The sequence below is a fragment of the Maylandia zebra genome, linkage group LG13 (genome assembly GCF_041146795.1).
Source record: "Maylandia zebra isolate NMK-2024a linkage group LG13, Mzebra_GT3a, whole genome shotgun sequence".
In the NCBI taxonomy this organism is placed as follows: domain Eukaryota; kingdom Metazoa; phylum Chordata; class Actinopteri; order Cichliformes; family Cichlidae; genus Maylandia; species Maylandia zebra.
The window spans coordinates 33,789,632-33,861,189 of NC_135179.1; the positions used below are offsets into that span (position 1 = coordinate 33,789,632).

The following is a 71,558-nucleotide window of genomic DNA, read 5'->3' on the forward strand; positions in this document are numbered from 1 at the left end:
CTCCTGTACTCGTTTGTGGTGTTCCCCGGTCATAGACCCACAAGATTTATCAAAGAGGGATGCCACAAAATTGCAGGTATCAGGATGAACGAAACTTAATTCATGATGTGGTGATACTTGAACTACTACTTAAATTTTACATTTATTCTCACGGTTCCCAGGCGTGATTGGCTGTATAGATGGCACTCACATTCCAATCATTGCTCCTTCAGTAAATGAAGGAGACTATGTGAACAGGAAGTCTTTCCACAGCATTAATGTACAGGTACATAGTTCCCTGTAGCATTTCAAACTAACAAATTATTTCATTATAGTAATGGATGCTAATTTGTGTTCTCTGCACTGTGAAGATCATATGTGATGCTGCCAACATTATCACAAATGTGGAAGCCAACTGCTCAGCCTCTGTGAGTGGTGGTGGCGGAGGACCCCCACCTGTTTTTCGGGCCTCCGCTTTTTTTCTGTTGGCTATAACGGGTCACATTTGAGCATACAGAGTAAGCAAATATGTACTTGTAATGTGCTCAGATAATTTCAATAAGTGCTTACAGAGGGGAAATTAATGTAGCCTCTAACTGCAATTGATTTACATCGGACAAACAGATCAAGCACTATGGCTCATAATACAATTACACCTTACCTGTTTGGACTATATTTTTATATTTCATTTTTACTTGCTGCCAGGAATGTTTGGGGCCTTTTGGGTTGCACCTGCGCTCACATCACATCACAAAATAAAATGTATATGTCAGGGTTCTGTGTGCGGGCAGGCAGAGATGAGGATCCAAATGCAGGACTCGGAAAACGGAATGTAACTCAAAAACCTCAGCTTTATTACTGGCAGGAAAACAAACATGAAGTGAGGATGGAACACTGAGACCAAGGACACACAGGCATAATCTGTGGGTACAACGCGACACTGGGCATGGGAAAACACAGGGCTTAAATACACAGGGTAGTAATGAGGAAATGGGCCACAGAAGGGAGACACAGCTGGGAGAGATCAGGGCTAACGAGACATGGGGAACAAAGCTGCACACACTAACATAAGACAAAGACTTTCACAATAAAACAGGAAACATGAATCACAACTCAGAGACATGGACTCAACACAGAGACAGAAAATGAAACATGGAACTGAACTATACATTAAACCACCATTCCTAAAACATGGATAATAGAAACATGAAACTCTAATAATAATAATAATAATAATAATAATAATAATAATAATAATAATAATAATAATAATAATAATAATAATAAACAACATGGGCAGCACGGTGGCACGGTGGTTAGCACTGTTGCCGCACAGCAAGAAGGTCCTGAGTTCAATTCCACCGTCTTTCTGTGTGGAGTTTGCATGTTCTCCCCGTGTTTGCGTGGGTTCTCTCCGGGTACTCCGGCTTCCTCCCACCGTCCAAAGACATGTAGCTTGTGGGGATAGGTTAATTGGATAATCCAAATTGTCACTAGGTGTGACTGTTCGAATGAATGTGAGTGTGAATGGTTGTCTGTCCCTGTGTGTTGGCCCTGCGACAGACTGGCGACCTGTCCAGGGTGTACCCCGCCTCTCGCCCTATGACAGCTGGGATAGGCTCCAGCACCCCCCGCGACCCTGAAAAGCGGAAGCGAATGGATGGATGGAATAATAAACATCACAACAAGAGAATGAGAAACAATCCAAAACACCAAGATAACTGAAACACAAAGTACCAGAGAAACAAAGAATAATCCATGATGCAAAAGTGAACCAAAACATAATAAACTCAAAATACTGGGTCCAACGGACCCAGAACCGTGACAGTATAAAATATAAAATAAAATAACGTGTTAAATAGGTGGAAATCCCTAGATCAATGTTTAAATTAACACTCACGCATTGACTCTGTCGGCTATGTTTTGCCATGCATGCTCCCTTTCTTTTGCAGCTGAGGCTGTGTTACCTTTTTTCCGCGGAATTTGCATGTTATCGGCATATACTGCCATCAGAATTTCGGCCTCAAGCGCTGTAAAATACATTGACCGCGCCTTCTTTCCCTCCGTCTCCATGGTGACTCGCTTAATCTGTGCTCCACTAATCAGGGCTTTATGTATCCTCGTGCGTGCCCTTAATTTGGGGTTAAAGCAACTCCGCGTTGATTGAACTAATTGTTATCAGCCTTTCTGAAACCGAATATTCCGAGTTGGACAGTTCGGGGTTACTCAACCCCGTGTATCATTTTTAACTCTGAGTTTTCTAAACCGGCTTCCTGAAATAGGGCCCAGAACACGTACAAAATCCAAAACACATGCAAACTCCAAAACACAAAGGAACTGCTCCAGGATGCTAGGGGCAGTGTTGAGCTCGATTTGCAAAATAAATGGCAAGATTGTTGCAAACACATGGGCTGTATCCCAATTCAGGGTCTGCAGCCTTAAAGTACGCAGCCTTAACGGTCCACAAGGGCCGCGTACTCAAAGACCGCTAAGGCTGGAACTGCAAGGCTTGTAGGCTTGTGAAATTGGACGATCTAGTCTCCGTCGCGCTGCCCAGGTTGCCTAGCAACCATGATACTAACAGCTGGAAACGTGTCATACAGCTTTGTTTGACAGAAATGAAGAGAACATATTTTGTTCATTTGTTTGTTTGTTTCTACATGAGCTTTGTGTGATTTGATAGGTATCTGAGGCTGAAACCACAGGACTGTAAAACATGATTGTTGGGCTTCATTTCTGTACTGAACAGTCATTTTAAGATTAGCTAAATCATACAATTGATTGTCCCAAAAATTAGAACAGAATTGGGGAAAAGGGCTTTTAAATATGCTGCCCCTGCTTCCTGGAATAATCTGCAGAAGGAACTGAAATTATCAGAATTGGTTACCTTGGGAGAGTTTAAGTCTGTTTTAAAGGCAGCCGCGCCACTGTCCCAGTAAGAGCTGAGGAGAGTCCCAGATGAGGGCTCGCCCAGCAGCCGCGGAGCAGAAGTCAGGGGGAGTTGCAGTGACGCGCCCGTGAGCTCCGCCGGCCCCCAGCTGCGCCTGAGTGACCGAGCCCTAGGCCGAGAGGCCGGGGGCACCCCACCTCCAAAGGGGCCCGAGCGAGCCCCAGGCCCCAGGCCCCGACAAGCGGCCGCCAAGGAGTGAGCCGGTGTGTACCCGGACGCCCACCCCCAGACACAAAGAACCACCAACACACCGACACCTGAGGGAGTCCGCCACCGGCAGGGGAAGTGGTGGTGGGTGGAGATAGGCCTCCAAACCTTGGAGGGCCTGAGGTGTCCCCAGAGAGGTGGCGTCTGATACCCAACCTGACATATAGACACAGACATACAGGCACACACAGACACAAACATCCATTCCCACCCTCATGCTCTCATATGCACTCACTCCACACTCAACCAACGTGGAGACAGACATAAAGAGACGCTGTACACACAATCACACTCCCCAAGCGTACTCTACAAACCGGGTCTAGGTACCCTTGCCCCTGGAGGGGGGAATTGCACCCAGACCCAGGTGGTGTTACCCTTTTCCCTGCGGTGGGGAGAGGCAGACCACCCCGACTCCGCAGCAGCAGGGAGGCCCCACACCCCAGACCGCAGTCGGACGGCCAACTCCTCCTACTAGCCCTCCCGCTCCAGCAGGCCGCAGAGAATGGGGGTGGGAGAAGACTCCAAACCTCCCTCCACCCGCTGTCTATCTTGCGTGCTGCACAATATCGTTTATTACTTAGTAAATACTGATATCTATGACTAGCTAGTTTATTGTGATGGTGCTTTGTTTTCTCTATTATTATGTTGCTCTTTGTTGTTTGCTGTCTCCTCTGTTTGTTTTTGTTTGTTTGTTTGTTTGTTTTTTTCTCCATACAGGTGACCCAGGAGTTTGTTTTTTTTTCTCTCTCTTCCCCCCCCTTCTCGCCGTCTCTTCTCCCCTTTGGTTTTCTTTCTTTCTCTCCCCCTCTCTCTCTCATTCATTCCCCCTGTCCTATTTATTTAAAAAAAAAAAAAAAAAAAAAAAAATGACAAAGGATGAACTGAAGCTCTGCCATCACGTAATGTCGCATACTGCTGTTTCTGATGTCATTTAGAAAAAAAAAAAAAAAAAAAAAAAAAAAAAAAAAAAGTCTGTTTTAAAGGAACGAGAGAACAGCTCTTTTACTCAGTGTGATTGCTTTTAAATGTACTCTTAATTTGATCTGTTATTGTATATTTTACACGTTTGTATGGGATATTGTATTTGTTTTAAATGTTATATACCTATGTGATATGTGACTTTTGTTGCTATGATGCCAGGTCTCTCTTGGAAATGAGATTTTTAATCTCAATGAGATTTTTTACCTGGATAAATAAAGGATTAATAATAATAAAAGCTAGTAAATAACAATTAGCTAATGCAGGGCTCTAGACTAACTTTTTGCCATGGGCGGACGGCACAAAAGTTAGGCGCACACAAATTTTCTAATAATTTATATAATATAATGTGTTTTTCTGGATACACTGTGCTTTTTCAGCATTCAAAGATTGATGACACCGTGTCAGAGCACTGGCTATTAATTTCAGAAGCATCAGGCCTTAACAGAAAAGTTAGCAATAGTTATTTTCCTATTACAGCTACATCCACTTCTGTCGTGCCTAGGCTGCTCATAGGGCTGGGTATCATCACTGATTTCTACAATCCATTCGATTCCGGTTTTCAAAGTCCCGATTCGATTCAACTTAGCCTCAGACAGTCAGAAATATTATAATTCTGATCATTTATCAGTACTGACTTCATCAGAATTGTGAACATCACAGCAGATGCCTTTGTGTGAAAGTAACTGAGAATAAAACACAGAAAAACATGAAGGAGATTTTCCTGGTCTGGCTTTTTATAGCAGATAACCTTAAAAATATTCTACAATGTTCTGCATATGAAGTTTAAATTTCTTCAGTATTGAACAACAGAAAAAAAAGGCTTTCTTGTCCGAGGTCATTTAAGTGAAAAAAAGAAAAGAAAAAGACAGCAGCCACAGCGCTGTGAACAACAGTAGACTGGTGGGTAATAAGCGAATAAATAATACAGAAAACAGAGATTGGAGACGGGAAACTGTTCTTGAAGTGGGGGTGCAGGACCACCACCTGTCTTTTTTTGCTCTGCCCTTTTCCTGGGTGCTGTTATGAACAAACAAACAGATTATTTCAGGGTCTCTTTCCAAGAGACTAAAAGCAATATAAGTGATAAATATTACCATTCCGTAGAATATTCTTATATTTCACTTTTACTTGTTCCCATGTTCTAGTGGGTCCTGTTGTGGCTCTAATGTGAAAGAGGATATAATGTAATATAATATAATAGATTTACCCTACCGCCTACTGGTGTGGGCCAGAGGGGCCTGCGTCTGCCCTGGGGCTGTCAGTCTGCCCCAGGGCAGCTGTGGCTACAACTGTAGCTGCCTCCACCAGTGTGTGAATGTGGGAGTGAATGAATAGTGGCATTGTAAAGCACTTTGGGTGCCTTGAAAAGCGCTATATAAATCCAATCCATTATTATTATTATTATTAATAAAGTACTTACGAGTTTAATTTGTCAGCAACTTTCTGCCAGCCCTCTCTCCTTGCTTTTGCAGCCTTTGCAGTGTTCCCTTGCGTTTTAATTAAACTCTGAAACTCCTGAAATCCCTCAATCAAGAGTTCTTGCTCTGCTGCCGAAAAATACTGAGCGCGCTCCTTTGACATTTTCGCCGACCAATCAAAGGGTTGCCGATCAATGTTTCTACTATCGATGCGTAGCCCCTGTTAAGCCACCCAGTGATCTCACATTACTTCATCCAGCTATACTAATCGTCAACAACAGGTGTGTTCGGAGAACCGGAATAGCGAGCTCAAAGTTGGTGCGATGATTTGATCTTGGATGTAGTAAGCGAGGTACGAAGAACGGACCCCTGCTCTCATTTGCTGTTTGGTTGTTGTTGAAATGGTCTTGTGAGCTTTAAAACACTTAGAGTCCCAGAGAGCAGCCATTCGGCTTTTCTACCTTTAAAACCCGCCTTCCAACCAAATGGCTGGTAGGTGTTTAGCTAGGCTTTAGCTTCAGCCAAGTGGAAGCTAAATTGTCTAGTCATTCATATGTAAATTAGGTTGTTATCTGGGAATTCTGGAGGGGAGTGGGGGTGTGTGAATGAGGGGGGGGGAGGGGGGCTGCTAAAAGCTGTGAACTTCCTTTTGTGTTCGTCTTGATGCATTCTCAATCATCCAGGAAAATAAATCTCCAAAAGTCACCAACTTGGAGTGGTTAGTTTCCTGAGCCACAAGGAAACTTGTGTTTCAGTTTGCCATCTTAGGGAGAAATCAACACACATGGGTGTATGTCCTTTGTTGCTGAGATTTATTGATAAAAACAGTACAAAAAACCAACCATTTGTACACATATTTACAAATAATAATAAAAAGTGAGTACATTTCAACATTTTCAGCAATCACTCACAATCCTGGCACTGCCATGGTATCTGTAGTCTGCATTTACCACATGTGTATCTGTTGCAGTGAACACATCGCAGTGGCATGATTGTTCTTTCATTTGTGTTTGACCTGACACATGGCTCTTTTTCCAGGGCTATGTGTGGAGGGTTGTGTCCAAAACAACTGTTCTTTTCTTGCCTTCTTCGCAGCTACATGAGAGTGAGCCAACTCTCTTGCAAGCTCCACCAGGAAGTCCACCCGTCTTTCCTTCGTCCCGGTGCATGCTTGATACAGCACATGTGCATTCAGTGCTGCCATGTCAATCATGTTATAAAACACGGCAACTGGCCAGCGCCGTGTTCCTCTGCGGACAGTGTACTCCCGAACCATCTGGTCCATCACATCCACGCCACACTTTGTTTTGTTGTAAAGGGTGACAGAAAATGTTGAAATGTACTCACTTTTTATTATTATTTGTAAATATGTGTACAAATGGTTGGTTTTTTGTACTGTTTTTATCAATAAATCTCAGCAACAAAGGACATACACCCATGTGTGTTGATTTCTCCCTAAGATGGCAAACTGAAACACAAGTTTCCTTGTGGCTCAGGAAACTAACCACTCCAAGTTGGTGACTTTTGGAGATTTATTTCCCTGGATGATTGAGAATGCATCAAGACGAACACAAAAGGAAGTTCACAGCTTTTAGCAACTCCCCCACCCCCTCATTCACACACCCCCACTCCCCTCCAGAATTCCCAGATAACAACCTAATTTACATATGAATGACTAGACAATTTAGCTTCCACTTGGCTGAAGCTAAAGCCTAGCTAAAAGCCTACCAGCCATTTGGCTGGAAGGTGGGTTTTAAAGGTAGAAAGGTAGAAGGCTGGGCACTGCTGGTGTTAATCTGAGAATCTGGCGTTTCTGGCAAAACACAGTTATATTTAAAAGTCGATTCAGGATTTAATGAATTGATATCGCTTTATTCAAGCTACTCACCTCCCACTTCCACCTGCACTTTCAACTGGACCACGGCCAATCAGAGAGGTCCCGCCCCTTACTATCTCTGATTGGTTTAGTCCACGATAGGGGCATAATGTGTGTCTGTTGTTGACCACAGGGAAGGTTGCAGATTTTTTGTTTTTTTGCTACCCGAACATTTGGTCGCAAAGGTGCAACCAAATTTTTCTTTTTAGTCGCACCACTGAAAAATTTGGTCACATTTGCGACCAAATTGGTCGCACTCTAGAGCCCTGTAATGTTGTTCGTGAGACTAAAGTCATATCACTTTGGTAATGTAAATATAATATGGCCAATATTATAGTTATTATATTAATCATTATTAGTTATTACAGAAGTGAACATGAACTCTGTGTCAAATACTGAGCTTCAGTAAAGATTCAAGTTGCAGTTATTTATATTTCTTATCACCTCAAATCTTCACTCAAAGACAAGTATCTGTGACAGTGTATATATAGATGTATTATATATAAGAGACAAATGTTGTTCTTTTAATATGTTGGCATTACTAAATTTGGCTCAATGCTTACATACATGTGTAAAAAGAAAATGTACAAGCTGTGATAACTGTTTCTGATAGAATGAAGAGTAGACTGATATATGAAATATTCATTAATTTGGTGAGAAAATCAGACCATGTCATAACTGCTTTAAGTCATACAGAATAGATATCAGAGCCTTAAACAGGCTGACTTCTGCTAAATGGGTCAAACTGGGCAGAAAGTCTACAAACACATAACATCCTTATACACAGCAAAATCTCCAGTGTTAAATTAACACTAGAGAGTGTCTATATGGGTCCACTCCTCTGAGTGTTAAATACAACACTGTTGAGTGTTAAATTAACACTTTTGACAGTGTTTAAATGTTTAAAAGTAAGCTAGTCAGTTTTGAAGATTAACAAAGACTAACACTGATTTTCTAACACTCGAATATTTCTAACATTTTGAGTTATTTTCCAGTGTTAGAAAATCAGCACTGCTCAGTGTTAGTCTTTGTTAATCTTCAAAACTGACTAGCTTACTTTTAAACATATACAGTGGACACATGTGTGACTGCTGTGATTAAAGCATCTTTCTTTTAGCTTAACGAGTGAACCGTCAGCTCGTTCAAACACACGTTAAAGTCCGTTTGGCTTGACACCACCGAACAGAGGCAGCAATATAACATAGCTAACATTAACAGTGCAGTGAATCCTGCTTGTGCCGTGATATTCAGGACTGCAAACCGAGCAGCATCACTGACTTTCAGCTTGTTGTGTTTGTGGATATATGACTGACTTTAATTATCTACAAAATCATCACAATCTCTGTAAGATTAAGGTCGACTATTGAACGGCGCATATTTTAAAGTAAAGGCTTTAAAACCAAGTTAGTACAAACATCGCTAATGGCACATAACTTTGCCAACATGTGGCCAACAGTATGTTTTAATGTTCTTCATTATTAAACATTTGCGCATAAATAAGTGACATAATATTCAGTACTTACTTTTGAAATTTTACTCTTCGGCCACCCCGCTTCAACTGTTTTCTTTGGCAAAATTATCCACACCCACCACCGCACTATGAAGTCTGGGATATGTTGGGCCATGAAGGCTACACCGACCCATCCTTAGAATTCAGGGAAATAAAGGATGCGTTTGAGGGCCGCATTTCAAGCAGCCTTTGGTACCTAGTAACTACACAAGCCAGGAAGTACCTGGCTTGTGTAGTTACGTCCTGGAGCACTTCCGTTGTGTTTTGGAGTTTGTACGTGCTTTGTCTCTAGGGGCCACCGTAGCACCTGATGATGAAACGTTTCTCATCTGAAAACGTCCAGATGAACAGAATCAACTTTCTTTACCTGGACGATTCAGCATACACGTGAAGATATTTTAACTCAGAAATGTTTACTCAAATTAACAAAGGAGACAGTAAAACCTGAAAGTCCAAGGGTGAAAATAAACATTTTTCCCACTGTTGGATCCACATGTTTATTCAAACAGTCAGTCAGTCAGACTAAAAACTTCATTTGACTTTTATTGTGAAAGGGCTTCAACAAAAAGGAAGAACATGTTAAAGCCATCAGTCTTTTCTGTGACCGCAAGCAGGGATGTGACCCGTTTAACTGAACCAGTGGTTTCCCATACACTCTCTGTTCCAGGGGACTCCACAGAGCCAGCACCACTCGGCCTTGCACAGCGGGCAGTGCATGTGCATGCAGCCGCCTGCAGGGGGAGACAGCGTGTCAGCCATTGTCACACGATCCTCGACATGTATGACACCACAGCCGTCCCTTACCATTTCTCTCCACGGGAACCGAACACGTTGGGCAGGGCCGGGTCGACTCGGCGATGACGAGCAGAGACGCTGGCTCCCATCTCCCCATGAGCGACGCCTCCTCCCCGACCACGAAGCCCTGAGGAAGAAGAGGAGTCAGCTGATTGTTTTATTTTCGTCATCGTCCTACAACCTCTGTAACTGGCCAGCTCACCTGTGCTGCTTCCCCTGTGGGCGGGGCTGTCACTGCCTGACACGCCCCCTCATGGTACTCCCCCCTGCAGAGTCTGCAGAAGACAAAGCCGCAGCCAAGCCGGCAGTCACACTCCAACTTCCTTCTGCCATCAGGTGGGAGAAGCCCCGCCCCACAGCCAGGTGATGGACACATCATTCCTCCAGTGGTGAGCAGACACTCCTCAGCGCCATACTGCAGGTAGCGCCCATACTGAGAGGACACAGCAAAGGTGACTGAGGGTGCAGGTGGTTCAGCTGACTCACCTGGAGCATGCTCACTGGATGAATTTTGGTTTTCTTGCGTTATCGTTGCCATGGTAACCCCTTTCTGCTCACAGTAATTGGCTAGGATTGAGGCAGAGGCCTCTCATTGGCTCTTACTGGTTCCCATTTGCTTACAAAAATCTTCTTCAGGGATTTCATATTTGAGAGTCTGTCTGACATCTGTCTGCCACGTTCACTCTTTTATTTATTTATTTGTTTTTATTTTTTGATCATTTTTTGTTGGCCGAGTGTTGACAGACTTCACAATGTTTCACTCACAGTAAGTGTGAGAGTATTTGTATAATTATCTTTGTGATGCAGTACTGCGTGTACCTGCTCATCTCCCAGGATCCTGAAATGATGAACTTCTTTAATCAGAGAGTCGTCGCAGCCGACTGAAACATTAACACATGAAACATGTTTACACGCGTGTGCACACTCACACATGTCTGATAATGTCGCATGCTCCTGTCTGCAGTTAATGAACAATGATCATTGAAAATGAATTCAGATTCTTGGGCAGTCTTGTTCTGACATATTTCTACAGAGAGTGAAGGTTGCATTGACCACACCCCTTGTCCCCACCTGCACACGGCAGCGAGTAGCCAATCACAGGATGGTACACAAACTGCCGGTCATTCAGGCGCGTCTGGCAATAACGCTGGAAACAGTCGAGACAGATCACATGACGCTCCGAGCATTGGAAGACCAGGACCACGCCCCTGAGAGGCAGAAGGGGTGGGATTACACCTGGCTGATGGGTGATGGGTGGTGTGTGTGTGTGTGTCCGTGTGTGTGTGTGTGCGCTGTACATGACATCGGTGCAGGCGATACAGGGCACGCCTCTGGTGTTGGTCATGATGAGGTCGAGGGCCACGGAAAGGTCATCATCTGACGTCGGGTGAGACGCACACTTCATGTAAAACTCCTGAAGACAGACACACACACTCCACCTGGCTTAATCAATGACATTATCTGTGATGGCTCATGTGACAATCAAAAGTTCCCGGAAAAACTGAAGTGAGGCGGGGCGCTGTTAGACACCATGGTGTGAAGCAGATGGCCCCGCCCCTCCTTGAGCCTGGTTCTGCCGGAGGTTTCCTCCTGTTAAAAAGGAGTTTGTCCTTCCCACTGTCGTCAAAGTGCTTGCTCATAGGGGGTCATATGATTGTTGGGTTTTTCTCTGTATCTATGAAGCGCCTTGAGGCGACTTTTGTTGTGATTTGGCGCTATATAAATAAATTGAATTGAATTGAATTGAATCTAACCCTAGCGAGTTTATTTCCCATCTCCTGCAAGATCTTCTGAAACGGAATGAAGCACCTCTGTTGGATCGGGTTCACAGATCCCTTGGACCAAAGCCCAGAGATGGAGCACCTCCTTGCCCACTGCTCATTAGAGTCCACTACTTCCATGTCAAGGAACAGCTGCTACGTCTTGCAGGAGCAAACTCTCCTCTACTTTACCAGGGCAGAAGGATCTCCATTTTTCCAGACTTCACACCTGCAGTGGCTAAAAAACGTTCGCAGTTTACTAGTTTGAAGCACCTTCTGCACTCTAGTCCTGGGATCAAGTTCGGCCTGTTCTATTCAGCGGAACTGAGGATATCACTTCCAGATGGAGTTGTACGTAAGTTTACTGATCCTGCGTCTGCCACGGACTTTGCCAATAAGATCCTGGGGGGCCCTGCCTCTCAGGACACATAAGTGTCTTAGCCCGTTAGGCTGATATGTTCATCTTGGTTAACTTCTGTGAAATTTTTTATTTTTTTTATTTTTTTAGTAACATTTATTTGAGGTGAACTTGATTTATAGGATGTGTCTTGTTCTAATATATTTTTATACAATCCTTGATTTGTCTCTGCCTTGTATTGTAAGGAGCTTGAACTCAACTGAGACTTTGGATGGTTGGGAAGAAGTGCTCAGGGGTGTATTTGGTGGGGGGTGCGCGCATCTTGTTTGGGAAGATGCTTCAGCATTTAGGGGGAAGTTTGGGCGTTCTCTTTGTTTTTATGTTGTACTGTTCTGTACACTGACTTTGTTCTTTCTGTGCTTCTCACCGGTCAGCTTTTGTTTTTTTGTCTTTATTCTAACATGGTATCGCAACTAAATATTAATAACCAACAAGCAGGTCACTCGTTTACGTTCTGTAGCTGGAATTGTAAAGGTCTGAATCAGCCTATTAAAAGGAGCAAGGTCCTCCATCATTTGCAATTTTGTGTTTTTACAAGAAACACACCTAAAAATTTCAGATCATTTTAGACTTCGTAAGTGCTCCAAAAACGTTAGAGCACTTGTGCAAATATGTGATGTCTTGATGAATCGAGCAGATATTAGAAGTTTACACAGCACCATTCTGGCATGAAAATATCTTTAAAGTTTATTTTGTGACCCAGAAACAGTAATATTTCAAACTCTGCCACTCTGTGTTCCTCTGCCACTGCCTCGTTTGAGGCAAAATAAATTTCACCTCAAAATGCAACACTTGCAACTGCAATTTTTTTTTACGTGCGTTCAAATTTTTTTTACGTACACTCAGAATAGTGGCACAAAAATAAAGCCACACACATCGAGCACATCTACTGCGGGTGTGGTGCCTGTTATCAGACCCAGAGTTTGCAACATCTCCCAAAAACCCGAAGATTAGAGCAGAAATGATAACGGATGATAATGGCAGCAGCAGCAGTTATTCTCTGCGTGAGTAGCTTCATGTTGTTCGTGTGTCATTTACGTTGAGTAGGCTAACCATGTTATCACATTAATGCACGTAAGGTGAACTAGCAAACACCGTCGTAGTTACATGCGGCTGTCTTCTTGTTTGATAGCAGATGCTCCCTTCACCCTGGCCAAAAAGGCTAAAATGACCAAACAAAAAGTGGAAAACAGCTAAACATGAGAGGTTTTTGGACAAAGTTTGTTTTTTCTATTGTTTAAGCACTGCTTCCAGCCAAGAGTGATACCATATATGCCCCATAGCTGCAGAAAAGGCTAACATTGTTATCTTTTTACAAAAAAACAGCTGAACATGAGAGGTTTTTGGACAAAGTTTGTGTTCTCCATTCTTTAAGCACCGGTTCGAGCACCGTTTAAGCACCGGCACCGTTTCAAAAGTACCGGTTTGGTACTGGTATTGGATAAAACCTAAACGATACCCATTCCTATAACGACAGGCTGTCCTTGCAGACTGAGTTTAATCACCTGTCCTCTGCTCGGGCTGAAGAGATGCTGTTGAAGTGTCAGCACTCCCAGTATGAGTATGGGGATACGGCCAGTAAACTGCTTTCCCATCAGCTTCGTAGTGCAGCAGCTGCACATTCCATTCCTCGGATTCAGACATCAAACAGTGTTTCTATGGATCCTAAAATAATTAATAACCAATTTCGAGACTTTTATTCTCTTTATGCGTCTGAATCTGTATTTAGCACTGAATCTTTGGACTCCTTTTTCAATCATCTTAAACTCCCATCAATTGATCAAACACACAGTCTTCGGCTGGAGGGACCAATAACTGTAGAAGAGATCCTGAAAGCTATCAGCAAATTGCAGTGTTCTAAGTGTCCTGGACAGGACGGGTCTCCCGTTGAGTTCTATCGTAAATTTATGCCTAGACTGGCCCCACTCATGGTAAATATGTATAAGCATTCACTTGAAGTTGGATCCCTCCCACCTTCTCTACTACAGGCATCTATACCCTTGATCTTAAAAAAGGATAATGATCCATTACAATGTGGCTCATACCGTCCCATTTCTTTGTTAAATGTGGACTATAAAATCCTTGCTAAACTTTTAGCGATGCGTGTGGATAATCATCTCCTGGTTGGAACTTTTTTATACTTCCCTGTTTGCCGCTGTCAAAACAAATGGCACATATTCTGACTTTTTTCCTCTGTTCAGAGGGACTAGGCAGGGCTGTCCCATGTCGCCATTGCTCTTTGCAATTGCAATGGAGCCCTTGGCCATATCGCTGAGATCTAACCCAGGTATCACCGGGGTTACTAGAAATGGTATGGAACAAAAGGTCTCCTTATATACAAATGATTTGCTTCTTTATGTCTCAAAACCAGCATCCTCATTTCCTTTGGTGCTCTCAATACTTGAACAGTTTAGCCTTATTTCTGGCTATAAGCTGAATCTCGGCAAGAGTGAACTGTTCCCTCTGAATGCTGCTGCACAGAAATATCAGTGTACAGCACTGCCTTTTCGACTTGTATTGGACAACTGTACATATTTAGGGGTTAAAATTACAAGTCGATTTCATAATCTTTTCAAGCTTAATTTCAACCCACTTGTGGAGAAAGTTAGGCAGGATTTGGACAGATGGTCTCTTCTCCATCTGTCTGTGGCAGGGCGTATAAATGCAATTAAAATGAACATCCTTCCAAAATGTTCTTTTCTTTTTCAGTGTGTCCCTGTATTTATCCCAATTTCTTTTTTTGTTAAATTAGACAAGATTCTCTCGGTTCATTTGGAACAAAAAAAAAACAAAACCCTAGAATACGCAAGACATATCTTCAAAGACTGAAAAAGATGGGGGGGTTGGCTTTACCAAACTTTATGTTCTATTATTGGGCATGTAATATTCGTATTCTCAGGTACTGGCTACAGGGGGAAGGTATGAATAATGCCCCGGCGTGGCTGAGCTTGGAGATTTCTTCCTGTGCCTCATCCTCTTTACCAGCCCTGATTTATGCCCAAAAGCAGCCTCCGAGTGCAGGTTTTTATAATAACACTATTGTCAAAGTTACCTTGAAAATATGGCATCAATTTCGTCGTTATTTTAAGCTGAACTTTTTTCCCTTCAGTCACCCATTTTGAAAAATCCCTCTTTTCAGCCTTCGTTAGTTGATGGTGCTTTTTGTTTGTGGGCCTCCTTGGGTATCAGGTCTTTTTCTGATCTGTATATTCAGAATACATTTGCCTCTTTTAAACAGCTCTCATTTAAATTTGGCCTTCCAAAAAGTCACTTTTTTCGCTACTTACAAATCCGGAGTTTTGTTAAGGAGAAATCCTCTCAGTTCCCATCTAGACCTCCTTGTCATGACTTTGATAACCTTCTATTGCCTCCCCCTTCATCACAGGGCCTGATCTCTTGTCTGTATGGGAGAATATGTTCATTTGGCAACTCCTCAACCTCGGCTATTAAAATGGCATGGGAGCAGGATTTGGGATGTGTGATTCAGGATGTCTTTTGAGATAAAATTCTTTACCGGGTCCATGGCTCCTCATTATGTGCCAAACACAGGTTAATTCAATGTAAGATTTTACACCGCGTACACTGGACTAAAGCCAGACTAGCTCCAATATACCCCAACCTTAGCCCTGATTGCAACTGCTGTCATCAAACACCTGCCTCTTTAATACATATGTTTTGGTCATGTCCATCCATCAAACAATACTGGATTAATATTTTTCTGACTCTATCAAAGATCATCCAGCTAACCCTCCAACCTGTGCCCTCAACCCCTTTGTTTGGGGTTCTTCCTGATACAGTTGTCTTGCCGACGCCCCAGGCGGATTTGGTAGCATTTCTCACCTTATTGGCAAGACGCAGAATATTGTTATGTTGGAAGTCCCCTTCTCCCCCATCCTGGGAAATCTGGATCAGAGATGCTTTGCATTTTAGCAAACTCGAAAAGATTAAATTCACCCTGCGTGGGTCTATGGTCAAATTTTTTAAGATCTGGCAACCCTTTTTTGATCATGTGCAGACTTTCCAGTCCCGTAACACTCCCAGTTAGCCAGCTCAGACTTTATTCTATTTTATCTAATGCTTAACTATACAGACTCTATTGTGCCTGCACTTTATGATGGCATTTATTTATCTACTTTATACATATTTCTTTTTTCTTACGGATTCGACTTATTTCGACGACTAAGCTGACCACTCATTTTGTTTGTTCCGTTTTGTTTTTTGTTTGTGTAGGGGTGTGGGTTCTGAAACTCTGCATATCTCTCTTGTCCACTCAGGAACTGCTATCTTGTACTCCAGGGTTTACTATTTGTATTATTAGCTTGGATCCTTTTTTTTTTTCCTTTTTGTACACCTACTGGTACTCTTGTAATTATGAGGTGGAATGTATGTTTCATATTGTTTTACGTTCTTCAAAAAGAAAACGGCATATTTTTCAAGTTGTCTTTTGTAAAATGGATGCAGAAAATTCAATAAAAATATCTGGGGAAAAAAACTGAAGTCATGCTCCACCCCTCTGACAGCTGATCAATAGTTTGCAGATAAGTCTCTGAGCCGCTGCTTATTTTCTGATTCATCACTGATTCAGCTTTTTGGTGAAGCCTCGCCCCTTACCGCTTCGTTGCCTTGACAATCCTCTGACTGACAGATGCCATGGATGCGACCGGAAAGGAGCACGTCGTCCCAGCAGGACGGACCCTGCAACACACACAGTCAGTGCAGTACTGCAGTATAAGTACTGTAATACAAGTACTGTAGTACAAGCACTGCAGTATAAGTACTGTAATACAAGTACTGTAGTACAAGCACTGCAGTATAAGCACTGTAATACAAGTACTGCAGTATAAGTACTGTAGTACAAGCACTGCAGTATAACTACTGTAATACAAGTACTGTAGTACAAACACTGTACAGGGTGGTCCATTTATATGGATACACCGTAATAAAATGGGAATGGTTGGTGATATTAAAGTCCTGTTTGTGGCACATTAGTATACGTGAGGGGCCAAACTCCTCAAGATGGGTGGTGACCATGGTGGCCATTTAGAAGTCGGCCATCTTGGATACAACTTTTGTTTTTTCAATAGGAAGAGGGCCATGTGACACATCAAACTTATTGGTAATGTCACAAGAACAACAATGGTGTTCTTGGTTTCAACGTAACTTTATTCTTTCATGAGTTATTTACAAGTTTCTCTTTGTTCACAGCCATTGACATGTCGAAGAGGTTAACACGTGAGGAGTGAAATCATGTTGATATCTGGTGAACGCAGTAACCGGGTCATTGCAGCAGATTTCAATGCAAGACACCCTACGAGACCACCCATCTCCCATGCTACAGTTAGCAAACTGCTTGCTAAGTTTCGTGAAACTGGTTCAGTGTTGGATTTGCCAAAATGTGGATGTAAGAAAACTGTCACTAATGAAGAAACATCAGTGGCTGTCCTAGCTTCATTCAGCAAGAGCCCACAGCGTAGCACTCGCCGCATGTCACTGGAGAGCGGCATTAGTCGAACATCCCTTTGGCGGATATTAGCTACTCACAAATGGCACCCTTACAAACTCCAGCTACTGCAGCATCTCAGCGAGGATGACCCAGATCGGTGCACAGAATTTGCAGAATGGGCAAAACAAAAATTGGAACAGGACCCTCAGTTCACGCAGAAGATTTTGTTCAGTGATGAGGCAAACTTTTATGTGAATGGTGAAGTTAACAAACAAAACCACCGCTATTGGTCTGACACTGACCCACATTGGATGGATCCCTCCAAGACTGTTGGAACAACAAAAGTGATGGTTTGGTGTGGTATATGGGGCACAACAACAGTGGGTCAATTCTTCATCAATGGAAACCTCAAGGCCACTGGATATTTGAAATTGCTACATGATGATGTGTTTCCCTCTTTATGCACTGAAGCTGGCATGTTCCCTGAGTTTTTCCAGCAAGATGGTGCACCACCACATTATGGGTGCAGGTCCGAGCATTCCTAGATGAACAGTTTCCTGGAAAGTGGATTGGTCGTCATGGGCCAGTTGAATGGCCCCCAAGGTCTCGCGATCTGACCCCCTTAGACTTTTATCTTTGGGGTCATCTGAAGGCAATTGTCTATGGTGTGAAGATACGAGATGTGCAGCACCTGAAACTACGGATACTGGATGCCTGTGCTGGCATTTCTCCCGCGGTGTTGCTATCAGTGTGTAAAGAGTGGGAGAAGAGGGTTGCATTGACAATCCAACACAATGGGCAGCACATTGAACACATTTTATAAGTGGTCAGAAACTTGTAAATAACTCATGAAAGAATAAAGTTACGTTGAAACCAAGCCCACCATTGTTTTTCTTGTGACATTACCAATAAGTTTGATATGTCACATGGCCCTCTTCCTATTGAAAAAACAAAAGTTGTATCCAAGATGGCCGACTTCTAAATGGCCACCATGGTCACCACCCATCTTGAGGAGTTTGCCCCCTCACATATACTAATGTGCCACAAACAGGACTTTAATATCACCAACCATTCCCATTTTATTACGGTGTATCCATATAAATGGACCACCCTGTAGTACAAGCACTGTAGTACAAGCACTGTAGTACAAGTACTGCAGTATAAGCACTGTAGTACAAGCACTGCAGTACAAGTACTGCAGTATAAGCACTGTAGTACAAGTACTGCAGTATAAGCACTGTAATAAAAGTATAGTTTAAGCAGAAACGTCTCTCACCCTGCTGAGCGTCAGCGCCGTCTGTTTGCAGCGTCGGCAGCGCGCTCGCAGTTTTCCTGGCTCGATGGAGCGGCAGCTCTTACAGAACACGAAGAAGGTACTGCAGGTACGCACACCTTTACACACAGTACACAGTCAGAGTAGTAAGGTGCTGCCAAGCATGATTAGGGTTATAAATACAATTTCAGGGTATTTGGTGGTACTCGTCTTTTCCAGGCAGCAGAAAGAATGTAATGTGCTACTGCAACCAGAAGGTGGCGCTCAAGTGCTCAGGAACATTTCTATACAAACGTTTTACTTTATCATCGTACATAAGAAACAAGAAGCACTGGAACTCACAGCTCCAGCGAGGTACTGAGTAATACTACTCTGAAGGGAGTATTACAGCACTTCATGTGTTTCATGTATAAAAACGTGTTTCAGCTCATTTTTAATTCTTTCATCAGAAATATATCAGACTCCTCCCTCACACCTCCATCTCAGGTGTGTGATGGATCACTGATCAGAGACAGGTGATGCATTCAGGTGCCCTCGTAAACTCGGGACTCAAACAGGATGTACTGTCAGCTGAGGCAACAGTTAAAATAAAATTTAAATTGAATAAAAATCGGTTATAAAATAAATAAATAAGTCTTTCTGAGAGTCCAGTGTGCTATTTGTTTCATTAGAAAAAACATTACATTTCAGGAATTTCAGCAGCAGCAAGGGACGGGGCATCGAGGCACCTGTAACCATGACATACTCACTGCTGTGAGCTCCAGCCTGCACCTCCTTCAGACTCTCCCCCTCTGCTCTGCCCTCTCCTCCCTCACTGTTGGCAGGGAGTCGAGAAGAGCTGAGGTCCAGCCTGGTCAAAGAGCCCTGCTCCTGCTCCTCCTCTCTGTCCTCAGCTCGGTGCTCCTGCATGAGCCGCTGAAAGGAGGCGCCTGAAGGAGGGAGGACGACGTGGACGGTGCTCTGCTCTGGGAGGTCGCAGCCCTGAGTGACAGGAGGAGGAAGAGGAGGGTTTTTTTTTTAAATTAATAATTAAAACAATGCAAATACAAACTGTCGTAGAGGATAAAACTGTAGAACAATATTCAAAGACAACAAAAACAACAAAAGACTGGAGGCAAAAATCAAAACAGTAACAGATGAGAAACGTCATCATAGATTTTAACAGATCTGCTGGATTTCAGTTTCTTCAGTGACGTGAATAATGACCCACGTGGAGGACGGTGTAGTATTTCTCCACTGGCTATAATGTAGATGGTATTTACCTAAGCGGATGATACTGTTAATCACAGTAGAGACAGATGGATGTAAATGATCCATATAATAATAATAATAATAATACATTTTATTTATAGGCGCCTTTCAGACGCTCAAGGTCACCTTACAAAAACACGTGAGCAATAGCAGCAAAAAATATATTAAACATGGTAAAATCTAATTTAGTCAGTCATTCAGTCATAAAAGTATAAAAGCAAATATAAAAACTGAGCAAGGTAAAAATGGACTAAGACAGATCAGCTGTATGCAATGCTGAATAGATGAGTTTTGAGACATGATTTAAAAGTGGTGAGAGCGTTTGGCTCATTAGTGACAGGCTCTGAGTCCAATGGTAGTCAGGCGAGCAGGTGGAACAGACAGAAGGGAAGAAGAGCGGAGTGTACGATGGAGTGAGTACGTATGAAGATCAGATAAATATGGAGGAGCGAGGTTATGAAGCGCTTTGAAAGTGAGAAGAAGGATCTTGAAATTGACATGGTGGTGAACTGGAAGCCAATGGAGCTGTTTAAGAACAGCTGTTATATGTTCAGTGGATCTAATTCTGGAAATAATACGAGCAGCTGTATTTTGAACTAACTGCAATTTATGGAGAGATTTATGAGGTAGACCACAAAGAAAGGGATTCACAGTAAGCTAAACGAGATGTGACAAGAGCATCGACAAGTATGGCGGTACTGTTTGAAGTGAGTGAAGGACGAAGGCGGTTAATATTACAGAGATGAAAATATAATTTATATGTGCTGCGAAGGACAGAGCGCTGTCGATGATGACACCAAGACTCTTAACCTGAGGGGAGGGTGTGACAACAGTCATCGATGGATAATGAAAGACTGGTTGGGACTTTGGTCAGTTTTGATTTGGTGCCTATTAAAATGAATTCTGTTTTATTAAATTTAAGAAAGTTGTGAGTAAACCAGACCTTGATTTCACTTAAACAGTCAGAAATGGATGTGGGTGGGAGAGTAGCTGTGGGTTTGGAGCTGGGTGTCATCTGCGCAGCAGTGAAACTGGAAGTTAGGCTTCCTGATAATATTACCTAGGGGTAGGAGATAGATGATAAAAAGTAAAGGACCCAGGACAGAGCCTTGGGGTACATCAGAATTAACTGGAGTAGATACTGATCTGTGAGAGAGTAATTGAACAAACTGTGAGCAGCCAGAGTAAACCAGGCGAGTGCTGTACCACTGATGCCAATAGATGCTAATCTGTGAAGAAGGATGTGGTGGGAGATTGTGGCAAAAGCTGCTGTAAGCTCAAGAAGAATGAGGATGGAGATGAGTCCAGAGTCAGCTGCAAGCAGAAGATCATTGGTGATTTTTACTAGACATGTTTCTGTACTGTGACATGAACGGAAGCCGGACTGAAACTGTTCGTACAGGTTATTTCCAGTGAGATGACGATGAACCTGTGCAGCCACTATCTTTTCCAGAACGTTGGCTAAGACAGGCAGATTTGAAATTGGCCTGAAATTATTTAGATTGGAGGGATCTGAACCATTCTTTTCAGTACTGGAGTTATTATTGCATAGAAGGTAATCTATATTCTGCTCTTGCTCTTGACGAAGGCGGTCGCACTTTTCTCCTCTCCTCCTCCTCTCCCTTAGCTTCCCTGCTTAGCCTCTTGTGTCCTTGTCTAGTCTCGTGTTTTTTGTATTACTTTCCCTGGAACATTCTCTCACAGTCTGTTCTCTAAAACCTAAAAGAGGAATAAAGGCCACCTGGGTTGGCAGGAAGACTGTTTACTTAGCCTGGCAGGGCGAAGGACACTGTCCCAGCTGAACTCTGGACACACACATACATATACACTGATATGCACACACTCATCTCCCTTCCCTTTCCAAACGCCTTCGACACTTATTCCCTCCCGATGCTGCACCCCCCCGTTGCTTGTCATGTGTTTCTTTGGTGTATTAAGTGTTTTTTCATGTGCAGAGGTGTTTTTTTCTGTTCTCAAACTGATCTCCCTGTTGGAGCTCAGTCTGGGAGGAGTTATTTTCACTGATTTGAGTGACAACCAGCTGATACAGGACATGAGAAAAACAGATGGTGTAATGTTTCACAGGCTGAATCACTAAAAGAACACGGGTCCAAATGTAAACCTCCTTTTTAGAAATTCAGATACGGGGTATTTATTATTAATGACCTTAAAATGGGTTTCTTTAACTTTTGGAGGAACAGGCTACTTAACAAATTCAGAAAACACCTTTTCCACTAGTGACTGATCCCCGTGAAAGGCCTGCACACGTCTACCCGAGTCAAACTCATGGAAAAGAATCAATTTGAAGTTCACTCTAATAAACTTATTGTACTATCATTTAAATTAAAGTTTCCAATTTTGAAGCTTGGCAGCGCTGGTTTGATGTTAGAATGTAACAATGTGTTGCATAATAGCTGAGCTAATGGGATAGCATGACAAACCTTTCTGGTATCTTTTAGTGGGCAGTCTAAATTGTGTCTCTTCAGAAAAGATACATAATCCAGTAAAGCACCATTAGAGTCTAACAAGTCAGTTACAAACAAGATGCCGCTCTCAAACCAGTTTCTGGTAAATAATGGCTTTCTAGCGGTTATCAGTCTATTGTTCCAAAGTGTCCACATGTGAGACGAGGAGAAGGAGAGGACCTGTTTGAGAAAACTAGATAGTTTAACCGGAATTTTACTGAAAGTCGAGGAAGAGGAGGAGATCACTGGCATGTAGACCCCTCTGAGTGATCACTTCCTCCTGCAGATGCCTCGACCCCGCAGTGACCCCTGACCTCTAGCGTACCTGCAGTGTGGCGGTGCTCTGCAGCTCCCGGCCTGCAAACAGCACCTTGAGGCGCTCCGGCCGCACCCCCTGCTGACTCCCCACCACCTCCTTCAGCTGAGCCACGCTCGCCTCCTCCTGCAACTCCACCGGGACGCCAGGGCCCAGGTTAAAGCGCACAAACACTGAGGACAGACACACACACACACACACACTTCAGCTTCACGTAGGTTATTTGCCACGTGTTCTTTTGAAAGTAAAATGACGTCACTGCGTGTAGCACCTGAACTCTAATCAGAGTGGGCTGTGTCCCAATTCAGGGTCTGCACGCTTGAGGCACGCGCACTACGCGCACTACGTACGGTGCGTACTATAAGTACGAGAAGTGCGGAAGTGAGAGGCTTGTGAAATGGGACGGGACGGTCTAACCTGCGTCGCGCTGTTCAGGTTGCCTAGCAACCATGATACTAACCACGAGAAACGTTACATACAGCTTTGTTTGAAATTAATGAAGGAGAAAAAATGTTTTGTTGGTCATTCATTTTTGTCATGACATCACTTTGATTAGTTGAGTATCTGAGGCTGAGACCACGGGACTGTAAATATATATGTGTGTGTGTGTGTGTGTGTGTGTGTGTGTGTGTGTGTGTGTGTGTATTATAGCAGTGAGCTTGAACTCTGGGTCAAAGATTCAAGTTGCAGTTATTTATATTTCTTATCACCTCAAATCTTCACTCAAAGACGAGTATCTGTGACAGTGTATATATAGATGTATTATATATAAGAGACAAATATTGTTCTTTTAATATGTTGACATTACTAAATTTGGCTCAATGCTTACATACATGTGTAAAAAGGAAAATGTACGAGCTGTGATAACTGTGTCTGATAGAATGAAGAGTAGACTGATATATGAAATATTCCTTTATTGGGTGAGAAAATCAGACCATGTCATAACTGCTGTAAGTCACACAGAATAGATATCAGAGCCTTAACCCATTTTTTAACTAATGCTGTGTTCTGGTAATTTGACAGCATACATGCCACTGCAAACAGTTGGTTGATATTATAAACATGTGACATGGTAATGATGCTATCAAAAAGTTTGTTCTGTTTGATCCTCCTAATGACTCGCTCCACATGTACCCTGAGTCTGGCTATGGCCTGCGTCTCCTTAACCTGGTATGCTGGCATCTGCTTCTGCTTAGATAGAAAAGGTGGGCAGTACACTTTGCATTTACAACAATCAGTGATTAGGAAGCCCTTATCTACCATCACTGCCATGTCTTCAGTCAACTTCTCAGCAATGCCTGATTGTTTGAATAGTTCCTTGTCACTAACCGAACCAGCATACAGATTAGAGATGAATGTCACTGGACCATGTGGAGCTATGCCAACCAATCCTTTCATCATACAGTGGGATTTGTACGAAGAGTACATTTCACTTTGGAGAAGTGGTGAGGATGGTGTCTGACACCTCAGCTCTGTACAGTCAAGGATCATCTGGGTGTCTGAGAAATCTTTGAATTCCTCAGGGAGGTAAGCTTGCACTCCTTCACGTGTAAGCCAGATGCATTGAGACCCCAGTGCAGTGGCAAGAAAATTTGTCCATGTTGCAATAATGCGGCTCACTGTGGACTGGTGTATGTTAAAGCGGTGTGCCAGGTCCCTCTCCTTCAAACCAACTGACAGGAAAACCAGGAAAAGAAAAAACTCGTCAATTGGCTGTAGCAGCTGCCTCTGGAAGGTGAAAACAAAAGGGAAAATGTTACTCCTTAAGCTATGAACTAGTAAAATTATGCTTTTCTTGGCTAAATGTTTTGTAATGGTTATGCATACCGTACCATGGGGTAAACAATGAGGTGCTGTAGTGCACAGGTGTATGTATGTAAAGGATACTGAGTCTAGCATACATACACCTGTGTATGTATGCTACTGTACATAATGTAATGTTATTGTACATAAATACAATAACATTACACCTCTAGTTCTAACTACCAACAAACCCATAACCTACTGTTGATGTGCGTGCAGGTGTCAACACTTCTTCGTTCCGATTGGCAGCTGACTTGGCTCTTGAAACCCGGATCATTTTATAGATGCAAGGCTCAATCAAAACCCAGAATGCCATCAAATGATCATAGCTTGGAAATCTATTCACGAGAGAGCCATACATCGTGTCAATCATTAATTAACATTACACACTGACATAAAAATAATGTGAACTGTGACAAATATGCTAATGGTATGCTGTATAAAATAGTCTGATTAAGAGTATTTGGTGTTGTATTTTACCTGTAGCATTAGGATATCGTTCAAATACTAAAGCATCTACATAAAACATACAATCAGCAGAGAAAAAGTAAATTTCTATTTTGTTTTCATTAAGACTGGAAACACTTGAAATTTAACTGATGGTGACCTTGGTATATTTTAAACAGTTAGCTTGAATAGAACTTAGGTGTACCTGGTATAGAATCGGATGTCAGTGTCGGAGCCAGCAAAACGCTGTAACCCAAATTCTCGCTGGACACGTAACTCCTGTATTTCCTTCCTCAGAGTCTCCACGTCTTTGAACAGGTCTTCTGCAGCTGATGCAGATATGTCCAATGCAGACGGCTCGGGGACTGAGCAGTAGTCATGATCTCTTGTAAGACTTTGCTCTTCTTGATCGTCAGGAGGAACTAGTTCAAGGCGTCGCTCCGTTCTCTCCCAAACACTACGCCGCGGTGGTCCAAGTTTATAGCCATTCTACTCAAAAAGTGTTGGTACAGCACCTTTAATAAGCCTCCTTCGACCATCGAGGGTTGTTGGCTCTATGAGTTGATCACTGGCAAAGTGTCTGCAGCAGACCCTGGTGTGAGAGGTAATCGTGAAATGATCCCGGCGTATGTTTACCAGCCATTGTCTTCTCAAGTCGGAATGGGTCGGAAAGGCATGAAAACTTAGTATGCCGTTAAATTTGGCTGAAGCTGAACAAAGTGGGACACAGCGATGCTCGGAGTATTTCTTCTCCTGTTTTTGAAAATGTTCTGTTTTAAATACTTTCCTTTTTATACTCATTCTGAAGCGACATTAGCATAGCTACCGATAGATAAGCAAACGTACCGGAAACGCACAAGCGGTACTATTTGGAAACGGAAATACGTCACATGCCCTAGTGCAAGTAGTCTATTCAGGGTCTGCAGCCTTAAAGGCCGCATTTCAAGGCCGATTACGTCACAGCGGCGCGCCGAAGGCTGTCCCAATTCAAAGGCTGCTCAAAATGCGGCCCTGAAATGCGTCCTTCATTTCCCTGAATTTTAAGGATGTGGCGGTGTAGACTTCGTGGCCCAACATATCCCAGAATGCATAGCGCAGCAGTGGGTGTGGATAAATTTGCAGAAAAAAACGGCGGATGAGGGGCGCCCGAAGAGTAAACTTTAAGTACTGAATATTATGTCACTTATTTATGTGCAAATGTTTAATAACGAAGACCATTAAACATTCCTGTTGGCCACATGTCGGCAAAGTCATGTGACATTAGTGACGTTTGTACTAACTTGGTTTTAAAGTCTTTACTTTAAAATATACGCCGTTCAATAGCTGAGCTTAATCTTACAGAGAATGATCAAAGCTCATGTAGAAACAAACAAACAAATGAACAAACGATTTTCTCCTTCATCTCTGTCAAACAAAGCTATGACACGTTTCCAGCTGTTATTATCATGGTTGCTAGGCAACCTGGGCAGCGCAACGGAGGCTTTTTTTTTTTTTTACTTTATTGACAAACAACAGTATCAGCGCAACGGAGGCTAGACCGTCCCATTTCACAAGCCTCGCACTTCCGGCCTTAGCGGTCTTTGAGTACACGGCCCTTGAGGATCGTTGAGGCTGCGTACTTTAAGGCTGCAGACCCTGAATTGGTAGACAGCCACTGTGTGATATATGGGACCACGAAGCGTGCACCGGACCACGCTTGATATTTGGGGAAATCGACGGCGCATTTGAAGTACACTTCGAATTGGGACAGCCGTCGTCGCGTGGCGGTGACGTAATCGCCCTTAAAATGCGTATTTCAAGCGTGCAGACCCTGAATTGGGACACAGCCACCGATCCGCACACAGGACAGCCCACACAGAACCCTCACTGACCCGCATCAACCAAAAAAAGCAGACCAGCTGACTGACCGGATCAATCAGCTGATCGGTCCGGTAGACTCACCGATCATGCTTCTCTCTGCTCTCTCCGTCCTTCATGTGTGTTTACAGTCTGCGGGCCGCAGTGCCCCCTGGGGGCTGTAGTTCTTTTTTCTTCGTCTTCAGTTGACTCCAACAATCAGGCGCATTACCCCCACCTACTGGTTGGAGGTGTAGCTTTAGGGCTGTGTGTCAGGTGTGTGTGTGTGTGTGTGTGTGTGTGTGTGTGTGTGTGTGTGTGTGTGTGTACCTGTGTATGGGTATTAATGTCTTCGTGGGGACCAAAATCCCGGTCCCCATTAGTTTGAAGACACTTTTGAGACTCAAAATATGGTTTTAATGTCAGGGTTACATTTAGGTGAGGTTAAGGGGCTAGGGCAGGGGTCAGCAACCTTTAACCCCCGAAGAGCCACTTGGACCCGGTTTCCACGCAAACAAAAACACTGGGAGCCACAAATACTTTCTGACATCTAAAATGAAGATAACACTGTATACATTGTTTTTTTACCTTTATGCTTTGTGTGAGCAACTAAGGTGTGTTGCTTATGAAATCCATGAAGTGCTACAGAGAAAACTACATTTTATTTATGTAATTAACACATTTTGAACTCTTAAAGAAATATAACAAAAAGGAAAGACACTCAGTTGAAGGTCTCTTACATGAATTTAAAAGCTGAACTAAAATGATCCATGTAGCAAAGAAAAACTGTTGAGAGCCGCCACCCTTGTATCGCCTTTGGGTTTTTGGAGCTTTGACCTGAATGTTAAAAAATAATTGGAAAAAAACACTATGCTGCTAAAAAAAATATTGCAAAATTCTGCATAAATATGTATTTTACCATGTTAATGTGTGTGGCGGGGCGTGGTCTGCAGCGCCGCTGCAGGGAGTCGGATGCACCTGAGCGGCACCCAAAATCACAAGTCTGTGCTCTCTATGCTGTTGTGTTGGTGTGTGTCGGGCTGTGAGCTGCAAAGCTACAGCCTGCTGTGTGCGTACAGCAACCGTGTGCTGAAAAACGTGTTCATGCAAACATCGTCGGGCCTGCCGTGACTTCTGCTCCTGAACCTCTGCGCACAGCGTCTGCAGATCAGGGCTGTACGAAGTCACTTTCATCTTTACAGGACTGTAAGCTGTCGTCTGTGAGGCGTGAGCGTGTTTGTTTTTAACACATTTCACGGTGGAGAACAGCTGCTGACATAATGTGGATCCGAAGATCCATAACTGGCCTACCTGGGGTCGAAAGTCTCGATAAATGCACAGCGTTTCGGCGGCTACACCGGCTTCCGCCAGTGTGACGCTTATTTTGAGCAACGAAAAATAATGAAATATAATTTTATTTTTATATTTCAATATCACAATAATCTTCCAATGTAGAACTACAAGTTAAAAAAGAACTAAACACAAATAAAATACACTTCAGCTAAACACTTCTCATTTATTTTACCCAAACCACGCGGGGCCGCAGTATAAGGACCAAAGAGTTGCATGCGGCTCCCGAGCTGCAGGTTACCGACCCCTGGGCTAGGGAAGGGTTAAGTCAATGAGATGTCCCCATGAGGATATGAATACACACACGTGTGTGTGTCTGTGTGTGCGTGTATCTGTGTTTGTGTGTGTGTATCTGTGTCTATGTGTTTGTCCGGGTTCCTCACAGTTGCCGGTTGAATTCTTGTTCTGACATCCCGACCTCTGTCTGATGCCCAGTTATTGATTATGATTTTCAAGGAAATGACGTCTGCAGCAGGAAGTGGCTCAGTTTCCCTTTCTGACAGTTCACCTGCTCCCCTGCAGAGGGCCTGGCTGATTTATTTGAACTCTGGGTTTAAAGGCCTCGAGAGCTTGAGAGAGGAGGTGAGGAGAAGTGCAGAGCGGTGCGCTGAGAAGTGGAACGACCTCACACTCGTCTCTGCTTAACAATGGGATGCTGCGTGTCCACCGTGCTGAAACTACAATATCCAGAAGATGGACTACAAAACGCAAATCTTCTGGAGGTCATATAAATGAGAGCAGCCTGTGAATGTATCGTGCACTACAGAGGCTGGAAGGAAGAGGAGCATTTGGGGTCAGAGTCACTGATGTCTGCAGAGAACAAACACAGGGTTCCTGCAGAGGCTCAGAGTCTGTTTGTCCCGACAGCTGTGAACAGCAACATTTTGGGCCTTATGCACATGTGTTTGTTTCACTCCCAGGAGGAGAGTATTTAAACGAGTTATGTAAATGTGACACAATTTACTGCATGAAGTCTAACGTGGACGTTAGAAGGGGTCAGCACAGAGACTACAAGCCCATTATCATCAATGGAGCTCCAGTGGAGAGGGTGCAGTCCTTCAAGTATCTTGGTGTCCACATCTCCTCAGACCTGACATGGGCTGCCCACATTCAGGTCCAGACCAAAAAGGCTAGGCAGCGCCTGTATCACCTACGATAACTGAGGAAGTTCAGGGTCTCTCCAAAGATCCTCAGGATTTTCTATACAGGCGCTGTGGAGAGCATCCTCACACAGAACATGACATCGTGGTTTTGGAACAGCTGTGTGAAGGACCAAAAAGCTCTCCAGAGAGTGATCCGTACAGCAGAACGCTGCTGCAGGATTGCTCTCCCCCCGCTTCAGGACACCTACACCAGGAGATGCCGGACTAGAGCAGATACTGAAGGACCCGTCCCATCCTGGCAACAAACTGTTCCAACTTCTGCAATCTGGTAGAAGGTTCCGCATCTTCCGGGCAAGGACAGAGAGACTCAAGAGGAGCTTCTATCCCCAAGCCATCCGTGCCCTAAACACACACACCCGCCCTCTCACATCATCTATAATTGACTGAGACAGGACTCTTCCAGACACTAAACCAAGGCACAATGTACATTTCAAATCCTTTAATTTTAAATATGTTTATATTGTCTATCCTGTAAAATAGTCAGATGTCTATTCATATTAATGTACAGAATTCACCTGCTTGCTGCTACTACTGCACATTCACCCAGTGTATATACTATATATATATAATGTTCTTCCTCTACCCCCCCCCCCCCCCCCCCCCGCCCCCCCATTTTTGCGCATGTCGAGGAGCGTGTCAGGCTACATTTCACTGTGTGTTATACTTGTATAACTATGCATGTGACAAATAAAGAACCTTCAACCTTCAACCTTGAACGTGTTCTCCCTGCTGCTGGGACAGGAGGGAGGCTTTATCAGGACGGGCGTCCTAAAAAGCTTCATTCTGTTCCTCAGTAACACTGTTTGTGCAGGGTCAAAGGTCATCAAGAAACCAACCAATAGATTTCAGTCAATTTTGGTGGCTCCACCCACCTGATAAAACCCCAGATCATCCAATCAGAGCTGGCTGAGGCAGCTGGACCACTGAGGAGGTGCTGTACAGATGGTTCTGTTCTGTAGAACGTCATGTGACTAACATGTCACATGACGTTCTTCCCACTGAGTTCTCTCTTTCTTTCGAATGACATCATTGTGTGTGTCCATTCAGAACTCCATTTGAATATGAATCAGTGGTCGCTGGGCGGAAAACAGCCGACACAAAGACTCCTTCACTGTGCCCCCCCTTACTTCCTGAAACCAGCCGGCCTTCTTCATGAAGACCGTTTTCTTTTCTTCCCTGTTGAAAGACGCTCTGAGAGTCTAACGCTGCTGACAACGGGAGGAGGAGGAGGGGGAGCGGGGGTGCGCTCCGGCCTCCTTTCAAACAGCTCGGAGGTCTGGACTGAACCCAAACAGCCAGAGCTGATCCAGGACTCCTAAAAGGCCCGACTGTGGGAGAAAATGTGAAAGGAGCAGGACGAAGAGGAAGACGTGGTGGCGTCTCCCTGACTCCTCTTCGGCCTCCTCATCTTAGAGGAGATGCTGCTTTAATGAAAGTGTCTGTGGTGATTTGTGGGGTTGGTAATCAGTCTGAACCAAAAACCACGACCTTTTCCCAGGACCTCCTTCGTCCATCAGAGGAGGAGGAGGAGTCCCAGAGAGGGTAGGCACGCAGGGGAGCAGGAATGCTCACTGCATGTCCTCACAAACTGAACCTGGACAGTCAACACATAAAGAGCTACCAGTACTACTACTATATACTGTATCATACACTGTATGACACCCAGCACTACACTACAGTACTGCAGTACTCTGTGCAGTACTACAGCTGCTGACTGAGCTTTAACTCAGTTTGACTCTGTCAATGATTCCTGCAGAGCCGCACCTGTGCAGCTGTGTGCAGGTATGATAATGACTAAATCGCCTATCTAGGGGCGATCGTGGCGATTGTGTGTTCGTCTTGTAATCGGAAGGTTGCTGGTTCGAGCCCCGGCTCGGACAGTCTCGGTCGTTGTGTCCTTGGGCAAGATACCTACCGCCTACTGGTGTTGGCCAGAGGGGACGATGGAGCGATATGGCAGCCTCGCCTCTGTCAGTCTGCCCCAGGGCAGCTGTAGCTACAACTGTAGCTGCCTCCACCAGTGTGTGAGAGTGAATGAATAGTGGCATTGTAAAGCGCTTTGGGTGCCTTGAAAAGCACTATATAAATCCAATCCATTATTATTATTATTATTATCTCCCTCCTGTAACCACGCCCACCCCTCGCTGAGCCTGGTATTGCCGGAGGTTTCTTCTTGTTAAAAGGAAGATTTTACTTCCCACTGTCACCAAATGCTTGCTTTACCTTAGAATATAAAGCACCATGTGGCCAGGGCCTTTCCACAGTTTAAACACACACAGTTAGTGGGGTTAGTTTAATCGATGATTTGGAATTATCCGTAGGTGTGAATGGCTGTCTGTGTTAGCCCTGCGTCAGACTGGCGACCTATCCAAGGTGTACCCTGCTTCTCAGCCTTTGGTAAGCCCCCCCATGCCCCACGACCCTGATAAGTGGAAAAGAATGGATGGATGAACCTGCACAGAAACAGCTGTGGAATCTCCTGGAAGCCCTCCCACAGGCAACGGTGCTTCATAGGGAAAAGTAAGAAAGTCAAATGGCAGATCATTCTGTTGGTGTCATTCTCATGTCTGAAGTCCTGCCATTAGTTAATGATTCAATCTTAAATATGTTGGGAGGGGGCTCCCAGGTACCTGCCAGGTACCGGGCGGTTTATAGGTGCCTGGATCCCTGGAACCCTGATTCCGGCTCGCACTGGGGTGGCCGTCCTCTGGCGAGTTCGGCTGCTCTCGCCACTGGTTGTCTGGGACTGCCACCACATCTGGAGCCTCCCTCCTTCTCCTGCTGGGATAGGCAGGTGGATATCGCAGAGATGTGTGGCTTCGGGTCTTCGGTACTCTTGGTGGCTGCGGATGGTCCGATTTTCCTGGGTCCATTTCTGTCTGCTTCTGGTCCTTGGGGGGATTATTGCAACTTCCCACCCTCATTATCAAGTACATTTTGTGACACACATACACACACAAACACACACACCACAAGAAGACTGCTGATGTCTGTCTTTGAGCTTTTAAACCTTCCTCTAAAGATGAGACTGAAGGCTGTGGATATGAAAGGGCTTCACTGAGTCAGCGTTCAGAGAGCCTGATGACAGAGAGCATCTGTGCACAGGTGAGTCACAGGTGCGTGCGCTTGTCCACAGTGTGGATCGAACCGAAGGAGAAGCAGAAGAAGCTCAAGCCAGCTCAGAACAGACCCCATGCAGACAGAGGAGGCTGTGATTCTATCACCGTGACCTTTGACCTTATGATCTGAGGTCAGTGTGACCTACGCAGTCTGAAGGTCTCCTAAAGGTCACATGACAGCGATGTTGTTTGTTCCCACCAATCAGAGTGGGCAGAGAGGTCCGCAGATTTCTGTCGTTCCAGAAATTCATCCGAAAACAAAATGCCAGTACAAGTACTGCATAAATCTCTGTTACACTGTGGTTCCCTGTAGTACCTCTCAGTACACTGAAGTAGTCTGTAGTACTCGTCAGTGCTCAGCTGACAATGTGGTGCTCTGATCATGTGATCAAAGTAAAGGGGAGAAACTGGAGTGACCTCCTGATGAAACCAGTGGACACACACACCTCGCCTGCGCTCACACACTCTCACTCTGTTGTTTGTCCGTCAGAGAAAACTTTCATTGTTCCACTCGTAACAGGTCGTCCAGGCTCTGGTCACGTGACCCTGTCAGCTGACCCCAGATGGGCTTGTTTGTCCACCCGACTGACCTCCACCAGCTGAAAGACGTCCTAAAACCAAAACGGTGACTTTTTGTCTGTTCAGACTCAGAGCCTTCAGCTCAGGCTGAGCAGCCTCCATTTTATTATCCAGTTTTATGATATTTACACATATGCTTGGAGCAAAATCTGCGGAAATGTTTGGCTTCTATAAAATTTTGAGATTTTATCTGTGCTGTGTGTAATTTTGAGGAACTTTCTGGTATCGTTGTAACGTCGTAGAGCATCATATTAAAATAATGAAAATCTGTGCGGTAGCTCTCTCCTCTCATGTGATATATCACTCGATAAGATTTCTTAAACTTGTTCCCTGAGATGGTGGACAGAGCTGCAGATCCATGACAGCCTTACACAGTTAGCTAGCAGCTAATGACCAGGACACGTGTGCAGGTAATAAAGGACAGGTAATGTACAGGCACACACAGTGTAGGCTATTCACCTACTTACTGGTTTCTGTTGCCTCAGTCTGCGTCTCCCAGTTACTTTCTGTTTCTCACAACTCCTCACAGCTCAAGTGTCAAAACATGTAGGGGCTCTTTGCGAGCTGGTTCCCAACTCGTATCTGCAGTCAAGAGCGATCACTGGTTAATGGTCATCATGTGACAGATGCAAGAAAGATCCTTTAATTTAGCAGAACTGTGATTAAAAGTTAAATATTATTGTTGAGGAGCACAGGCAGGACGCCACACATACACAAAAAACCCTCAACAAAAGGGCACTTTGGGTCCACACCAGGAAAGGGCTGGGCAGGCAAGGAAAAAACTACTTTCAGTAATTGTTAACTCAGAGCTAGTAGAGCACAGGTGTCCAACTCCAGGCCTCGAGGGCCGGGATCCTGCAGGTTTTAGATGTGTTTATGATCCAACCCCTGAGGTAAGTGTACAGGTGAGCACGACCGTGAGGATGCCTTCATTACAGGAAGTAAACACCTCCTCACGGAGGTGACGGATCAACCCTTAAACTCTTCATGAGCTGCTCTGAGGAGCAGCTGCACCTGCTCCTCTTCATCACGCTTCTCCTCTTCATTTCCCTCCTGCTCTTCATCACCCAAAGCGATTTTCAGCCAAACTCACAAAGAAGAAAAGTTTTTGTTTTCCCCTCCTTTGTTCTTCTGTGAGTCCCAGGCTCTGGAGAGGAGGTGGGTGATGAAGAGGGAGAGGAAGAGGAGGAGGCGGACGAGACTCATTTCCATGTGAAAAAAACCATTAAAACCAATAAAACTATTTAGAGGGACACGTTCAAACGGAGCAGCTTTATTGATGGTGACGCCTGGGAACAAAATACCACACACACGTTAGTTAGTTAGTTATTTGGTTAGTTAGTTAGTTAGTTAGTTAGTTAGAGTTTTATTTTGAAGCCCCCCCGTGTGCGCGGAGCGGAGGCTCAGAGCCGCTGCTGGCCGACACACAGCGCTGTTCTGCGCGGAGCGGAGGGCGGAGAGCCGGGCAAAGCCGAAGCAGCTGGAGCGTTAAACCCGGACTCGGAGCCGAGCGTGCGGGACTCAAGGCGCCTCCGTGTCTGGAGCGGGTCTGGATTCATGCTGATGCCGTGCAGTCCGCTGCGGTCCGGATCCGTGTAGTTCGGCGGGTCGTGGTGGGGAGGATGGAGGGGAGGGAGAAGCCCAGACCCGGTCCGGATTACCTGATGCAACTCATGAACGACAAGAAGCTGATGAGCGGTCTGCCGAACTTCTGCGGAATCTTCCAGCACCTGGAGAGGCTCCTGGACGAAGGTGAGACCCGCACGCGCGCGAGAGGGTTTAAATCAAAGGAAAAGTTTACTGAAACCATCCTGATACTTTTTCTTTTAAAACTTCTACAAGTTAAAGTGCTGGCAGTACTACATGTACTGCAGTAAGTACTGTCAGAAAGTGTGCTATGTGTTTTCAGAGTAAAAGTACTGTCTGAAGCATACTCGAGTAACGTATCATACTTTAGTGATCATGGATTTTAATAACTGATCATCATTTATTGATTTCATTGATCAGAAAGATTAAAAAACAAATGGGTGAGCTGGCACGTTTAACCCCACCCACAATTTTCACTAATCAGTAGGAATCCAACTCAGTCACTTTACAGCCTCATTGCATTATTAGGGGCATGGCCTCTGTGACTGACAGGTGGATGGGACACAGGCGGCTCTTGTTGCTGTCTGCTAGCTTCTCCTGAACTGGACCTCGGCTGTGTTTGTGCTGTTGGAGCCTTCTGGGCTGCTGTGAGGTTATTGTGGTCATGTGACTGCTGACATTATGTGGCAGTGCTCCAGCGGACATCGAGGTGGAGGAATGAGAACATCTGGTTCAGTTTGTGTGCGCACAGATGTTTTCTGCAGGTGTGAATGTTTGAATAAAGTTTCACAGTTTGAGGACTGAAATACAAGAAGCTCATGGTCAGTGAGGGTCGATTGATCTGCAGACTGATGCAGCAGACGTCCACCTGTCTCACATTAGCTCACCTGTGTCTCTGTCAGGTGATCTGCTTTTCCATGAAGTTCATACTTCGAGCACGCTGAGGCTGGCCGGCTATCTGTAAGTTAGCCACACATGCCCAGATGAGCTTTGCTATCACTACACTGACACTCAGGTGTGCAGGATATAGACATGTCTGTACAGCACACGCCCTCCAAGAAGCTCTTTTTATACCCAGTCATGAGACTGACCTGCTGCCCGCTCACCTGATTGGCTGCTAAACACCAGGCTTTTTGGAGACAATTCAAATATATCTGATATTTATATTAAAACGGTGAAATGATTTCCTCAGTTTAAACACTTGATTTCTATAGATAATGAAATATGACTCAATATTCTGCTTACATTTACATTTTCTCAGCGAGTGAGCTTTTTTAGAGCCGGGTTGTAGATGCTAGGGTTAGACTGCATTTCACTAGATGGCCACAGGGGGTATTTACCTAATAAACACTTAATAACAGTTAGGTTCGTTTACAGTAGAGTCCTGTGAACTCGGACCAACATGGCCAACGTGTCAGGTGTGTTGTTTACCTGTGAGTTACTGATGTAGAAAGTGCGCTGTGATTGGACGGCTAGACCTGACGCTAGGGAGAATTGTGGCATGTGTCTGAACACTGCTTTTCCAACAGCACCTGAACACACCACAGTATGAAACCTTACTCCTCTTTATTTCTGTCCTCTGTGTGCGTCTCAATTACACTAAGTGCAGCTATTCATCATTTAATTGGTCTAATCAATTAATTCAAAAGCTCAGATGAAGTGTGTGTGTGTGTGTGTGTGTGTGTGTGTGTGTGTGTGTGTGTGTGTGTGTGTGTGTGTGTCAGTCAGAGAGAGAGAAGAAAATCAATTTACCCAGAATCCCCTCTGGCTGGCGTCCCTGCTGTAATAGCCTCAGACAGTAAAACCACTAGTACCAGTGTGTGTGTGTCTGTCTGACTTTGTGAGGACCAACATCCCATTTTAACCATTGTAGAGAGGACGTTCCTGCCTGTTAGGTCTCTGTGTTGACTCCTCAGTGTAAGATGATCCTTTGAAGACCTCTGTGATGGTTCACGTTGGAATCAGGGCGACAATGAGGGTGACGAAGAGACCATGTGAGGACATGGTGCTTATACGATAACCTTTCATGACTGGTGATCTCCTCCTCTGCGCCATGACTCGGGGCATTGACATTGAAGTGAATGTTGTAGGCGGACTGAAAGCACGTTGGTTTATTTTGGAGGTGTGTCCTGAGCAGAGATGGGCAGTAACGCGTTACTGTAATCTGATTACTTTTCTCAAGTAACGAGTAAAGTAAGGGATTACTATTGCAAAAACGATAATTAGATTACTGTCACTTTCCCGTAGGAACGCTGCGTTACTGCGTTACTAAAACCGTGATTTTTGTCTGTCTCATGACAGTGACGTAAGCGAGTGCGACGTCCGTGACAACAGCTGTGTGCAGATCAACAATGGATCACATATCGAGTACGGGAGAGAGTATGAGCGTGCAGTGTTTAAAGCGTGGAAGTACTGACCTTACTTTGAGTTTGATTCCATAAAAAGTGACAAAAACATTAGTGTCCGCTGTGCGTGGGAAGAAAACTTCTTTTTACAGCGAAAAAACCCCTAAACCTCCAACAAGCACCGAGTAGCTACGACGTAATGGGAAACTCACAGAGAAACTCGCGGATTCTTCCACTGACCGCGGCACACCTGCACCAGGGTAAACCTCCGCCTGCCCCACTCCTGCTTTACAGGTGAAAATAGAGCAACAGGACCGCTGAGTCTTTGACTTTATTTATTTTCTGCTGTGTTTTACTTGCATCTATTTGAAAGACTGAGTGTAAACACACAAAATATTTTATTTTATGAGCTGGAATGTGCAGAAAATAGGTTTAAATGTTAAACTAATTTCTTCCAGTCAGAGAATGTTGCATATAATTAAATCTTTGCTTGATGCATAAAGTTAAAAGATTAAAACTAATAAAACAAGTTTTAAAAAGATACTTTTCCATTTGATTACATTTTGTATGATGGATTATGCAGAAAAAGTAGAATTGGGCTGAAAGATCTATCACTTTATCACCTCTTCAGGTTGTAAATCGGGTTTTTAAAAAGTAACTAAGTAACTAAGTAATTAATTACTTTTGAAAATAAGTAATCAGTAAAGTAAGAGGGTTACTTTTTGGGGGAAGTAATCAGTAATTAGTTACTGATTACTTTTTTTAAGTAACTTGACCAACACTGGTCCTGAGGGCGGGTTGCCTGCTCCCATGTTGCTGGTTATTGTGGCCGTGATGCTGCAGGAGCTGCAGACTGTGAGGAGCTCACTTGATGTGATGGAAAGTCTCTGATGCTAACCAGCAGGTTAGTGTGTTTCTAACCTGCTGAGGAGATGCTCAGGTGTTTCCTACCTGTGCAGCTGCTTGTTTCCTGTTTCCTGCTCACAGACGTCTGCTGCAAACAGCCGTCTGACATGAGGATGAACTCAGAACTCAGAGTTGCATGTTCGTGTGTGTGTGTGTGTGTGTGTGTGTGTGTGCGCGCATGTGTGTGTGTGTGCGTGTGTGTGCGCACTCCTAGCTCCTGATTGGCTGATGGTGAGGGCTGTTTTGTTGCTCTGAATCACCACACAGACAGCTTCATAAAGTCTCCCAGCATGCATTGCGAGGGAGAAATAAATCTTACCGGGGTGGTGGTCAGTATAAGATGTGCGATCATCATGGAAACAGTTACCTGGGATACTGCAACTTCCTGTGAAAGCTGCACTGGTTTCACGTCCCTACTTGCTGCTGTTTCAAGACAGAAACAAAGAGCTGAGCTGCAGCTTAAACACACGTTCAATGCCACATGTTAAACCAACATGCTAAAAACATGCACATGAAAGAATACAGAAGCAACACAGGAGTCCTGAGGAACCCCACAGCTAGCTGCTATAACACAGAGTTTTTAGCTGGTTTCTAACTACAGACCTCTCCAAAGGTCTGCTGGCCTAAGTCTTCGTCTGCAGGGTGATGTCAAATGATTGTTGTCACATGTTGTTTTGCTTTTTTGCTTTATTTTGTAACCAGACATGTCCCAGTGTTAAACATTTGCAGGACCAAATCTGTCAAAGTTATCACAGTGATAAAGCTGCGGCTCTGTAAAGGAGAAAGGACCGAGAACACCAACCGTTATAACTGCAGTAAAGGTGGATGGTGGTCTCCACAGAGGGGGGACCCATCAGCAATCAGGCGCCTGTAACACAGTCTTCAGACCTCCTCTCAGGTGGTTCGACACCAACTCACAGCTTGACCCATAACTCACATGATTACAGGGTGGGTCAGCAACTGTGAGGATGACCCCCGAGAGGACAAGCCTACCAGAGGACAAAGACCCGAGACACCACATCGTTCTGTCCAGTGAAACATTTGCAAGAACCTCCAAATGCCTTAAACTTAAGAACTTAAGGAGTTGCAGGACCTAGAAGACTAAGAAACCACACAGGTTAAAGTGTTCTCTTCAGTTGAGCTTGATCTGTGAAACATGAACATTATTACACTCAGCTGTTCACTGATCAGGCTCAACATGAAGGGAAAGCTGACCGATGTTTGCAGGTCAGGTTATCGTCTGGCTGCTTCAAGGTTCAAACTCCACGAGGAGAGCAGCAGTCACACAGATCATCAGTTCCACCTTCATCATCCATCACATCCATCTCACCTGCAGATACAAGAAGCTAAAGAGGACACGGGAATGACAGATCATGGAATCAGGTGAGAACATCATCGTCACCTCAGGTTTCAGAGGTTCGCACGGTGATGTTTGGAAAAATATGAACACGACCTTTAAATCAGTTACAAATATAAAACCTGAATGTCTGATCAGATTTACTCCAAACACAAAGAAAAGGTGAGCAGCAAAACAAAACGCAGAGAAACAGTGCCTCCAGCGCTGAAAACCTGAACATAAAGGACAAGTCTGAAGACGGCGCGCTCAAACATCGGTTTTCAGTTAAGTTTGATTCCAGCTGTTTGTTTCCCTCCGAGCTCCATCAGCTCCTCTTTACCTGCTGCAGGTGTTTTAGTGCTGATGGCCTGTGCGTCCCACTCACCTCTGCCACGAACGCCAAACAGAATCAGCTTCTGATTGGCCAGACCGCAGAACAGTTTTCCACTTCCTGCGTGTGTGTGTGTTTCAGAGATCAGCCGCGTGAGGAAGGACATGTACACGGACACGCTGAACGGATCGGAGAAGAGCAGCGAGCTGCCGGACGCTGTCGGCCCAACGGTGCAGCTGCAGGAGAAACTCTACGTCCCCGTGAAGGAGCATCCCGACGTATGTCTGTGTGTGTGGATCATCGTGATGCACCAATAATAATTCATTTCCTGTGTTTCCATCAGTGTTGCTCTGTTTCAAAGTTTTACGACTCAGTAGATTCATTCTAACTATTTATGGCTATTTCTGAAAGAGGATTGGCTGATTAGTGCTTAGGTTGTCATGGTAACAGGCTGACCTGTGTGTGTATGTCAGTTTAACTTTGTGGGGAGGATTCTGGGCCCTCGCGGTCTGACAGCGAAGCAGCTGGAGGCTGAAACTGGATGTAAGATCATGGTGAGAGGAAGAGGCTCTATGAGAGACAAGAAGAAGGTAACGTGCACATGCACACACAGCATGTCAGGTATTCATATCTTGTGGGGACATGTAATTAACACAATGCGTTCCTTAGCCCCTAACCATGAAAAATGAATGCCTAACCTTGAGCCTAAGCCCTAGCTATCACCCTGACACTAAAAACACATTTAGTCTCAAACATGCCTTCAGACTTGTGGGGACCAGGATTTTGGTCCCCATAAGTGTAGTAAACTTCCAATTATTGCTACCCACAAAGATATGAATACACGCTCATACGCACGCACACAGAAGGCATAAGATGAAAATTTTCTTCTTATATTTCAAATATTTGATTTTCTTGGTTTAATCAAAGCAGTGACGTAAAAAGTGAAAATGCCTGACACTGAAACACAGTCAGAGGTCAGTCAGCAGATTTTCATTTAAAGAACAACACATATGAAAATACACATCTGGTGTAGATATGCAGGGCTGATCCAGAGACAGAACACGTGAGCCTGAGCATCACTCAGATGTGTTTCAACATTTAAAACGAACGAAGAGCCTTCTCTTTGTTTGAGAAGCTAGAAGAGTGAGAACGTGCACGGCTGCTGAGGTATGACACATTTCCTTATCACAGAGAGTGTGTTCTTATGAATTTTATTCCAGATGTTAGGGTTAACTCTGCATTCTGCTTGTGTTTTATTGTGCATTTTCTGAAGGACTTTGTAACATTCGGTTTGATGTGTGCACAGAGGAGATCAGTCAGAATAGAACGTGTCAGTAGAATTAGGTCGCTCAGTGAAGTGACCGCTTATTGTTGTGAATCTGCAGGTTCTGAGTGCATCAACGAACGCTGAGCTGCGTCTTTCCTTTTACTTGAACTTCTATCCTATCACAGCGAACGTCCACTCAACCCGAAACAGATACCTGCAGAAGTTCTTCTGCAGGTATCTGTTTCGGGTTGCAGGATCCAGCCTGAGCTCAGTGGACCAAACCAGTTTGAGCAGGGTCTTTCTTCATGCAGGTGCAGACTAATGTGGGATGGGCCTGATTGGAGAAATAGTTCATGTCCGAAACAGGAAGTATCTGTGGCTCCAACGAAGCCCGAAAATCTGTCGCTGTCTCAGATGGATGGTCTGTCCCTAAAACTGAGACTTTCACTGATTAGAGTTCAGTTTGAAAACTATAAAAATAAAGTCACACATCCTTCCAAAAAAGCTCTTAAACTCTTCTGTTGCTTGAACTTCAAACTGAAGCCAAAATCCCAGCTTGCATTCTGAACTTTATAAAGTTTCATTCTGCTTTGGCAGAAAGGACAGGACATTTTGGGTTAGGGTTAGGTCCTGTCAGACTGAAGAAAGACTTGTGACATGAATTTGTCTTTAGCTTGAGATTTTAAATACAACTCCGAACAGGATGTTGCTTCATGCACCCGTGTGTCAGAAAGTTTGTCTGCCAACTTTCAGGAAGAGCTGAGACTCTAAAATAAGAGCTGACGAGCTGCTTCCTGTGAAAGCTCTGAGTCTGCAGAAGCAGCCGAGTCACACGGTCTCCTCAGGATTAAGACTCTCTGAATGATTCACAGTGAAGAAACTATTTCAAACATTTCAGGTCAAACTGCTGAAAAAACATGCGTGTTTGTGTTTCTGCGTGTGTGACGCTGACAAGGTTAGCCACCTGCTACGCTAACAGAGGTACATGAGACAGGCGTAGCAACAGTTCAACACAAGCCAGATGGAGCTAGAGGAGAGGGAGGACAATGAATGAGGGGGGTGTTGGTTTTGCACTGATGTCGTGCTGAAACTCATACAGTTTTTGTTAAGACCACTCATCTGTGCAAGAAAACGATCGTCCAATCATCTGCCGATCCTCTGCTAACTCAGCAGACTTCCTGCTAACACGCTAACAGGCTGAACGCCAGCAGAAGATCGCAATATATAGCATGCTGTAGGTATTACAGGTACTGTGCTGCAGTGGTTTGTGTCATATCTATCTAACAGACTCAATTTGTTCGTATAAATGGAGAATCTACTTCACACACTGAGGTTAATTATGGAGTTCCACAGGGTTCAGTGCTAGGACCAATTCTGTTTACATTATACATGCTTCCCTTAGGCAGCATCATTAGAAGACATAGCATACATTTACACTGCTATGCAGATGACACCCAGCTCTATCTGTCCATGAAGCCATATAACACACACCAATTAGTTAAACTTTGACCAGGACATGTCCTTCAATGCAAATATTAAACAAATATGTGAGACTGCTTTCTTCCATTTGTGCAACATCTCTAAAGTTAGAAATATCCTGTCTCAGAGTGACGCTGAAAAACTAGTTCATGCATTTATTACTTCCAGGCTGGACGACTGTCATTCATTATTATCAGGAAGTCCTAAAAACTCCCTGTAAAGCCTTCAGTTAATCTCAGTTTTTTTTAACCTTATAATATAAATTACCTTGAGGTGACTGTTGTTGTGATCTGGTGGCTTACTTATAGTTCCTAGAGTATTTAAAAGTAGAATGGGACACAGAGCCTTTAGCTTTGAGGCCCCTCTTCTGAGGACTACAGACAGTGAATGTAAAAACAAACTGTAACTCCCTGGATGCATTTCACCAAAGTCAGTCAATTGTGAACACCAGACAGCATGTGAATATTTACTACTTGTCTCTGTCTTCACTCATGTCTCCACCTGCAGGAAGACCAGAACAGAGGGAAGCCAAACTGGGAGCACCTGAACGAGGACCTTCATGTCCTCATCATGGTGGAAGACGCCCAGAACCGAGCCGACATCAAACTCAAACGAGCTGTAGATGAAGTCACCAAGCTGCTCGTGCCTGCTGTGAGTCCCCTGACCTCTGACCTGTGTGTGTTTTTGTGAGGACAAAGGAAGTTCTACATATCCAGGCTTTCTTCAAGTTCGCTGGCTTGATGAACTCTAAAACTTGCTATTTATCAACTTTTTCTGTTAAGTCGGGATCTCTATTAGCGCCAGGTGCTCTGACCAGAGACATTAAAGGTCTATGATGATGATGAAACCTGTAAAGAGGTGAACCCCTCAGAGGTGGAGCAGCAGAAACTGGTTAATCTGCTGATTTGTGACAGAGAAGAATAAAGGTTTGAATGGCAGGAAGGATGTTGCTCTGAGCGCGCTCAGCGCTGCTGTTTGTTTCCTAGGTGACAGCTTCACATCACAGCTGTGAAACATGACAGCTTCCTGTCCCACAGCCTGATGAAGGGCACGTGAGATCAGATCAGAGGGAACGAATGTGATTGGTTGAAAAGGCGTTCATGTTTCATGATCACATGAACACTTGATCACATGAAAGGTAAATGGCCTGTATTTGTATAGCGCTTTACTAGTCCCTAAGGACCCCATAGCGCTTTACACATCCAGTCATCCACCCATTCACACACACATTCACACACTGGTGATGGCAGCTACATTGCAGCCACAGCCACCCTGGGGCGCACTGACAGAGGTGAGGCTGCTGGACACTGGCGCCACCGGGCCCTCTGGCCACCACCAGTAGGCAACGGGTGAAGCGTCTTGCCCAAGGACACAACAACTGCGACTGTCCAAGCCGGGGCTCGAACCAGCAACCTTCTGATTACAAGGCGAACTCCCAACTCTTGAGCCACGATCGCCCCATGAACACGTGCACTTTCAGTCTGATCTGCTGGAGCTTCTTCATTCATTGCTTTCAGGAACATGCTGCACACAGAGAATCTCTCACTCTGAAAACATGCTGCATTAAAGAATCAGAGGAAACTCTGAGCCTCACCTGGTGATGCTCAGCATCAGTCACCATGGTGATTCGGCAGGTAAACGGACTCGGGTCGCTGACATCAACCTCACTTTGGGGTTTCAGCCCTTGGGCTTTAACCTTCATGTTCATGTTAGAATCACTTCTAGATTTAGGAGTGTGTGTGTCTGTGTGTGTTTGCGTGTGTGTGTGTGTGAGAGAGAGAGAGACAGGAAGTGCAGTGATTCTGCTGATCTTCACTTCCTCCACTCTCACTTCCTTGATTTGTGCAGAGGCAGGAAGAAAAAAAACTAGGAAGTGAGTCTGGGCACCTGATGATTCTCTTTGTGTGTGTGTGTGTGTGTGTGTGTGCGTGTGTGTGTGTGTGCGTGTTTTCTAACAGGAAGTTGGAGGGAGGCATTGAAGTTACTTTCATGTTGCAGAGACACAAAGTGGTTTAGAAGTCAGTTTGTAGTTGGACTGAAGAAAATGAAAGATGTTAACTGACGAGCTGATTGTCTAACGAGCTCGTGGCAGGTGTGTCGTGTGTGTTTGATGTTGTGTTGTGTTTCCTCTCAGGAATTGGTAGAAATAATCGCCGTTGTGTGGTGGACAGCAGCGCCCCATGTGGTCTGCACAGCCCTAAGCAGGCTGGTTACTGAGCGTGCTCATAGGATACTGTAACCATCATGAGTTCAAGTCATCTTAATTTGACAAAAGTTTATTTCTGGGACTTGAATGGTCTCTAGCATATCGAGACTATCTCTCCACACCATTATATATTCCATATATACGGGGTACGAACCTCCTTGGTCGTGGGGCGTTGATAATTCTTTAAGACACTCCAGCTTGCCCGGCCACGCCCCACAGCTCACGTATAAAACAGCTGTGCAGACATGACATGACTGTTTGACGTGATTGTTTGATCTCCACTTGTGTCGTGTGTGTGAGTGACTTTTCTTCGAGAGTGCTGTGTGTGTGTGCATCCGTCAGGAGCCTCTTTCGGCAGCCTCCCTGGGTGCTAGCCTCTCCCCTGCCCTTTCCCTTAGCTTGGTCTCCCTTAGCTGGTTTCCCTCAGCCGTGGTTCCCCTTAGCTTGGTTCCCCTTTATCTTTCCCTCGGCCCCGGTTTCCCCTAGTTGGTCTCCTGTGGCCCGGTTCCTTTGCCAATCGAGCTGCCGTCTGTGTGTGTGGCATCTTGCCCGTGTTCCCTCGGCATCTTGCCCGCCTTGCAGGCTTCACGGCACTGGGACTTCGCTGTGCTACAGCTGGCGAGTGAGCATTCTCCGGTCTGTTAGCCTGTCTGCCGTTGCCCATAGCTTGGGTGCAGCCAGCAAGACTCGGCTCGTTGCTCGGCTACAGTGGGAAGGATGTCAGATTTCCAAGCATACGCTTTCACCTGTCACCTGTCACCCACCTGTCCCTGGGCTGCCCCCTGCTGGTCCCCAGGCACAGTGTCGGGCAAAATGGGTCCCTTCAGCTCTTAATTAGAGCATGACGGGTGTGGGAACTAGCCTTTCCTGAGGTCCCATCTAGTAGAGCGAACCTCAAGGTTGATGATGTCATACAGCCACAGCGCCTCCTATCTCATGTGCCGCTGCTGCCTGATTGGTCTGGTTGCAGGCAGTGAGTGTGCTGCATCCCAGCATTTGTGGTCCCCTGCCCGCAGATGGTTGCTGCTATGCATGGTGGGAGTAGTTTGCCTTTGGCCCCTCCCCCAATAGCCCTGTCCCTGGTCTCTTTGGACGCCCCTTCGGGCCCTCCCTGGGCAGGGCAGCATGCCCTAACAGGGGCGTGAGGGTAACTGATGCCCTGCTGGCGGCCATTTCGTCGCTCCCTCTACAGGGATGGAGCTTGACACGTCAGCTGCAGGCAGGCTGGGGACATGGAGAGCCCTCCCCAATCTTGTGCCTCTTGGGCTAAAATGGAGATGATGGCTGCAGCGTTGCCTCCCATTGCCCCGCCTCTGTGAGGCCTGTGCCGGTGGAGGTTGATTCTCAGGAGGATGATGTTTATGACGCTTGACTCTGGTCAGACGACCAGGGTTACAGTGGGGCAAAAAAGTATTTAGTCAGCCACCGATTGTGCAAGTTCCCCCACTTAAAATGATGACAGAGGTCAGTAATTTGCACCAGAGGTACACTTCAACTGTGAGAGACAGAATGTGAAAAAAAAATCCATGAATCCACATGGTAGGATTTGTAAAGAATTTATTCGTAAATCAGGGTGGAAAATAAGTATTTGGTCAATAACAAAAATACAACTCAATACTTTGTAACATAACCTTTGTTGGCAATAACAGAGGTCAAACGTTTACTATAGGTCTTTACCAGGTTTGCACACACAGTAGCTGGTATTTTGGCCCATTCCTCCATGCAGATCTTCTCGAGAGCAGTGATGTTTTGGGGCTGTCGCCGAGCAACACAGACTTTCAACTCCCGCCACAGATTTTCTATGGGGTTGAGGTCTGGAGACTGGCTAGGCCACTCCAGGACTTTCAAATGCTTCTTACGGAGCCACTCCTTTGTTGCCCGGGCGGTGTGTTTTGGATCATTGTCATGTTGGAAGACCCAGCCTCGTTTCATCTTCAAAGTTCTCACTGATGGAAGGAGGTTTTGGCTCAAAATCTCACGATACATGGCCCCATTCATTCTGTCCTTAACACGGATCAGTCGTCCTGTCCCCTTGGCAGAAAAACAGCCCCATAGCATGATGTTTCCACCCCCATGCTTCACAGTAGGTATGGTGTTCTTGGGATGCAACTCAGTATTCTTCTTCCTCCAAACACGACGAGTTGAGTTTATACCAAAAAGTTCTACTTTGGTTTCATCTGACCACATGACATTCTCCCAATCCTCTGCTGTATCATCCATGTGCTCTCTGGCAAACTTCAGACGGGCCTGGACATGCACTGGCTTCAGCAGCGGAACACGTCTGGCACTGCGGGATTTGATTCCCTGCCGTTGTAGTGTGTTACTGATGGTGACCTTTGTTACTTTGGTCCCAGCTCTCTGCAGGTCATTCACCAGGTCCCCCCGTGTGGTTCTGGGATCTTTGCTCACCGTTCTCATGATCATTTTGACCCCACGGGATGAGATCTTGCGTGGAGCCCCAGATCGAGGGAGATTATCAGTGGTTTTGTATGTCTTCCATTTTCTGATGATTGCTCCCACAGTTGATTTTTTCACACCAAGCTGCTTGCCTATTGTAGATTCACTCTTCCCAGTCTGGTGCAGGTCTACAATACTTTTCCTGGTGTCCTTCGAAAGCTCTTTGGTCTTGGCCATGGCGGAGTTTGGAGTCTGACTGTTTGAAGCTGTGGACAGGTGTCTTTTATACAGATGATGAGTTCAAACAGGTGCCATTCATACAGGTAACGAGTGGGGGACAGAAAAGCTTCTTACAGAAGACGTTACAGGTCTGTGAGAGCCAGAGATTTTCCTTGTTTGAGGTGACCAAATACTTATTTTCCACCCTAATTTACGAATAAATTCTTTACAAATCCTACCATGTGGATTCATGGATTTTTTTTTCACATTCTGTCTCTCACAGTTGAAGTGTACCTCTGGTGCAAATTACTGACCTCTGTCATCATTTTAAGTGGGGGAACTTGCACAATCGGTGGCTGACTAAATACTTTTTTGCCCCACTGTACCTGATGGGACTGCCTGTCTACCCTGTGGCCACCTCGCTGTGCTGAGGGGCCTATGCAGGGATGTGGAGATGGCCGTGTTCAGGTGAGGCGGGGAGGACTCGGAGCCTAGGTTCAGCTGTCCTCCAACCACCCTCCTTCTTCCTGAGATCCTTTGAGTTGGGCATAGTGGCCAGCTCCGCTGCAGGCATGGGCCAGCAGTTGACAATTCTCCAGCCTGCGGCGCTGGCTCGGTCTAGTGCGTTGCCCCTGTGTCACAGGTCACACGGCCATCAGGTGCCCGCTCAGTGAGCTGACACTTCCCGACTGTCCGCAGGTGTCTTGTCGGGCCCACTCTTGCTTCCCATCTGGAGCGTCGTCTGCATATCGCGGGTTTCTGTCATGGCGATAGCCAGCTGCCGTGCTCAAGTGGCTTGGTAGGCTGTGCTCTCCTGGAGTATTGCCCGTATTCGCTGGCTTACACGCCAGTTGGACCTCGCTGCGGCGAGTGAGAATTCTCCAGCCTAGTGTAGCCAGTTTTCTGTCTGGTGTGTTACCCGCAGTGCGCCGTTCACACAACCAGCGGGGCTCCTGTCATTGTCGAGCGGAGTGGCTTCTCAGCTCTGACTGCAGTGAGTCAGAGCCAGTCAGTAAGTGAGTAAGTGTTCTCCAGCCTGTAGGGCCGACTGTGCACAAGTAGCGAGTTCGCCCCTGCTACAACAGCACTTAGCAGACGCCCGGCCCTGGGGTGGACCTTCGGGTTGTGTTCCCCACTTGGGCTTCGGCTGGCTGGACCGCCAGCCCCCTCACCAGTCTGCTGACGGCGCAGGGTGGTGTTGCGGCTTGGGGACAGACCCTTTGGGTCACGTCCCTACTTCAGCCCTCTGCTTTCAGCGGCCGTGCTGACGCTGCGGGCTGTGTTCCCCTGGCACATTGCCCACGGTTCACCGGCTTACGCTCCAGCAGCACTGGCTCCCTGTCTGGCATTGCCCACTTCTTGCTGGGTTGTGTGTCCAGTAGGGTCCCCACTCAGTTACTCGGTGAGCGACGCTTCCTCTCCTCACTGTGCTCCTAGGATTCCGGGTTCAGGCCCTGTGCACCCCAGGCTCCAGCTGGAGATCATGTGGAGAGCATGCACACAGGCTCATTGTAGCTGACTGCCTGTGCTTTCTGGCCTGCTAACCATGTGCCGCGGGTTTACATGCTTGTCAGACCTCGCTGTGTCTGACACGGCCTGTGAGTGAAAGCTCTCCAGCCTGCTGACTCCCTATCTGGTGCATTGCCTTTGTGTCATGGGCTTACACGGCCAGCACGGACCCGCTCAGTGAGCTGGGACTTTATGACTGACCTCGAGTGTCTTGTTCGAGTTTACTCTTGAGGTTCATCTGTCTGCGGACAGCACGTGGTGACGGTGCTGGGGGTGGACCTTCGGGTCATCGCCTTGCTCAGCCCTCCACTTCAGCAGGCTAGGCTACCAGGCTATGGCTGGGGTGACTGGAATCCTTGATGATCCTCCCCGCTTTCCTCAGGCACCGCTTCCTATAGATGTCTTGGAGGGAGGGAAGCTCACCTCCAATTATCCGTTCAGAGCACCGCACTACTCGCTGGAGAGCTTTGCAGTTGTAGGCGGTGCTGTTGCCATACCAGGTGGTGATGCATCCAGTGAGGATGCTCTCAATGGCACAGTGATAGAAGGTCCTGAGGATGCGGGGGCTCATGCCGAATCTTTTCAGTCTCCTGAGAAAGAAGAGGCGCTGCTGCGCCTTCTTCACTGTTTTGTTTGTGTGTACTGACCACGTAAGATCCTCAGCCAGATGTACACCAAGGAACCGGAAGCTGCTCACTCTCTCCACAGCAGCGCCGTTGATGGTGATGGGGGTGTGTACTTCTCTGCACCTCCGGAAGTCCACTATCAACTCCTTTGTCTTTGCGACGTTGAGGGTGAGATGGTTGTCTTGACACCAGTGGGTCAGGGCGCTGACCTCCTCCCTGTAAGCCGTCTCATCACCGTTGGTGATAAGACCCACCACTGTAGTGTCGTCCGCAAACTTCACAATGATGTTGGAGTTGTTAGTGGCCGTGCAGTCGTAGGTGTAGAGTGAGTACAGGAGAGGGCTCAGGTTACACAGTAACCGTACGATCTTTTGTGATCATTTACTGATGTTTGGATATTTTACAGATTGTTTTATACAACATGAATCTTTCTGTAGTGGCTGATTTCAGATTCTTTTTAAATGTATTTTACAGTTTTTCATACTTTTTAATACATCTGATACTTTCAGGCTGAATGAAATTCTGTGTGAACTTAAACTGCTGTGTGTGTCGGTTCTGCATGTTCTCACAGCACACGCGTGTCTGAAAGTCGTGTCTGTGTTTCAGGCAGAGGGCGAGGACAGTCTGAAGAAGATGCAGCTGATGGAGTTGGCCATCCTGAACGGGACGTACAGAGACGCCAGCATCAAAACCTGTAAGAGACAGACTGGCCAATCATACACAGTCATTTTAAACATGAATCATTTGTGCCAAATGTATTGGTTAAAATGAAAAACATGAAGCATGCAGTGTTTTAGATGCCATTCACACCGTTTGATTCAGATTTTCATTTTGTCTTTTTACAGCAAGCATACTAAAACTCCTCCCCTTTTTATAAACCCTCCCCTTTCCTGTTACCCATACCCAGCATCCCTCGCCTTTTCTTTCGCAGCATCTAGCGTCTCGCAACAGGCTTCTCGTGTCCTCTCAGGCCCCGCCCCCATACTGGCACCGCCCACTGCCCTGCGTACACCCGCCCCCACAGGCCCCACTCTCATGCCTCTGATTCGGCAGATCCAGACAGTGTTGCCCAATGGAACACCGGCACTGATGGCAGGGGTGGGGCCTGAGTCTGGCCTGATCTACACGACGCCTTACGATTACCCGTACACTCTGGCGGCACCAGCGTCCATCTTGGAGTACCCGCTGGACTCTGGGGGGATGTTGGGTAAGCCCGCCCCCCCCTGTTCCTGTGAATGCTCTCCCACCCCTCACCACCACACTCATGGCCAGTGGAGCCCTGCCCCTACACTGGTCCTCCGACATGCTTCCTGAGAGACAAAACAAACAAACGATCAAACAAACACACACACGGCCTTGTGCCTCCTGCTGGACGGATGAGGTCGTCATTGCTCCATCATTATCTGCCGTTTGATTGGCTGAAAATGTTTGAACTGACTTCTAGCACTGATGTCATGTGACCACAGCTTCCTGCATTGAAAACACCCTGTGAACTGAAAACACGCCTCCACTTGCAGACGCTTTCAGGTCGATGCAAACACGCCGATTTTTGGAGAGGAAGTAAAAGTTGATTCAAGTGATTTGAAAATTTGTAATCTTCAGGAAATAAAATTTCAGAGAAAAGTATTAGAAAGGTTTAAATATCAGAATAATGAGGACTTTGGTATTGTGAGAGGAAGAGCTAAATTTACACATCCAAGCATGAAATATTACTTTGGCCTTTATGAGCCACAGTGACCAATCAAAGTGAGGCACTCAAAGGGGTGTCACCTTTGTGATGATGTCTCAGTTCAGTCTCGTCCTGAAAGCCTCTCAGATCTCATCTGGAGTGAAATTGTCTCCCAGTGTGTGCCTTAATGCAAGTTTCTTATTGTTTTCATCACTGACCAACGATGATGTCATGACGTACCTGTTCTGTCACGATGGACAGGTCTGTCCCTGTCCTCCAAGGGCTGATGGGGCTAAACTTCTGCCTAGCCCCGCCCTTCTGGCTGCACGTCTACCTTTCCCACGCCACAGATTCACTTTGATCTGAAGCTATGTTTGTTACAGCCATAATGCAAACACACCTGAAAGGAAGGGTCAGAGCTTTAAAAATGAAATGATTGATAAAACCGTGCTTTAACCAAACACAGACACAGCTGTGGCCGATCAAAGTTTAGATTTTTTAAATTAAAATTTCAGGAATAACTCATCACACAGCTAGAACAAGCGTGGAGTCGTGTTTTATTTGGACTCAGTCTATAATTAAACAAAACTGCTTACAGCGCCCCCTGCTTCAGGCTGTGGACGCTTTATGTCAATGAACACAGAGTTAAACGTGATCCGAGAAAACCAGCCCAGCAAGAAACCAGTAAGAAAACAGGTGGCTTCTGGGAAACGCAGTCCTGATGTGTGACAGTGGCACAGCTGTTCACCTTTAGGCAGAACAGACAGCTCCGTGCTTTTGAAGACTTTACGGATCCTCTGAGGTTAATGAAAAATAATGGACTGTCTTTGAGTGAATTTTTTAACAAACCAACTTTGATCTGGGTTTCAGTTCAGGTCAGACTTTAAGTTAAGCTAGGGTAAGGCCTGTAAAGCTACAGATGTCTGTGGGTTTATTTTACGTTTTCTTCCATTTCATATGTTACTTTAAACATGTTACAGCGTGGATAGATGACAGAGCTAACAGTCCTATAGCTAAGTTAGGTGTGACTCTAGAGGAGACAGTAAACAGGAAGCTTTCAATTAAAGTTCTTGCTATGACGTTTGCTAACAAAACTTACGTCTGTGCAGATCTACGTCTGAAACATCAATGACTTTGCTCATGACGGATTTAATGCTGAACTTTGACCTCAGAGATGATTGGTGATGTGACCAAAGCCCTGGTGGTTACTGACAGGTTTATCAAGTATTCTGGGATCACTATGTGATTAAAACACGCCAACCAGGTGTTTTTGCTGACGGTCAGTGTAGAGCTAAAGTCTACGCTGTTGTTTCTCAAGACATAAATGTGAACATTTCTGATTTTCTCTCTCCAAAAAAGGGCAAAAGATCAAAAATAAATAATGATTTTTTTAAGTTGTATTATATTTCTTGAAATAACAAAAGTCTACATGGTAAAACATTGCTAAAATATTAGCAGCTGTTGACCAATCAGGCCACTAAATTAAATCAGCTAATCAGAGTCCCAGCTTCACTGTGAGGTCACTTCCTGTCAGAAATCAGAAACATGATTTTACTCTGTGAACTTGTAAAGATCAGAAACCTGTTGTCTGCCGGGGGTTTGGTACTAAAACAATCAAACTGTAATCTGTAGTTGGAAAGTAATCAATAGGTAACACTGACACAACTAATGAAACAAATCCGATGAAATTGCACAGAAACCTGGCGTAAACCCGACCGCCACATTAACCGAGTTCATGGTCCGAACACTCAGATGTGAACTTTTATTCGCACTCGAGGATCTCTCACAGGATGTCACGTTTTCCTTTAAAACTCGGACTTTGGTTAAAGAGATGATCTGCAGGGTGAAAGGAGACGTACAGAAAGACTTTTACCTGAAAGAACCGAACTTAAAGGATCGTCCACATGCAGTACCACGAGGTGATCACGAGACCTTTCTCATCATGGTGTCTCCCTGGTGAAAACGGTTCGCGGTAAAACTCAACGCCGAGAGATGTTGTAGACTTCACACATCAGGCTGTGATGGCCTCTCGCCTTGCTTCTCTTCATCGCAAACACCGACAGGAACAGCTCGGCAAGCGTCTTCAGAGTGAGGGACGGGAGTCCACCCTTCTCTGGATCAAGAAAATGTGGTTTCATTTTGTTCTCATTTATACAAAGATCAGATCAGAACACAAACTTCCTCTTCCTAGAAGATTTAACACGGAGGACTGTGGAGGTCCAGGAGACCTTCAGGAAGTGCTTGAGCCGACAGTGATTTTACACCTCTGACATTAATGCGTGTTTCATGTCGGAATTATTTTTCAGACTGGATGTAAACGCGGTCGGTTCAGATATTCGCCAGCTCCAGCTGGCCAACACCAGCTCATCTAAAGAGTCCTTTATTGCTCAACCACTCAGTCTTGGTTGTTCGTTGAGATGTTGAAGGAGGAAATTGGCCCTAAAGTGGTTCAGGTAGTATGTACAGGTTGCAGCGTGGTGTTAAATGAACATATACCTTTCCTTTCATTCAGAAAAAATTGACCTTTCTGATCTGTTTAAGTTAAACATGAGGACGTTTGTGAGCGATTCCAAACTTTGAGAGTTAGCATTGGTCTGCAGCGGGTTGCATTCAGGTGTAACCAGTAAACCAGAGTGTTTGCTGGTGTCTGGCAGTGATGGTGGTGGTCAGGTGAGGGACAGATGTTCCTAATGAGATTTTAATCTGTATCTGTCTGATCTCTGGAACAGACCTCCTCCTCCTCCTCCTGTGTCAGTACAGCAGATGTTCAAACCTCAGAGAAGATTTGAAGAGAAAAATGTTCGACTTGATGAATGCATCTGACCATTTCAGACACTTTCGTGTCTTACTGTCTTTTTATTTCTATTATTTTAGTTTTATCGCAAAGAGAGAGTAGCTTTTATGTGTAAAAGTATACAAATATATATGTGAGATGTAAAGAGCAGAAGTGTTTATGAAATGTGAAACTTTGCAAAGAGATGCAATAGAAGTAAAAATCTGTAGCAGCTTTTTGAATTTATGATGAAGACAGGGCCTCCTGTTTAGGTGCATGTTTCTATGGATGCTCACGTGTTTCAGCACCACTAGCAAACCTGCTGTTAGGAAAATGTAGCATTGCTTCATGACTTTCATGTTTGTTCTAAACAGAAATGATTCATTTTAAAAAAGAAATAAAAGTTTTACAGAGTAAAAAATGACTCAGAATTTCTTTCATTTCTGCAGGAAGTGAACATCGTGAGTCTTCTCATATTAACCTGTAGCCTACTAAACCTGCTTTGGCTCTGCTTTAGCTCCTGCCTCATCTGGAAACCGGTCTTATTTCACTCAGACTGCTACAGCTCAGTTGGTCCACATCAGCAGAAATGCTCTCAGGCTTTGTATCAGAGCAGATTTGAGTCACTTTTCAAAATAATGCTTCTTTAGGTGATCTTGAACCTCAGTGAAGCTACTCACTTCATGCCTACCTTTTTCTGAATGGACAGTTTCAGGAAGCCTGCAGAGGGGCAGCGCCCACGGCTTTTGATGAGTCCACCTGTCATGTTTCTGGCTGTCTGAGAGTTTAGAGTGTCTGAAGCTGAGCTTTTACCTCTCAGAAACCTTTACCCCACCCTTATAATGGATTGAAGAAATAACCCTGACCCTATGAGTTAATTCAGCTAAAATTTAGTCAGGGTTAAATAATTTGAACAAACTCCATGTAGGGTTAGTTTCCCCAATAATCATGCAGAAAGTTAAAGTTGTGCTTCTTTAAATGAGACCTCAGGTGGTGAGACTAGGGGCCAGAATATCATCCAATCCGGTCCCACACAGGGACAGGGCTGTGTGCTCAGTTCGCCTCTTTTCACTCTTACCAACAGCACAGCTATCCACTCCTCAAACACGGTTCTCAAGTTTGCAAGCGACACCACAGTAGTGTCTCATGACAAACCATGTACAGAGAGGAGATCCCAGTGCTGTTTATTGAACAATCTGATTTGATTTGATTGATTAGCATTCAAATATCTCAGTGAATACAGAATAAAGATGTACCACAAAGCAAGAAAGCATGAGACAAGGCTAATCAAAAGGTCTTGGCTGAATCATTTTCTTATTACGCCAACCCTTTTAACGAAAGATCTTTTTGCATGCAGCTCCTGTACACAGGGCTCGAAGCAAAGAATAAAACAAAGCAAAGCAAAAACAAAAAAACAAACAAAAAAACTTTCCACCTTAGATAAGTAACTACATCAAAGCAGACCAGTCAAGAGTTTCAGTATTATTATTTTTGCTCTTTTCATTCGTGATTTATATATTTTTCTAATACTCTATTTTTAAACATATTTTTAAACAAGGAAAATGAACTACACCTTGTTAAATCACTGTCATAACTATTCCACAGGTTACCTCCTCTAACAGAAACACATCGCTGCTTTATATTTGTCCTCATCTTGTTTTTCTTAAAGAAATCTGTTCTCCTTAAGTCATATTGACTCTCTCTGACTTTAAACAGCTTCTGAGTACTGCAGCAAAGCAAGTTATTTTGTGCTTTATACATTATCTGTGCCATTTTATATTCAACTAAATCATAAAATTTCAGGGTATTCAGATTAATAAACAAAATGTTAGTTGGTTCTATATAGTTTGATTGGTTTATAATTCTTATAGCTCTTTTTTGTAACTTGAAAATAGGAAGAGTGTTCGTTTTATATGCATTACCCCATATCTCCAGACAGTAAGTCATATATGGAAGCAACAGAGTACAATAAAGTGTGTATAATGAGTTTTTGTTCAGGACATGCTTTGTTTTATAGAGAATAGCGATGGTTTTTGACATTTTTGTTTTCACATGGTTTATATGAGACTTCCAACTCAGCTTATCATCAATTATCACTCCAAGAAATTTATTCTCGTACACTCTTTCAATTTCAATTCCATTAACCCTTATTTTAGATACATTTTTCATTTGTCTAGTGCCAAAAATAATCAATTTTGTTTTCTTTATATTTAATGATAACTTATTTACATCAAACCAGTTTTTTAATATATTTAACTCCTTTTCCGCTGTAGTCAGAAGCTGTTCTAGGTTTTTACCTGAGCAATACAGAGTGGTATCATCAGCAAACAATACACATTTTAACAGTTTGGAAACACTACATATGTCATTTATATATAATTTGAATAATTTAGGGCCCAGCACAGAGCCCTGAGGAACACCACAAGTTACCTTCAACTGCTTAGATTTTACATTATTGAATTCGACATATTGATATCTTTCATCCAGGTAACTTTTCATCCACTTGTATGCTAACCCTCTTATGCCATATCTCTCTAGTTTATTCATTAATATAGAATGATCAATTGTATCAAACACCTTTTTTAAGTCTATAAAAACACCAACAGTATATTCCTTATTATCTATAGCATTAGATATCCCTTCAACAAGTTCCATCACTGCCATCGAAGTGGACCTTTTCACTCTAAAGCAAGCCTATTCAAATGGCGGCCCGCGGGCCAAATGCAGCCCAGAAGCAACCTGCGAGTGGCCCTGCCTGTGGTCCTGGCAGAAACACAGAGAAAACGCAAAAAATTAATTCATTAATTAATTTTAAAAAAATTAAAAATTCCTACAGCGTAGTGTAGACTGTGAATGCAACACTCCTAGTAGCCTAGCAATATTTAACCCACAATGCACCGTGATGTAAACATATTAAACAATCATCGTAATATAAGATGCGACAACAGCATGTCTTTCTCACTCCAACGGCGCAAAATTGACAATGAAAACTGTCGGTTTAACCCTGCCTGGACTGACAAATACTTATTCATTTTACCGAGTTTAATAATCTTACAACCGGAGTTGTGCTACCATGGTGAGGGTCCTGTACAGCCCAAGAGAGAGCTGCAGCATCTTCCCTTCGTGTTTGCTTCTTGGCGAAGAAGAAAAGGCCTTTCACAGATTCTGAAACGGTGAAATACTGCATGCTGGCCGTGGTGGATGCAGTGAAAAGTGATGAATAAATTAAAGTAAGTGTGACATCTGCTATTAAAAACGTACCCCTGTAGGACAGTTCAAATATTCGTAGAATTGAAGGCGTCAGACGAGTTTGAAATGCTGTTAGATGACCTGAAGAAAACTGATGTAATGTCTATAGCAGGAGATCACAGACAGAACTGATAATGCACAGTTGTGCGTATATGTCTGTTTTTTGGATGGGAAATTGCTCGGCTTGCTACCGTTAGAGGGACACACAGCTGGCGAAATGATGTTTGAGAAGATTTAAGCTCTTTTTGAGGAAAATGGTCTGGATATGAAGCGTGTCTGTATACTTGTGACCGATGGGGCTCCATCCATGGCAGGAAAAGTGAGTGGTCAGCGAAATATATATTTTAATTTGAAAGGGAATTATCAAAATGTTTTTTGTTATTATTATTAGTATTTCAAACGTGCAAAAAATAGTTTAGTTATAGCTCCCTTTTTTTTTTAAATGGACCTTTTGGTGTGCATTTGTGAGAGGTCACCACCAGATTTATAGGGGAAAAGGAATAAAAAAAATACTTGTTTTTCAGTACAGTTGTGTGGGTTTGAAACTGATCATGATCTGCTGCTTACTGGCTTCAAAAAAAAAATAAAAATCTGGCCCAGATAAATTCCTCGGTTTGAAAATCTGGCCCAACTAACTTCGTAGTTGAATAGGCATGCTCTAAAGCAGGGGTGCCCAATCCCGGTCCTCGAGAGCTACCGTCCTGCAGCTTTTAGGTGCATCCTTGTTCCCACACACCCGAATCAAATGAATGGCTTGTTATCAGGCCTTTGCCAAACATGATGGCATGCTGAAGAGGTAATCAAACCATTTGATTCAGCTGTGTTGGAGTAGGGATGCATCTAAAAGCTGCAGGATAGTAGCTCTCGAGGACTGGGATTGGGCAGCCCTGCTCTAAAGCCATGTTGTTTATCACTTAGGAGGTTATGCTTCTCAATATATTTATCAAGTCTATTAACAAATAACTTCTCTAAAATTTTTGAGAACTGTGGGAGTAGTGATATTGGCCTGTAATTGGTAAACTGACATCTCTCCGTTTTTATGGATTGGAATAACTTTTGCTATTTTCATTTGTGAGGGAAACACACCAGTTTGAAAGGACAGATTACAAATGTATGCGAAAGGTTGCACTATATATTCTATAATACTTTTAACTAATATCATGTCAATACCAAAACAGTCAGTGGACTTTTTATTTTTAAATGTCTTCACAATGTTAATTATTTCTCTATGAGTTACAGCACCAATAAACATGGAGGACACATTCTGAGTAATATGTTTATTTAGGTCGTTATTATTTCTTGACTCTGGAATTTCTTTTGCTAAATTAAAGCCAACATTTACAAAGAAATCGTTAAATTCATTTGCTATGTCTTCAGTTTTATCAAGCACAATATCTTTATCTTTTTTAAAATAATCTGGATAATTCTTATTTTTTGAGCCCTTTTTGATTATACTGTTTAATATCCTCCATGTTTCTTGTGTGTTACTTCTACTTTGCTCCAATAATTTGTGGTAATATTCTTTCTTACTTGTTCTTATAATATTTACTAATCTATTTTTATATAACTTGTACTTTATTTCAGCATCTTTTGTCCTCTATATAGATTATTTTTCTTTTTACATGCATCTTCTATCCCCTTTGTGATCCATGGCTTATTTGATCTGTGGTGCTTTCTAGTGATCTTCATTAAAGGACAATGTTTTTCATATAGTGAAATTACAGTTGATAGGAATGCATCATATGCACTATTTGAATCTTCATTTGCAAAAACCTCATTCCAATTGTATTCCTTTCAGTCCACCTGGAGGACAGCAATGGCTCTTGTTGTTCTATGTCGTATCATATCAAATGTTTGATTCTTTTGTTCAGTTTTAATCCCAAAATAATTTTGGAAAATTGCAAAAACAGGAAGATAATCGCTTATATCAGTTATAAGAAATCCACCTACTATTTCATGGTCAATTTTATTTGTGAATATATTATCTATCAGTGTAGCTGTATCAGTTGTTATTCTACTTGGTTTTATAATTGTCAGGCTCAGGAGGGACTCAGAGGCAGACCGTCACTAAGGTTCACAATTTATTTACACGTAGACACCAGGTGCGGGTATATACAAGTGAGGGGGCACAGGAAGAGGGTCTCCGGGGAACACAGGCACGGGAAGGGAACGGCTATATACACAATCCACTGAAGCTCAGGTAGCTCGGGCTCCGGTCTTTAGGTCACCGAACGGCGGTCCTCAGGCTGGCGAGAAATCTGGCACAGAGAGGAAAGGCAGGTAAGTAGTGGCACGACAGAAACTCGGAAAAAGGCTCAGATAGGTGATGACACTGACGAGTGTTACACAATAATCCAGCGAGGAAGCACTCTCAGCAGCTGCCTTAAGAAGTGAGTGAGATGATTGTTTGCAGGTGTCCGAGCCAGGGACTGGAGCCGTCATGACTCCGCCCCGGTAGAGCGCAGTGCGCGGAAGGGGAGAGAGGGAGATGCAGCACAACAAAAACACTTGTAGCCATACAGAGTCAGCCGAGAAGGCACAGGCTCATGACAATAATTACAGGGAAAAGGGAGTTACTATACATTGTATTGATGAAATCTGTTGTTTTCTGATGTCCATTTGGGTTTAGCAAATCTATATTAAAATCACCACAAATTATTTGCACTTTTTTATCATTTAGGTTGCTAAACATAGCAGCAAGTTTTTCATTGAATATCTCAAGGCATGAACCTGGTGTCCTATAGATGTCACGGTCCGGGGCAGCGGCCGTGTGGAGAGCGGAAGGAGGACTCAAAACGCAGCACTTATTCAGGTGTGAGGGTGATTTATTGATAATATCCAATATAAAGTGGGGATGGTAAAACAGAACTAAGGATGAACTAACTGGGAGAAACTACACAAAGAAATAGCAAACCTGAGCATGAAGGGAGAACAGCAGGGAGAGCACGCAGGGGATTACACCAGGTATGAACACAGACGACGCAACGAGGAGCAGAGGAAATCACACACTATAAGTACACAAAGAGACACTGGGAAATCACACACAGGTGGGGGAAACAGCTGGACCTGATTAACCTGACGAGACAGGGGAACACTAACACCAGGGACCAACAGAGGGAGCACAAACCCAGAACCCAGTGTCTAAAATCCCAAACACAAACCATCCCAAAACAGCCATGAATAATAATGAAAGTAATAACAATAAAGAACATAAACATAAAGTCACTGAGTCATGGTCGCAGGACCATGACAATAGATGCAACTTATAATTATATTGCTAGCTTTTTCAACATGGATTTCAATAGTAACACATTCCAATACGTCATCTATGGTGCTTTACATACATTCAATCAGACTACATTTCAAAACTTTATCAACATATAAAGCAACACCGCCTCCTTTTTTATTCACCCTGTTCATTGTAAATAATTCGTATCCTTCCAGCCCCATTTCACTAACTTTCTCATTATCGAGCAATGTTTCTGATATTGCAATTATATTAAACTTTTTTAACTTACTTAAACATTCTGTAATTTTAGAAAAATTTTATACAGGCTTCTACTATTGAAATGTATGACCGACAATGCATTTGCCATTTTAATATTCATATTGAATTGGTCATCTGTATAGTACGCACAAGTATTATTGGTGTTATTGTAGAAGTGGGTATCTGGGTCAATGTTACTTTCAGGGTCATTCATGTTGTGCTCTGCATAGTTAAACGTTTTGAAGTTCGTTTTCTCAGAGTGTGGCAAATTAACCACCTTGACAGTCCTTTTCATAATCAAATTCTTCCTCTTCAATATCTCTGAATGGAAACCTATAATCTGTGTCCAAACTTGTCATTTATGTGTTTTTGTTTTTGTTGTTTCCATTGTTTTTTGAGCCGTAAGGCCAGAAACACTTTCCATACCCATTGTTCATTATCCAATCGTCACTTTTCCAATAGATTCCATAGCAGATTCCTGATTATTTGTATTGCTCTAAGTCTTTGAGTTCTCTTATCATCACAACTTTCGCTTCTTCGGGATTGCCATTTAGTCTTATCATTACTTTGCAGTTCCTCATCCATGTCGCTTGTATCTTATTTTTTTCTCTCAGGCTGCGTGCCTGTCTTGCAATTTCAGCAGTCTTTTTTGTTAAATGTTCATTTAAATACAAACCGGTCCCTTTTAGCTTCCTACCCTGTTTCAGTTTTTGTTTTACTGTCTTTTCTGGGGAGCGTGTGGCATGCTGCAATATGATGGCTCTGAATACTTACATTCTTCGTTTCAAGGAATTTTATCACTTGCTGTTCAAGCGTTTGCAGCTCCTCTACCGGGGCATCTTCACCGTCTTTACCTCCGCCAGCTGTTACTCTGGCATAGGTTTGGTGTTGCGTCTCCAATCCACTTATGACTAAGTCATCCATTCTTGTCTATTGTTCAAGGTCCTCGATTCGCCGTTCCAAGTCGACAATCTGGTGCTTAACACCAGCAAGACCAAGTCTTGCATAGTCTTGTAGTCATAGTAGACTACAGGAGGTCCAGGAGGACAGAGCACTCACTTCTCCTCATCCAACGGGAGGTGGTGGAGTTTGTGGACAACATCAAATTCCTGGGCCTCCACATTACCTCGGGTCTGACCTGGTCACTGAACACCTCGTTTCTGAACAAAGACTCTTCTTACTTACTAACTGAATTTCATAGTATAATCTTCACGGGCTTCATCCGAAGCACACTCTTTTGATTTGCTCACAAATTTATTTTCACAATATTCACTCACTGTGTCTTTATTAACTAGCTTAGCTCGTAGCCGACTCGTTAGCAGCATGGCCTCTTCACATGTCCCTCCTGCACTTTCCTGCTCATTGTGTCAGATGTTTAGTTACTCCTCGGCCTCCTTTAGCAGTAATGATATCTGTAACAAATGTAGCATATTTGCAGCTATGGAGGCCAGGATTACTGAATTGGAGACTCGGCTTCGCACCCTTCATTCACCCATAGCTAGCCAGGCCCCTGTAGCTGGTGCAGCCGAAGATAGTGTAGGCCCCGCTAGCTGTTCTCCGGCAGACCCCAAGCAGCTGGGGAAAGAGGGCGGCTGGGTGACGATGAGGAGGAAGCATAGTCCTAAACAGAAGCCCCGGGTACACTACCAACCCGTTCATGTCTCTAACCGTTTTTCCCACTCGGCGACACACCCGCCGGGGGTCAAACTCTGGTAATTGGTGATGCTGTTCTCAGACATGTGAAGCTAGAGACACCGGCAACCATAGTCAATTGTCTTCCAGGGGCCAGAGCAGGCGACATTGAAGGAAATTTAAAACTGCTGGCTAAGGGTAAACGTAAATTCAGTAAAATCATAATTCACGTCGGCAGTAATGACAACCCGGTTACACCAATCGGAGGTCACTAAAATCAATATTGAATCGGTGTGCAACTTTGCCAAAACAATGTGGGACTAGCCGCATGTTCTCCTTAAAATGTTGGCTGTCTGTGTCATGGTCCTGGGTCGTGTGACCCAGTATTGAGTTTTATGTATCTTTTGTATTCATTTATGCTTTAGCTTAGTTCGTCTAGTTAATTTCTAGGGTGCTGTTTAGCCCTTTGTTTCTTAGCTGTTTCTGTCATCTCCCTGTACTCAGTCTCCCTGGTTCGTGCGTCTACCTGTCATGCATCATGTCTGCGTGGTTATGTTTAGTTCATGTCCTGTCTAATCTCCATGTTTCCTGTTTTACTTTGAAAGTCTGTATTCAATGTCAGTGTATTTAGTTTCACTTCTCCTGTCCTGTCTTTAGGTTCATGTGTGTCAGCTGTGCTCCCATGTGTGGCCACTTCCCCTGATCATCCCTCATGTGTATTTAGTCTCTGTGTTTCATGCAGTCTGTGTCACGTCGTCTGTGTTCCCACCCTCCATGTCCTCACGGCCAGTCTTTACAGTCATCATCATGGTCCTCTGAGTCTTCTTAGTTTATCATATCTGTTTCCCAGTTTAGTTAAGTTCAGTTTAGTCACGGTGTTTCTGCTTTGTGTGAGACCTGTCATCAGCCATAATAAAGGCTCGCTTTCAGTTTAAGTTTACTCCGGTCTACTCTCTTGTGTTCGCACCTGGGTCCATCACACACACCACCGCATGGTCTGTCTCCTCAGATCGTGACAGTCTGAGTGGTGTCCCAGAAACAATGTGGGCTTCATAGATAATTGGCAAACCTTCTGGAGGAAACCTGGTCTTGTTAGGAGAGATGGCATCCATCCCACTTTGGATGGAGCAGCTCTCATTTCTAGAAATATGGACAAATTTATTAAACCCCCCAAAATATGACTATCCAGAGTTGGGACCAGGAAGCAGAGTTGCAGTCTTACACGCCTCTCTGCAGCTTCTCTCCTCCTGCTACCCCCCCAAAAACCCATCTCCATAGAGACTGTGTCAGCTCCCAAACAGACAAAAAACAAACTAAAAATCAGCAACAAACAACTTAAACATAAACAATTACAAAGAAAGAACAATAAAGTATCCACATCTGAACCAAAGAGTAAAACAGTGAAATGTGGATTATTAAATATTAGGTCTCTCTCCTCCAAGTCTCTGTTAGTACATGACTTAATAATTGATCAACAAATTGATTTACTCTGCCTTACAGAAACCTGGTTGCAGCAGGATGATTATGTTAGTTTAAATGAATCAACACCCCCGAGTCATTCTAACTACCAGAAACCTCGAAGCACAGGCCGAGGGGTCGGTGTGGCAGCAATTTTTCACACCAGCCTATTAATTAATGAAAGACCCAGACAGACTTTTAATTCATTTGAAAGCCTGATGCTTAACATTGTCCACCCCAGCTGTGAAACTCAGAAACCAGTCTTACTTGTTATCATCTATCGTCCACCTGGGCCTTACACAGAGTTTCTGTCTGATTTCTCAGACTTTATATCTAATTTAGTTCTGAGCTCAGATAAAATAATTATTGTGGGTGATTTTAACATCCATGTAGATGCTAAAAATGACAGCCTCAACATGGCATTTAATCTGTTATTAGACTCAATTGGCTTCTCTCAAAATGTAAAAGAACCCACCCACCACTTTAATCACACTCTAGATCTTGTTTTAACATATGGCATAGAAACTGAACATTTAACAGTGTTTCCTGAAAACCCTCTCCTGTCTGATCATTTCCTGATAACATTTACATTTACAATAATTGATTACACAGCGGTGGAGAGTAGACTTTATCAAAGTAGATGTCTTTCTGAAAGCGCTGTAACTAAGTTTAAGAATATAATCCACCCACTGTTATCATCTTCAATGCCCTGTACCAACACAGAGCAGAGCAGCTATCTGAACGCTAACCCAACAGAGGTCGATTATCTTGTTAATAATTTCACCTCCTCACTACGTACGACTCTGGATACTGTAGCTCCAGTGAAAACTAAGGTCTCTAATCAGAAGTATTTGACTCCGTAGTATAATTCTCAAACACGTACCCTAAAGCAGATGACTCGTAATCTGGAGAGGAAATGGCGTGTCACAAATCTAGAGGATCATCATTTAGCCTGGAGAAATAGTTTGCTGCTTTATAAGAAAGCCCTCCGCAAAGCCAGAACATCTTACTATTCATCACTGATTGAAGAAAATAAGAACAACCCCAGGTTTCTCTTCAGCTCTGTAGCCAGGCTGACAAAAAGTCAGAGCTCTTTTGAGCCAACCATCCCTTTAACGTTAACTAGTAATGACTTCATGAACTTCTTCACAAATAAAATTTTTTTCATTAGAGAAAAAATTACCAATAATCATCCCACAGATGTAATATTATCTACAGCTACTCTTAGTACCATTGATGTTAAGTTAGACTCTTTTTCTCCAATTGATCTTTCTGAGTTAACTTCAATAATTACTTCCTCCAAACCATCAACGTGTCTTTTAGACCCCATTCCTACAAAACTGCTCAAAGAAGTCCTGCCATTAATTAATTCTTCGATCTTAAATATGATCAACCTATCTCTAATAGGTTGATCATATTGAATCTCTTGAATCGCTACCTTATCGTGGTGGAGGGGTTTGTGTGTCCCAGGGATCCCAGGGGCTATGTTGTCTGGGGGCTTTTGCCCCCTGGTAGGGTCTCCCATGGCAAATTGGCCCTGGGTGAGGGACCAGACAAAGAGCGATTCATAAGACCCTTATGAAAAGGACACCGAGGGAACAGTTTACCCTGCCCGGGATAGGGTTACCGGGGCCCCGCCCTGGAGCCAGGCCCGGGGAGGGTGCCCGAGGGCGAGCGTCTGGTGGCCGGGCCTTAGTCCATGGGGTCCGGCCGGGCACAGCCCGAAGAGGAGACATGGGCCCATCCTCCCGCAGGCCCACCACCCGCAGGAGGCGCCATAGGGGTCGGGTGCATTGTGTGCCGGGTGGCGGCCAGGAGCGGAGGCCCTGGCGGACTGACCCCCGGCTGCCAAGACTGGCAATAGGGACATGGAATGTCACCTCTCTGGTGGGGAAGGAGCCTGAGTTAGTGCGTGAGGTTGAGAGGTACCGGCTAGATATAGTCGGGCTCACCTCTACACATGGCTTGGGCTCTGGAACCAGTCTCCTGGAGAGGGGCTGGACTCTGTCTCAGTCTGGAGTTGCCCCTGGTGAGAGGCGGCGGGCTGGGTATCCTAATATCCCCTCGGCTTGCTGCCGGTACGTTGGGGTTTTTCCCGGTGGACGAGAGGGTTTGTTCCCTGCGCCTTAGGGTCGGGGAACGGGTCCTGACTGTCATCTGCACTTATGCGCCGAGTGGCAGTTCAGAGTACCCAGCCTTCTTAGAGTCCCTGGGGGGGGGGGGGGGGGTGCTGGAGGGTGCTCCACCTGGAGACTCTGTTGTCCTGCTGGGAGACTTCAATGCTCACGTGGGTAACGACAGCGAGACCTGGAGGGGCGTGATTGGGAGGAACGGCCTCCCTGATCTGAACCCGAGCGGTGCTCTGTTATTGGACTTCTGTGCTAACCACAGTTTGGCCATAACGAACACCCTGTTCGAACATAAGAGTGTCCATAAGTGCACGTGGCACCAGGACGCTCTAGGCCGTAGGTCGATGATCGATTTTGTAATCGTATCAGCAGACCTGCGACCATATGTTCTGGACAGTCGGGTAAAGAGAGGGGCTGAGCTGTCAACTGATCACCACCTGGTGGTGAGTTGGATCAGGTGGCGGGGGAGGACGCTGGACAGACCTGGTGCACCTAAACGCATAGTGAGGGTGTGCTGGGAACGTCTAGCAGAGGCCCCAGTCCGCGAGATCTTCAACGCACACCTCCGGCAGAGCTTCGACAGCATTCCGAGGGAGACTGGGGACATTGAGTCCGAATGGACCATGTTCAGAGTCTCCATTGCCGAAGCTGCTGCATTGAGCTGCGGCCGCAAGGTGGTGGGTGCCTGCCGTGGTGGTAATCCCCGAACCAAATGGTGGACACCAGAGGTGAAGGGAGCCACCAGGCTGAAGAAGGAGTCCTATCGGGCTTGGTTAGCCTGTGGGACTCCGGAGGCAGCCGACAGGTATCGACAGGCCAAGCGGAATGCGGCTCGGGCAGTGGCTGAAGCAAAAACTCGGGTGTGGGAGGAGTTCGGAGAGGCCATGGAAAAAGACTTTCGGACTGCCTCGAAGAGATTCTGGCAAATCGTCAGACGTCTCAGGAGGGGAAAGCGGTGCTCTACCTGCACTGTGTATAGTGCTGGCGGAGCGCTGCTGACGTCGACTGAGAAAATTGTCAGGCGGTGGAAGGAATACTTCGAGGACCTCCTTAATCCCACTGACACGTCTTCCGAGGAGGAAGCAGAGTTTGGGGATGAGGGGAATGGCCCGCCAATTTCCGGGGGCGAGGTCACTGAGGCAGTTAAACAACTCCTTGGTGGCAGAGCCCCTGGTGTTGATGAGGTCCGCCCCGAGTTCCTGAAGGCTCTGGACGTTGTAGGGCTGTCCTGGTTGACACGCCTCTGCAATGTTGCGTGGAGATCAGGGGCAGTACCTGTGGACTGGCAGACCGGGGTGGTGGTCCCCATCTTTAAGAAAGGGGACCGGAGGGTGTGTTCCAACTACAGGGGGATCACACTCCTCAGCCTCCCTGGGAAAGTCTATGCCAGGGTGCTGGAAAGGAGAGTTCGTCCGTTAGTCGAACCTCGGATACAGGAGGAACAATGCGGTTTTCGTCCTGGTCGCGGAACACTGGACCAGCTCTTTATCCTCTCCAGGATACTTGAGGGTGCATGGGAGTTTGCCCAACCAGTCTACATGTGTTTTGTGGACTTGGAGAAGGCATTCGACCGTGTCCCTCGGGGTGTCCTGTGGGAGGTGTTGCGGGAATATGGGGTGTCTGGCCCATTGCTACGGGCCATTCGATCCCTATACAACCGTTGCAAGAGCTTGGTTCGCATTGCCGGCAATAAGTCGGACTCGTTCCCGGTGGGTGATGGGCTTCGCCAGGGCTGCCCTTTGTCTCCGGTTCTGTTCATAATTTTTATGGACAGGATTTCTAGGTGCAGCCAAGTGGCGGAGGGCTTTCGCTTTGGTGGCCTCAGAATCTCATCTCTGATTTTTGCAGATGATGTGGTTCTGTTGGCTTCATCGGGTGAAGGCCTCCAGCTCGCACTGGAGCGGTTCGCAGCCGAGTGTGAAGCAGCGGGAATGAGGATCAGCACCTCCAAATCTGAGGCCATGGTTCTCAGCCGGAAAAGGGTGGAGTGCCCACTCCGGGTCGGGGATGAGTTCCTGCCACAAGTGGAGGAGTTCAAGTATCTCGGGGTCTTGTTCGCAAGTGATGGGAGAAGGGAGCCGGAGATCGACAGACGGATTGGGGCTGCAGCTGCAGTAATGCGGACGCTGCACCGGTCCGTCGTGGTGAAGAGGGAGCTGAGTGTAAAAGCGAAGCTCTCAATTTACCGGTCGATCTACGTCCCTACCCTCACCTATGGCCACGAGCTGTGGGTAGTGACCGAAAGAACGAGATCGCGGATACAAGCGGCGGAAATGAGCTTCCTCCGAAGGGTGGCTGGCCTCTCCCTTAGAGATAGGGTGAGAAGTTCGGCCATCCGGGAGGGGCTCAGAGTAGAGCAGCTGCTGCTCCACATCGAAAGGAGCCAGCTGAGGTGGTTCGGGCATCTGACAAGGATGCCCCCCGGGCGCCTCCTGGGTGAGGTGTTCCAGGCATGTCCCACCGGGAGGAGGCCCCGGGGCAGACCCAGGACACGCTGGAGAGATTATATCTCTCGGCTGGCCCGGGAACGCCTTGGTATTCCCCCGGACAAGCTGGAGGAGGTGGCTGGGGAGAGGGAGGTCTGGGCCTCTTTGCTTAGGCTGCTGCCCCCGCGACCCGGCCCCGGACAAAGCGGATGAGGATGGATGGATGGATGGATATCTCTAATAACCGGCTATGTACCACAGGCCTTCAAGCTGGCCTCTTCTGTGGAACCAGCTTCCAGTTTGGATTCAGGAGACAGACACTATCTCTACTTTCAAGATTAGGCTTAAAACTTTCCTTTTTGCTAAAGCATATAGTTAGGGCTGGACCAGGTGATCCTGAATCCTCCCTTAGTTATGCTGCAATAGACGTAGGCTGCCGGGGGATTCCCATGATGCATTGAGTTTTTCCTTTCCAGTCACCTTTCTCACTCACTATGTATTAATAGACCTCTCTGCATTGAATCATATCTGTTATTAACCTCTGTCTCTCGTCCACAGCATGTCTTTTATCCTGTCTTCCTTCTCTCACCCCAACCGGTCGCAGCAGATGGCTCCCTGAGCCTGGTTCTGCCGGAGGCTTCTTCCTGTTAAAAGGGAGTTTTTCCTTCCCACTGTCGCCAAAGTGCTTGCTCATAGGGGGTCATATGATTGTTGGGTTTTTCTCTGGATCTATGAAGCGCCTTGAGGCGACTTTTGTTGTGATTTGGCGCTATATAAATAAAATTGAATTGAATTGAATTGAATTGAACACCCCCGAGTCATTCTAACTACCAGAAATCTCGAAGCACAGGCCGAGGGCGTGGTGTGGCAGCAATTTTTCACACCAGCCTATTAATCAACCAAAGACCCAGACAGACTTTTAATTCATTTGAAAGCCTGATGCTTAACATTGTCCACCCCAGCTGTGAAACTCAGAAACCAGTCTTACTTGTTATCATCTATCGTCCACCTGGGCCTTACACAGAGTTTCTGTCTGATTTCTCAGACTTTTTGTCTGATTTAGTTCTGAGCTCAGATAAAAATAATTATTGTGGGTGATTTTAACATCCATGTAGATGCTAAAAATGACAGCCTCAACATGGCATTTAATCTGTTATTAGACTCAATTGGTTTCTCTCAAAATGTAAAAGAACCCACCCACCACTTTAATCACACTCTAGATCTTGTTTTAACATATGGCATAGAAACTGAACATTTAACAGTGTTTCCTGAAAACCCTCTCCTGTCTGATCATTTCCTGATAACATTTACATTTACAATAATTGATTACACAGCGGTGGAGAGTAGACTTTATCAAAGTAGATGTCTTTCTGAAAGCGCTGTAACTAAGTTTAAGAATATAATCCACCCACTGTTATCATCTTCAATGACCTGTACCAACACAGAGCAGAGCAGCTATCTGAACGCTAACCCAACAGAGGTCGATTATCTTGTTAATAATTTCACCTCCTCACTACGTACGACTCTGGATACTGTAGCTCCTGTGAAAACTAAGGTCTCTAATCAGAAGTACCTGACTCCGTGGTATAATTCTCAAACACGTACCCTAAAGCAGATGACTCGTAATCTGGAGAGGAAATGGCGTGTCACAAATTTAGAGGATCATCATTTAGCCTGGAGAAATAGTTTGCTGCTTTATAAGAAAGCCCTCCGCAAAGCCAGAACATCTTACTATTCATCACTGATTGAAGAAAATAAGAACAACCCCAGGTTTCTCTTCAGCTCTGTAGCCAGGCTGACAAACAGTCAGAGCTCTGTTGAGCCAACAATCCCTTTAACGTTAACTAGTAATGACTTCATGAACTTCTTCACAAATAAAAATTTTATCATTAGAGAAAAAATTACCAATAATCATCCCACAGATGTAATATTATCTACAGCTACTCTTAGTACCATTGATGTTAAGTTAGACTCTTTTTCTCCAATTGATCTTTCTGAGTTAACTTCAATAATTACTTCCTCCAAACCATCAACGTGTCTTTTAGACCCCATTCCTACAAAACTGCTCAAAGAAGTCCTGCCATTAATTAATTCTTCGATCTTAAATATGATCAACCTATCTCTAATGATCGGCTATGTACCACAGGCCTTCAAGCTAGCTGTAGTTAAACCTTTACTCAAAAAGCCATCTCTAGACCCAGCAGTCTTAGCTAATTATAGGCCAATCTCCAACCTTCCTTTATATCAAAAATCCTTGAAAGAGTAGTTGTCAAACAGCTAACAGATCATCTGCAGAGGAATGGTTTATTTGAAGAGTTTCAGTCAGGTTTCAGAGCTCATCACAGCACAGAAACAGCTTTAGTGAAGGTTACAAATGATCTTCTTATGGCCTCTGACAGTGGACTCATCTCTGTGCTTGTCCTGCTAGACCTCAGTGCAGCGTTCGACACTGTCGACCATAATATCCTATTAGAGCAATTAGAACATGCTGTAGGTATTACAGGTACTGCACTGCAGTGGTTTGTATCATATCTATCTAATAGACTCCAGTTTGTGCATGTAAATGGAGAGTCCTCTTCACACACTGAGGTTAATTATGGAGTTCCACAGGGTTCAGTGCTAGGACCAATTCTGTTTACATTATACATGCTTCCCTTAGGCAGCATCATTAGAAGACATAGCATACATTTACACTGCTATGCTGATGACACCCAGCTCTATCTGTCCATGAAGCCAGATAACACACACCAATTAGTTAAACTGCAGGAATGTCTTAAAGACATAAAGACCTGGATGGCCGCTAACTTTCTGCTTCTTCATTCAGATCAAACTGAGGTTATTGTACTCGGCCCTGAAAATCTTAGAAATATGGTATCTAACCAGATTCTTACTCTGGATGGCATTACCTTGGCCTCCAGTAACGCTGTGAGGAACCTTGGAGTCATTTTTGACCAGGACATGTCCTTCAACGCACATATTAAACAAATATGTAAGACTGCGTTCTTCCATTTGCGCAACATCTCTAAAATTAGAAATATCCTGTCTCAGAGTGACGCTGAAAAACTAGTTCGTGCATTTATTACTTCCAGGCTGGACTACTGTAATTCATTATTATCAGGATGTCCTAAAAACTCGCTGAAAAGCATTCAGTTAATCCAAAATGCTGCAGCAAGAGTACTGACAGGGACTAGAAAGAGAGAGCAGATTTCTCCTGTTTTGGCTTCCTGTTAAATCCAGAATTCAAAATCCTGCTCCTCACATACAAGGTCTTAAATAATCAGGCCCCATCTTATCTTTATGACCTTGTAGTACCATATCACCCTATTAGAGCACTTCGCTCTCGCTCTGCAGGCCTACTTGTTGTTCCTAGAGTATTTAAAAGTAGAATGGGAGGCAGAGCCTTCAGTTTTCAGGCCCCTCTTCTGTGGAACCAGCTTCCAGTTTGGATTCAGGAGACAGACACTATCTCTACTTTCAAGATAAGGCTTCAAACTTTCCTTTTTGCCAAAGCATATAGTAAGGGCTGGACCTCCCTTAGTTATGCTGCAATAGACGTAGGCTGCCGGGGATTCCCATGATGCATTGAGT

General features: G+C 44.7%; 3 protein-coding genes across 4 annotated transcripts; 1 reads left to right on the top strand and 2 right to left on the bottom strand.

Annotated features, from left to right (window-relative positions):
• Positions 1-9,402: 9,402 nt before the first annotated feature.
• On the bottom strand, positions 9,403-26,938 carry prkn (parkin RBR E3 ubiquitin protein ligase). Of its 2 annotated transcripts, XM_004575338.3 has the most exons (11): positions 26,834-26,938; positions 22,652-22,815; positions 19,360-19,591; positions 18,614-18,729; positions 16,506-16,589; positions 11,015-11,130; positions 10,788-10,924; positions 10,536-10,597; positions 9,919-10,149; positions 9,726-9,843; positions 9,403-9,652 (listed from the first exon to the last, which is right to left on the bottom strand). In XM_004575338.3, exons 1-11 carry the CDS (start codon positions 26,838-26,840, stop codon positions 9,549-9,551), a joined length of 1,371 nt encoding a protein of 456 aa, XP_004575395.2. In that variant the 5' UTR covers positions 26,841-26,938; the 3' UTR covers positions 9,403-9,548. The 2 variants fall into 2 exon arrangements, with proteins under 2 accessions (XP_004575395.2, XP_076748060.1); XM_076891945.1 differs by having other exon boundaries at positions 10,788-11,130.
• On the bottom strand, positions 23,542-25,381 carry LOC106676516 (uncharacterized). Its single transcript, XM_014413297.3, has 3 exons — positions 25,098-25,381; positions 24,648-24,783; positions 23,542-24,370 (listed from the first exon to the last, which is right to left on the bottom strand). Exons 2-3 carry the CDS (start codon positions 24,759-24,761, stop codon positions 23,582-23,584), a joined length of 903 nt encoding a protein of 300 aa, XP_014268783.3. The 5' UTR covers positions 24,762-24,783; positions 25,098-25,381; the 3' UTR covers positions 23,542-23,581.
• A 7,370-nt stretch (positions 26,939-34,308) lies between the features above and the next one.
• On the top strand, positions 34,309-52,210 carry qkib (QKI, KH domain containing, RNA binding b). Its single transcript, XM_004575337.5, has 6 exons — positions 34,309-34,691; positions 39,586-39,722; positions 39,918-40,034; positions 42,698-42,841; positions 49,754-49,841; positions 50,055-52,210. Exons 1-6 carry the CDS (start codon positions 34,562-34,564, stop codon positions 50,459-50,461), a joined length of 1,023 nt encoding a protein of 340 aa, XP_004575394.2. The 5' UTR covers positions 34,309-34,561; the 3' UTR covers positions 50,462-52,210.
• Positions 52,211-71,558: the final 19,348 nt, after the last annotated feature.

Bases quoted from the DNA above. Each gene is read 5' to 3' on its own strand.
- LOC106676516 (XM_014413297.3), bottom strand. From the start codon at position 24,761: ATGGCATTCTGGGTTTTGATTGAGCCTTGCATCTATAAAATGATCCGG. The intron at 24,371-24,647 runs GTAGGTTATGGG...TTCACCTTCCAG, and splicing joins CACCTGCACGCACATCAACA to AGGCAGCTGCTACAGCCAAT.
- prkn (XM_076891945.1), bottom strand. The intron at 11,131-16,505 runs GTAAGGGGCGAG...GTCTGTCTTCAG, and splicing joins ATTGTCAAGGCAACGAAGCG to GAGTTTTACATGAAGTGTGC. The intron at 9,653-9,725 runs GTAAGGGACGGC...CTCCCCCTGCAG, and splicing joins GGTTCCCGTGGAGAGAAATG to GCGGCTGCATGCACATGCAC.
- qkib (XM_004575337.5), top strand. From the start codon at position 34,562: ATGGAGGGGAGGGAGAAGCCCAGACCCGGTCCGGATTACCTGATGCAA. The intron at 34,692-39,585 runs GTGAGACCCGCA...TGTGTGTTTCAG, and splicing joins GGAGAGGCTCCTGGACGAAG to AGATCAGCCGCGTGAGGAAG. The intron at 40,035-42,697 runs GTAACGTGCACA...CTCCACCTGCAG, and splicing joins CTATGAGAGACAAGAAGAAG to GAAGACCAGAACAGAGGGAA.